Here is a 62,331-nt window from a genome sequence, read left to right as displayed (position 1 = left end):
CTTGGTGGTTCCCTCCAGCTGGCTGACCTCCAGGTCCTCCTGGTTTTTCTCTAAAGCTGGGTGACCTCCTCTCCTCCTTGTGGGTCTCTCAAGCTGTTTGACCTTCATGTCCTCCTGTGGGTCGATACATCTGGGTTACCTCCACATACTACTGGTGGGTCCCTCCAGCTGGGTGACCTCCAAGTCCTCCTGGTGGTCCCTCCAGCTGGTTAACCTTCTGGTCCTCCTGCTCTGGCCTCAGGGCCCCCCTGCAGGTCTTCCTGATTGGTCCCTCCAATCCAGCCACACAGCCAATCTCCAGGTGTTAAGTTGCTCTGGCCACAAAGCTGACCTTCAAATCCTTCTTGCTGGGTCCCTCTCACCCTCTGACCGTCCCTCTCCAAGCTTCCTGCTCCTTCGTCATTGTCCTCTTATTAAGATCTTCCGGTTTCCTTTTCTCGTTTTTGGCAGTAGTACTTGTCTACTTTTGTACTTTTGTAAGTTTATCCAAATAAAATGCATTGGCTTTCTGCTAGGCTCAGTTAGAAGGGAACTGGTAATACATTTTCAAGAGTGCAGAAGGGTTCCAATAGTTTGAAGAGACCGTAGTTCACATCAAATTGGGGTCTCGCAAATATATATTCATGGCATATATATGCACCCAAAAAGGACAAGGCAAATGTCACTACAATATATTTTATGAAATGGATTGAAGAACGGAAAACATTTGGAAGGTGACGCCTAACAGCTGAAGACACTGCACCCTCGACAGGGTGACCTCCAAGATGTCTTGGTGTGTTCCGCCGCCTGACTTGCAGGTTCTCCTGAACTCTATCATCTTGTCTTAATTCTTCTGAAGAACTTGATCTCTCTAATAAACAAGTCGAACAATTAGTTTGAGAAGGGGTTTGATGGTGTTGCCGATATCGATCAAACACATCGTCCTCAGTTTCTGAGAATGATAAGCCCAACGACGTACTCTCTGTTAACTCACCAGTTTCAGCCCGGCTCTCAGATGGTGCAAAGGAGATCAAAGGCCTTATTTCATTACGATTCTCAGCCTCAATGACAACAGTCTCTTCTTCTGGAATTATTGCTTCCACAGTTGCATCTCTGTCTGTTGTAAAAGATGTGTCTTGATTTTGCTCGTGCTGCTCCCTGACAGGAGTAAAGACTTCAACCTGCTCACATTCTGGAGTTGTCACTTCAAATGAGACTTCCCTTTCCTGAGGCATAGTTTGATTTTCATGTGCTTCACTCAAGTCAGAATTTGCAGAGTCTTGAGTGCTTATTACCAGTGTAGCACTAGGAATTACTTCTGTTGGCATTACTTGATTTGGTATTGTGTCAGATTGTTCAGACGAATCAATTTGAAGCTGAAGTACATCTGATGGTAAATGTAGAAGCTCTGCATTGTCACTACCAGTTGTACTTGCATTTGCGAGTACATCCACCTCAAGATCACAAACACTCTGTTGATCTGAGGACAGCTGGGTGATTTCTTCTTCATTTCTTTCCTCCATATCTGGTCTTTGCTGGAGGACATCAACATCTGAAGTAGAAATCTGTTCTTGGTCAAATTCTGGAGCTTCAACATCCGGAGATATTCTAGATTTCTCTTCCTCGGACATAGTAAACCCCTCAGATTTACTATCCTCAAATTTCTTTGGTGTTGCAAAAGAGGTGTCCTCTGACACAGATTCAGGAACCGTTGTTTCCATAGAGTCACTAGGGTGCTGTAGATTAGGTACATCATGATCATCTTGTTTAGCATCCAAAAATGTAGAGCTGTGTGCACTCTGATCTGTCTCTAAAGAAAATGTGCCCTTCAGATTTGTTTTTTGTGGTTCTGCTAATTTATTCATTGTTTCAGTGAGTTCTGAAAGGTTTTGAACCTCACATTCAAGTTCATCTGCAGATTTCCGCGTAGCTTTGATATTTTCATCTACATAATCATTGTCATAATTTCCATATGAACTTGCAGTGTCAGGCACAGCTGTCTTTTCTAGTATTGCACGCAATTTCAGGAGCTCAACTTGTGATTCATTGTATAGTTTGTGGTAGTAGTCCTTTTGTTCCCTTTCTCTAGATACCTCTGTATCAAGATCAGAAACTCTCTGGTAAAGGGAAAATACCGTGCTTATTTCAGCTTGTGGTCGCCACAAACTTTGAGATTCTTTGCTTTGTTCTGTATCTTGTGTTCCTGTCAGAGGGTCACCACCCAAAGTGAATATCTGTTCTTGATCACATTCAGGAGCTGTGATGTCCAAAGATGTGCTAGAGTTCTGAAAATTAGGATCCAAGCTTACATAATGTGTGCCTCTAGGCTCCTCAGTCATAGCAGCAGAGGTCTCCAGTTGTGCAGGTTGTAGAGCATGAGTTTCCACTGTATCACTAGAATCCTGTAAAGTAGGCACATACGGATCATCAATTTCGGTGTCTAAAAATGTGTAAGATGTGTACTCTTCGGGCTCAACGTCGGAAGAAATTGTTTCATTTGAAATTGCTTCTTTGGGCTCTTCTACAATCATGCAAGTATCAGCTGCTTTTGTCATCTCTTCAGATTTCAAAAGGAAGTTGTCCCGCATTGCACGCAACTCCAACAGTTCAGGATGTTCTTCATCATATAGTTTTTTGTAATAGTCCTTTTCATCCTTTTCCTTAAGTAATTCCTCCTCAAGATCGTCATTTCTTTGTTTAATGGAATGCAACTCAGTTACTTCTGCTTCTAATGTAGACACATCCTGGTTCTCATGCTCAGCATCCAATGCTGTCGAGATCTGCACATTTTGGTCCGTCTCTGAAGGAAATTTGCCCATCTGATTTTCTAATTTCTTAAGCATTTCAGAGAGTTCTGAAACTTTTTTAACCTCACATTCAAGTTCACCTGCAAATTTTCGCGCAGCTTGGATATTTTTATTTTCATAATCATTGCCATCACCTTCAGATGAACTTGAAGTATCAGGTACAACTGTCTCGTGTGTAGATTCCTGACTATTGTTCTCTAGTATTGCACGCAATTTCAGGAGCTCAGCACGCAATTCACTCGATAGATTGCTGTAGTAGTACTTTTGGTCCTTTTCTTCAGATAACTCTGACTCAAGAGCGGAAACTCTCTGATGAAGGGAAAATACCTTGTTTGTTTCTGCTTCTAGTTGATGCAAAATTTGAGATTCTTTGCTTCGTTCTGTATCTTGTGTTCCTTTCAGAGGGCCACCACCCAAAGTGGATATCTGTTCTTGATCACATTCAGGAGATGTGATGTGCAAAGATGTGCCGGAGTGCTGACAATTAGTATCCATGCTTATGTAATGTGTGAATCTAGAGCCCTCAGTTGTAGCAGCAGAGGTCTCTATTTGTGCAGGTTGTGGAGCATGAATTTCCAGTATAACATTAGAATCCTGTAAAGTAGGCACAACCAGCTCCTTGTTGTCAGGATCTACAAACATGTAAGATGTGTTCTCTTTGTGCTCAGCCTTGGAAGAAATTGTTTCATTTGAAAATCTTTCTTTGGACTCTTCTACATTCATGCATGTATTGGCTGTTTTTGCCATCTCTTCAGATTTCAAAAGGAAGTTGTCCTGCATTGCACGCAACTCAAACAGCTCAGGTTGTGCTTCATTGTATAATTTTTTGTAATAGTCCTTTTCATCCTTTTCCTTAAGCAATTCCTCCTCAAGATCATCATTTCTTTGTTGAAGGGAATGTAGATGAGTTATTTCTGCTTTTGTTACACACACATAATGGTGATCAGGCACAATAAAGTCCTCAGGGTTGGTATCCTCAAGTTCTTTCTGTTGTACAAAAGTGGTGTCCTCTGACACGGATTCAGGAACCATTTCCATGGTGTCACTAGGGTGCTGTAGGTTAGACAAATCAAGATTAGCATCCAAAACTGTAGAGCTGTGCACACTCTGATCAGACTCTAAAGGAAATGTGTCCATATTTGTTTCATTTGGTTTTGTTAATTTCTTAATGTTTTCAGTACAATCAGATTTCCATGCAGGTTTGACATTTTTATCTACATAATTATTGCCATAACTTCCAGATGAACATGCAGTGTCAGAAACAGCTGTCCTGCCTTCATATTTGTGATTCATTTTATCTAGTGCTGTGTTCATTTTCAGGAGCTCAGCTTCCAACTCATTGTATAGTTTGTTGTAATGATTTCTTTGGTCCTTTTCTTTAGATAACTGTACCTCAAGATCACAAATTCTCTGTTGAAGAAGAACTAACTTGGTTATCAGTTCTTGATCACTTTCAGGAGCTATCTCCAGTTGTGCAGGTTGTGGAGCATCGAATATGTCTCTAAGGTCAGTCTGTAAAGAACTGACCTTGATGCTAAAAACTTTTTTTGGCTCTGGAAAGTTCTTTAATTTGTCAACTAACTGTTTGATTATTTGAACTTGAAAGTCAAGTTTAGCTACAGATTCCCACATACCTTTTATGCTATCATTTGCGTTTTCATCATCATTATTTCTAGATGAAATTGACCTTTCAGGTACTGCTAACTTGTCTATATAGTGCAAATTGCATTTATCTACTTCTACATGCAACTGAAAGACCACAGCTTGTGATTCATTGTAGAGTTTTTTGTAAAAGTCCTTCTCCACCCTTTCATTTGATAACTCTGCCTCAAGATGATAAACTTTCTGTTTCTCCGAAAGTGGTTTGATAAGAACTTCATCTGGAACCCACAGCATTTCAGATCCCTGGCTTCGTTGAGTATAATGCTTTTGCTTGGCAAGTTCAACTTCCAAAGCAGAAATCTGTTCTGGCTCACTTTCTGTAGTGTCAGAGACTTCATATTCTTCCTCCCAAATCATATAGAGCCTGCGCTTGTCATAGTCAGTCTCTTCAGAAAATCTGTCTTTTGGGTCTACTAAGTTATAAAGTTTCTCTTCAGGTTTATGTACAAATTTGATGTTTTCATCTACCTTTTCAAAGCTGTCTTCAGATGAACTTGAACTTTCAGGCATGTTTTCTTCAAATTTCTGACCGACATTCTCCTGTACTGCAAAGATCATGTCTTCTGCTGAATCTGAAACAATTCTTCTGAAAGAGACATTAAGGTCCTGTTCCTCAGAGTCGTCATATTGGTTATCTTCAGAATCCAGAAATTTGTGATTCCTCTGTTCACATTGTTCAAGCTCAGCAGAAAGTGTTCCTTTTGCAAGTTTTTTATTTGCCATTGCTGAATATTGTGACTGGTCGATGTTCTGTCTAGATGCTTCCAGTTGATTCAGAAGCTCATCCAAAGCTGAACTTAATCTGTCAATATAGCTACATAAATATTGGTTGGCACTGCAAGATGGACTTATGCCTTCAAACTCGAGCATCTTGTTTTCAAGTTTTATCTTTAAGTCTTGCCACATCGAATGCACTCTCAAGAGTTCAGCATGGAACTGAAGGAATTGGTTTATGTAATGCTCCTTTTCTGACTTCACTTTAAATATCTCTTTCTGCAGATTAAGGCAAGATAAACTCACATTTTCAAACTCAGTTACGTTTTTTTCAAAACAGATATTGAATTTCTCCAACTTTGAAAACATCTTATAAAGCTCAGCTTGTGATTTAATGTATTGCCTTTTGTAATAATCCTTTTTGGCTGTTTCTTTTACTAACCCCGACCTGTGATCACAATGTCTTTCCAACAGGAGAAATCCCTGATTACTTTCTTCTTCTTCTTCTGGTACAACAAATCTTAGTGAGTCCAAGGTTTGCTCTCTGTTGTGTTTTTGCTCCAAAGATATTCTCTGCCTAAGCTCAAAGTCTGGTTCTTCTCTCACAGAAAAAAAATTCTCCACAGATTCAGTATCCACAACTCTATAGTTTGTGTCCTTGCTTGTTTGAGCCTTTCCAGCATAGATCTCCTTTTGCTTAGACCCTGAAGAATTGATTTCAAAAGAGACAGAAGGTGTCTGTACTTTGGGCACATAATGATCTTCAGATTCACCCTCTGACAACATGTAATGCCAGCATTCATTTTGCTCAAGCTCACCAGAAAAAACATCTCTTGGAAACAGATGAGTTTGCTGATTTTCTTGTTGTTGCAAAAACTCCGCTTGAACATGAAGTTCATCCAAAACCAAAGATAGAACGTTAATCTCTCTCTTTAAACCAAGGTTGTCGTCATTATCCGAGGTACTGTCAACTGCAAGGTAACCTATATTTTCCTGAAGTTCCTTCCTTAAATTTTTCCACAATGAATACACTTTCAACAACCAAGCCTGGGATTGAAAGTATAGATTTTTCCAATGTTCCTTTGCCAAAGTCTCTCTAAACAATTCTGTCTGAAGACTGCTAGAATTGATACTTGTGAGTAGATTTTGAAATTCTAAAGAGCTTTCTTTAAGGTTGGTACTGCTGTTATAATTTGAGTTCACCTTCGAAAGTTCAACCTGTGTTTGAAGGTATTGGTTTCTGTAATGGTCAGTTTGGGCTTTTCCCTTCAAAGACTCTTCCTCGTGATCACAAGATCTCTGTTCCAAGGAGCATGAAGCAATGGAGCCATGCTCCGACACGCACGGTCTGCGTGATTCTTCCTCTTCCCCTGCATCCCACATATACGCGTTAAAATTTCTTGACATTAGAATGTCTGAGTAAATCCTGGCAGAGAAGAAAAGTTGTTCAATAAGTGAATGACTCTTTATCTATTAATGAAGAATCATTCATCAATAGTAAAACGTTCTAGTTTTACTTTGCAAAATAAATTGCTGCTAAAAAAGTTCTGATGGCTCTCCAAAATCCGGAAAACTGGACTGGGTCTTACCAGGGGTAGAATACAAGTAAAAATAGACATCAGTGTTCAGAGTTGAACCTGTATTACGTCATAAAAGAAAATATTTGCATATCCTAGCAACATGATGACGCAGTCAGTTCTCTACCCGCCCACATCGTTTGCGTCACGCCATCGAATTGTCAAAGACATCTGCAATAGATAGATAGATAGATAGATAGATAGATAGATAGATAGATAGATAGATAGATAGATAGATAGGCACTTTATTTTTTCAACTACAAAGCAGCTTCATGTCATTTTGCTGCAGGATTTACTGGTGCACTTGAGGAAAGAATACTATCAAATATTGAAGCAACAAGACAGTAACCTGTAGCTACAGCTGAATAAATGCCTTGTGGTTTTACTGCAATTGGGTATGGAAGCAAATTATTGGTTGGCCCCAAACATGTATGTACTATATATGATGAAATTTTTTTGTCTAAATATGTTTTGTCTTTTTGTTTTTGCAACATTCTAGCGTTTTTAATAAACGTACGCCATAACTATCAACATTAACATAATAAGCAAAAGCTGCAAGCTTTACATAGTATATTTATTTATTTCAATGATATTCAAATTGGAATGTTATTCCAACTTACAGAGACATACTAGCATAACTAATTAATTAATTAACGTGCTGTTATCAAAGTCCGGAAGGGGTAGCTCTCGACTGTCACGAAGAGAACGGGATCAGCAGCTGTGAACGGGTAGGCGGAGACAGTCCTCTTGCTTCCGCGTTTCCCCCTCACTTCTCTCAATGCACAGCACACCGGTAATTTTGGTCACGTTTCCAACCCCCTCGTCCTTATTTATTCCCTTTTTAGTTCTACCTGTTGCGAGCTTATTAAAACGGCTTTACAACATTTAGCGGAACCCACACAACCCTGTCCCACATAATCAGGGGTTGTCGACTGGCTCATCCATGTATTGGAGTCCTGGGCCCCAGCGCACCGGCTCCTGCTTCAGCCATGTCGGCGCAGAACGCAGCGGCTGGCGGCGGTGACAGAGCGGGAAGCGAACCGGCAGGTAAATGAAACGCAACACTACTGCTGTCACCGTCGGTAATGCTTGCATATGCTGGCAGTAGGGGGGTGCCTTGTATCGAGGTTTAGGCTGACAAGGTGAGGTCCAGGGGTGTTTATTGTCAGTTTGTTGCTCCGCTCAACTGAGGAGTTTGCGCTATTCCGAAACTAGGTCAGTAGATCAGTAGAGCAAGCTCGCCCTCTAACGCTACGCCATTTATGTAACAGCCGTACAACCTTGTTCATCACACCACCACCGTTTCGCAACCTAAACAGGTCAAATATTAAAAACCTATTGTCTGTTAAATATAATTATTCGTTCCAATTAATGATAACCCGTACATGTAAATCACAACGAAAGCTAGCTTAGCAGCAGCAGCGGGGCCTGTGTTTATCGTTCTCTATCGAAGGATGCGTTTATTTAAGGTGGTATTCTTGAGAACACCGTGTTACATTACGTTACAGTAGATTTATTTAGCACTTCGTTTGCAAATATAATCAGTTTTAATTAATGCACAATGTAGTTACGCGTTTTATACGTACAAAAGAGGAGCCCAATCAGTTATTTGTTTTAAGCTTTAAGGTTGCCACAGTGAGCCTCCCTGCCTGTAGAAGCCAGTCCTCCTTTAGTGTCACATAAATCAGTTCTGGTTTCAGGACTAGATGTACTGGACTGTTGGAACCAGCTTTAGGGTCAGTTCAGGCTGAGTAAGAAAAAATACAAACACACATGACTGAAAATAAATGAACACCTTTTTTGATTATGCTTAAAAATATATATAAAAGTAACATGTTCATTTTAGGCAATATATGTGTATATTACCTAAAATGTATGTGACCGTCCAGACAAACCGTTGCAAGTCAGTTTCAAATTTAAGGTTTTAAATTTCCTTTTTATTTATTACTGTGTAACAGGCTTGGGCTGGTTATTGATATCAAGGTGTGCCGCAGTTTTAAGAAGTTGTGGTTTTAAAACTGCTACAATTTCTACCCACATAATTTCTATAAGATAAAGTTCTTTTAAGTAGACGCTGGAGAATGAGATGGATGGCTCCCTGCTGGTGCTGCACACTGCCGATCAACTGGCTGAATAGAACCCTAATATACAAGGCAATGACGTGCGGTGAGGTTCATAGCTAGTGAGGCACTGACTTAATCAAAACCAGATTTACAAATATAGACCCCATGCATGTTATTGTTTACATAAGGAAATTTCGCGCATGCGGACAACGCTGCAGAGCAAAAAGACTATTCTTCTACATACATAGCCGCGCTGCCACGGTAGAATAATTCCGTTAACTCAATCAAACTTGGACATGTAGATATTATTAATGTCGTGCTGTGCTCCACAGCAAATGGAAAAACCATTAAAGTACAACTCAAAACCACGTCTTTCTCGCTCTCTGTATCAGCTACGCGCTGACTCGTCTCCATAGCAACTGACAACAACGCCACAACAAAAAACGCTCAAATATTTCCCACACAAAGAGCAGAGCATTCAGTCTGATGCAGTAGTATGGTTTTAAGCTTAATGTTTATTTTGCGATTGTTAATAAGTGATTGTTGTGGTAAGAGGAGAAAACTATAAATATATCGCTGCACTTGACTTTACTGTATGGCTAGCTCGCTGTTACTGTCTCTTATTCTGCAGTTGTGGAGTCACAATGTCTGGGATCATGAGCGCCCCCTGTCATGAGGCAAGAGAACTGCCTGCCTCACCTTGAATCTGTTCTCTGCCATTTCTGATCGCTTCTCCGCACACGAAACACGTTACACACACAGTTGGTGGCAAAAACCACTGTACATTATATACATAAGCTAAATTATGGAAAATCAGTTCATACATTAAATGTTTTTTAGTCATTTTATTGGCGGCGTACAGAAAGGAGGAGCATGCTCTCATAGAATGGCAGCCAGTGCAGTTAGAGGTTGCGCAATCCCATGTGAGGCTCAGCTTCCTGCTGCCTTACCAGCTTCGCTTCCAAGCATTTGAATTGGAAAATGCAAAAAATAAACGATTTTGGAAAAAATAAAATCTGAATTGGTTAAGCTAAATGAGAAATAAGTACTTTATAGTACAAACCACAGGGTGAAAATAGGAAGATTAATTATTTTTCCATGATACAGGTGAGGCTCTGCCTCACTTACCTCCCCTTACCACACAATACATAGCCTAATATAATATAGTGTCATTTTCCAATGCTTACAAGAGATAAATTTTGCTATGTAAAATGTTTCACATGACACAGTGATGCTCTTACAGCTAAATTACCTGCTAACTGTAGTTGGAAAGCTACAGCTAGCAGGGCCACTTTCCCAGTTAGACTAATTACCAGCTTATATCAGCTATGCACAAGTTACTAGATGAAGAGAAGAATAGCAAAATTGTATAATTTCCTTGCAATAAGCACTTAGGATGAAGCCTTTGTAACTGTAGTGACTAGTAAGTTGTGTAATGTTAGCAAGTGTAGTGCTTTTAATTTAGTCAAAGTTCTGTAACACAGAGAGCTTTACAGAAATTAAAAATGCATAAAAAAACCAATGGAGACATTTACCTAAAGTGATCAAACTAAGTAAACGAATGAAAGAAAGAAAATGAAGACAAGATGGATACATCAGTCAGTTGTGTTGCTCTGTGCTTAAATGCCACTAAGATTATAGAAAGCTTTACAACCTTAAAATTCAAAGGTCAATCTATTTGTGATACAGTCTAAGCAAGCAATATTTACATCAAAGTGATAATGTAGTACTTGCCAAAACAATTAGTTAGAAATATCAAACCATAAACAGATGATGTATGATGGTAAAGTTGTTACTAATTAAAACTGAAATTCAACAAACACAAACAGTACATTATTATAAACCTCAAATAAAATTTTGAACAAATTGTTGCATGTTTAGTTTGCAATAACTATTATTATCCATCTATTATATGCACCTGCTTGTCTTTGCAGGACCGCAAGGGGCACACATACACATGCTTGGGGGCAATTTAGATGGAGCAGTTAACCTAACAGTCATGTTTTTGGACTGTTGGAGGGAAGCTGGAGTACCCAGAGAGAACCCATGGTTACACAGAGAGAACATGCAAAGTCCACGCAATTAGACCCCAGGCCGGGATTTGAACCCAGAACCTTCTTGCTGCAAGGCAAGAGTGCTACCAACTTTGGATAGTCTTTATGTGGAAGAGGCTCACATTAACACAGATCCAATAATGCTAAAAGTTACAGATATTGTTGAAAGCAAGCATGAGAGAAAGACAGGAGTAAACAAAATGTTGGTTTGCTTTGCACATCCATCCATCCATCCATCCATCCATCTTCTTCCGCTTATCCGAGGTCGGGTCGCGGGGGTAGCAGCTTCAGAAGGGAGGCCCAGACTTCCCTCTCCCCGGCTACTTCTTCTAGCTCTTCCGGGGGAATCCCGAGGCGTTCCCAGGCCAGCCGAGAGACATAGTCTCTCCAGCGTGTCCTGGGTCTTCCCCGGGGCCTCCTCCCGGTGGGACGTGCCCGGAACACCTCACCAGTGAGGCGTCCAGGAGGCATCCTGACCAGATGCCCAAGCCACCTCAACTGGCTCCTCTCGATGTGAAGGAGCAGCGGCTCTACTCTGAGTCCCTCCCAGATGACTGAGCTTCTCACCCTATCTCTAAGGGAGAGCCCAGCCACCCTACGGAGAAAACCCATTTCAGCCGCTTGTATCCGCGATCTCGTTCTTTCGGTCATGACCCAAAGCTCATGACCATAGATGAGGGTGGGAACGTAGATCGACCGGTAAATCGAGAGCTTCGCTTTTTGGCTCAGCTCTCTCTTCACCACGACGGACCGGTACAGCGCCCGCTTGACAGCAGACGCTGCGCCAATCCGCCTGTCGATCTCCCGCTCCCTTCTTCCCCCATTCGTGAACAAGATCCCGAGATACTTAAACTCCTCCACTTGGGGCAGGACACCCCCCCTGACCCGGAGAAGGCACTCTACCCTTTTCCGGCTCAAGACCATGGCCTCGGATTTGGAGGCACTGATCCCCATCCCGGCCGCTTCACACTCGGCTGCGAACCGCTCCAGCGAGAGCTGCAGATCACGATCTGATGAAGCCAAAACGACCACATCGTCTGCGAAAAGCAGAGATGAGATCCTAAGGCCACCAAATCGGATCCCCTCAACACCTTGGCTGCGCCTAGAAATTCTGTCCATGAAAGTGATGAACAGAATCGGTGACAAAGGGCAGCCCTGGCGGAGTCCAACTCTCACCGGAAACGAGCCCGACTTACTGCCGGCAATGCGGACCAGACTCTGACACCGGTCATACAGGGACCTGACAGCCCGTATCAAAGGGCCCGGTACCCCATACTCCCGGAGAACCCCCCACAGGGCTCCCCGAGGGACACGGTCGAACGCCTTCTCCAAGTCCACAAAACACATGTAGACTGGTTGGGCGAACTCCCATGCACCCTCCAGGACCCTGCCGAGGGTGTAGAGCTGGTCCAGTGTTCCACGACCAGGACGAAAACCACACTGCTCTTCCTGAATCCGGGGTTCGACTATCCGACGGACCCTCCTCTCCAGGACCCCTGAATAGACCTTGCCAGGGAGGCTTAAGAGTGTGACCCCTCTATAATTGGAGCACACCCTCCGGTCCCCCTTTTTGAACAGGGGGACCACCACCCCAGTCTGCCAATCCAGGGGAACTGCCCCCGATGTCCATGCGATATTGCAGAGTCGCGTCAACCAACACAACCCTACAACATCCAGAGCCTTAAGGAACTCCGGGCGGATCTCATCCACCCCTGGGGCCCTGCCACCGAGGAGCTTTTTAACCACCTCGGCGACCTCGTCCCCAGAGATTGGAGAGCCCAACCCAGAGTCCCCAGGCTCCGCTTCCTCAGTGGAAGGCATGTTGGTGGGATTGAGGAGGTCTTCGAAGTACTCTGCCCACCGGCCCACAACGTCTCGAGTAGAGGTCAGCAGCACACCATCCCCACTATAAACAGTGTTGGTGCTGCACCGCTTCCCCCCCCTGAGACGCCGGACGGTGGACCAGAATCGCCTCGAAGCCGTACGGAAGTCTTTCTCCATGGCCTCTCCAAACTCCTCCCACGCCCGAGTTTTTGCCTCAGCAACCGCCCGAGCCGCATGCCGCTTCGCCCGCCGGTACCCATGAGCTGCTTCCGGAGTCCCACAGGCCAAAAAGGCCCGATAGGACTCCTTCTTCAGCCTGACGGCATCCCTCACCGAAGGTGTCCACCAGCGGGTTCGAGGGTTGCCGCCGCGACAGGCACCGACAACCTTGCGGCCACAGCTCCGATCGGCCGCCTCGACAATGGAGGCACGGAACATGGTCCACTCAGACTCCATGTCCCCCACCTCCCCCGGGACGTGTTCGAAGTTTTGCCGGAGATGGGAGTTAAAGCTCCGTCTCACAGGGGATTCCGCCAGACGTTCCCAGCAGACCCTCACAACACGTTTGGGCCTGCCAGGTCTGACCGGCTTTCGCCCCCACCACCGGAGCCAACTCACCACCAGGTAGTGGTCAGTGGACAGCTCCGCACCTCTTTTCACCCGAGTGTCCAAGACATACGGCCGCAGATCCGATGAAACGACGACAAAGTCGATCATCGAACTGCGGCCTAGGGTGTCCTGGTGCCAAGTGCACATATGGACACCCTTAAGCTTGAACATGGTGTTCGTTATGGACAATCCATGGCGAGCACAGAAGTCCAGCAACAGAACACCGCTCGAGTTCAGATCGGGCGGGCCGTTCCTCCCAACCACGCCCCTCCAGGTCTCACTGTCGTTGCCCACGTGAGCGTTGAAGTCCCCCAGCAGAACAAGGGAGTCCCCAGGAGGAGCACTCTCCAGTACCCCCTCTAAGGACTCCAAAAAGGGTGGGTAATCTGAACTGCCGTTCGGCCCGTAAGCACAAACGACAGTCAGAACCCGTCCCCCCACCCGTAGGCGGAGGGATGCTACCCTCTCGTTCACCGGGGTAAACCCCAACGTACAGGCGCCGAGATGGGGAGCAACAAGTATGCCCACTCCTGCCCTACGCCTCTCACCCTGGGCAACTCCAGAGTGGAAGTATGTCCAGCCCCTCTCAAGGAGACTGGTTCCAGAACCAGAGCCGTGCGTCGAGGTGAGACCGACTATTTCTAGCCGGAACCTCTCGACCCCACGCACTAGCTCCGGCTCCTTCCCCACCAGAGAGGTGACATTCCACGTCCCAAGAGCCAGTTTCTGCAACCGAGGATCGGACCGCCAGGGTCCCCTCCCTCTGCTGCCACCCATCCCACACTGCACCCGACCCCTTTGGCCCCTCCCACGGATGGTGGGCCCATGGGACGGGGGGCCCATGTTTCCTCTTCGGGCTGAGCCCGGCCGGGCTCCATGGGTAAAAGCCCGGCCACCAGACGCTCGCCATCGTGCCCCCCCTCCAGGCCTGGCTCCAGAGTGGGGCCCCGGTGACCCGCGTCCGGGCGAGGGAACACCAAGTCCAAGGTTTTCCTTCATCATTGGGGTCTTCGGGCTGCTCTTTGTCTGGTGCCTCACCTAGGACCTGTCTGCCTTGGGTGACCCTACCAGGGGCATGAAGCCCCAGACAGCATAGTTCCTAGGATCATTGGGACACTCAAACCCCTCCACCACGATAAGGTGGCAGCCCATGGAGGAGCTTTGCACAGATGAATAAAATCACAGAGTGACACAAACATATTAGTGTTAACTTAAACCAAGAAAGCTCACTGAGGAGCTGTCATGCATTCACATGTCCTGGTATGTGAAATGATGAGAATGAAAAGGGTTGAGCTGGCAGTTAGAGGTTTGGCCATGTCTGTGTGCTCAAAATGAATAAAAGGGTGTGTCCACACTGAATAGGGTACTTTGCATTTGTTTCATGGAGCCTTTCGAACCTTGGGATCGTCCTTCAGGCACGCCACCTTTGGCACAATCAGTCTATTTGAGGCAATCAAAATAAAATATTTCAGAGTTTTGGGGCTTTAAGCTGTTTAATAGATGCTTAGAAGACTGATGGATAAAACTCCAGTTCTATGACGAGAAAAGACTACAGAATGCCATTTTAGTTCTGCATTCAAGGAGTTCTTTTCTCCAGTTATTTAAATTCAGTTAAGATCTTTGAGTCATAATAATTTGCAATCTCCATTTTTTTCATTTATTTGCATTCTTGTTTTTGAAATATTGATGTATGGGTATCTTAACACTTTGAAGATTTAAATGTAGGGTCTGCTGCTTTAAATTAGATAATGAAATTAGACTTTCATCAAGCAGCAGATCGTCATGCTATGGGTCGCATAGGTGCAGCCAAAACTCAAGTCAGAAATTTGTTGAATGAGCTTATAAGTAAACAGTTGAGCCGGAGAGAAAGGTTGGAAGATTTATTGGAAGAATGTGTGTACAGTCTGATCTTCATTTAGCTTCTTTGCAAACTTGTAATCTGGCAGAACTTGGCAGAGTGAGGCGGATTAGAAGTCGGGTCACTGCTGATCTGTTAAAGGCTATTTGGGTCACAGGGTTTGTGGCTCGTGGTTAAAAATAGATGAAATCAATAAAAAACAGTCTGTTTCCAGTCATTCTCTTGAGTTTTTCTCCCACATATTTTTTCAGAAGCCTTACAGCTCATGGCACACCAGACCAGATGTGGAAATATGAAGACTTGAGCTCATTTTTGAGAGCCACTGTCAGCAGTTTGGGATTTAAATGCTTCATTACACATGGTCGCTTTTGAACAACCCATACCGCACCATTCCTGGGCTTCTCTCAGCTGCAGGCCTTTGGATAATAGTACGGTACAATTGCGATGCAGCTACTGGCCTCATACAACACAGTCCATTGATTGGGGACAAAAAAATATCACTTTTTGCGACAAACCTGAGACCTAGTGCATCATGTTTGTTGCTGCATTTGTATGAACGCCACATCCTGAACACACCAGACCTTAAAATAGCGTACCAAACCACACTGACACGTCTCAGATCATGGAATCAAGGAATAAAAACTTTCCAATGTCCCTGAGCTAAAACAATTCTGCAAAGAAAATTAGGCCAAAATTCCTCTGCAGCAATGTAAAAGATAAATGTTTTGCTATTGCAATCATTTGATGGCAGTTGTTACTGCCAAGGTTGGCACAAGTTGTTGGGTTTATGGAAAAGGGCCAGATTAGTTTGGAAAGCTAATTGTTCTACAAATTTTAATCACTGTTTTAAAACAGCTCATTGTAATTAGTCTGGTTATATTTGTCTGAAATAACTTTTTTTTAATCCAAAATGTTCAATTATAATGAAAATAGACATTTTTTTACAGCAATGTAGATTTAGGAAAACTTTTCCTGGTGTAAAACTCCATGAAATGCTAATATCAGTGATGGTTCATCAGCCTGATTTTGTAATTTTCTGTTTTGATAATAAAAACTGAAGTCACCACCTAGATTTGCTTGAAGAAATTTGTTAAAGTTGACAAATAGAAATTTTGGCAGTAATGTTTGAGCATTTACATCACTGAATTTGAAGCTTCTGGAGTTCCTGAAGGACAGTGCAGTAGCTGTCTGGCAGCAGTTGGAACATATTTTGACCAGGGTGTGAGGAGCTGGCCGGCAGTGCGCAGCGACTATTATTTATGATCCTCAAAGCCTGAGAAAACTCAGCTGCGTTCTTTGCTATTTGAATAAAAGGAACATGAACTGTTGGGGGAATTTTATCAAACTTTACTGTACCTCAATAACCATAAACTGCCCATTTCTTGCTGCAGATAAATTATGATCTTAGCATTTAGGATTTGTTTCAGAGCATTTGATGTCTGTGTTCCAGATGATGTGCTGGTTGAGGAAGAACAGAGCAATTCTCTGCCCAGCTTGATGACCCCATCCATAACATCTGGTATGTCCTCGAGTATGGACATGCCAAGGAAGCGCAAGGGAAGCACAGACAACCAGTTAGTATTCCTCATACACTTGATCTCATTAAAATACACAGAAAAAAACCCCTGCTAAATTATGTGTTTATTCTCCTCTCAGGGATTCAAAATTGGCTATGATTAGCGATGCAGATATGGAAGATGACCAAAACAGGTGCTTTGCTTATTTTTAAAGGGAAACATATTTTGTGCAAATTTTTCCAGAATAAATTTAATCTATCCATGTGAATTTGGTGATTTTTCTCTCCACAGGTCAGACGGAGAGGACCAACATGTCAAAATTAAATGCTTCAGGTAGAAAAACCTTATAATAAACCTCAGATTAAACAAATGTCTGTTATAGTTCAATAATCCAGAGTGTGCTGCTTTTCAGAGGTCAGTGACATATTTATTTAAATGTCTTTGCAGGGAACCACACAGCCAAATCGAGAAGAGGAGACGAGACAAAATGAACAATCTTATTGACAAACTTTCAGCCATGATCCCCACATGTAACCCCATGTCCCGTAAACTGGACAAACTCACGGTGCTCAGAATGGCAGTGCAGCACCTCAAATCCCTCAAAGGTACAAATTACATCCATAACCTGTAGTAAACAAAGATGGTAAGCCCTATTTTTCTCAGTTCAAAATATTTCGAACTTAGACTTAACTGACAGAGACAATGTATGTCTTGTTAGCTTCTTTAAGCCTTTTACATTGTGAAACTGTCTGTAATTTCAGGTTCAGCGAGCTCCTTTTCTGAAGCGAGCTCCAAACCATCATTTCTTCCCGAGGAAGAGCTTAAACATCTTGTCCTCAAGGTAAACATGAGATAGTAAAACATGTTTGCATGTGTTATTTTATGATCAAAATTTTAAGGATATTAGAATTTTCCATCAATTACAAAGCAATAAAGTAGACTAGATTAGTTTTTCTATATTTTTGAACTACATTAGTTACATTTACAATGTACAGCATTTTACAAAAGCCTGATGGCTTTGTGCTTTTGTCTTGAGCAGATCCTGACTGTCGCTCTTTCCTTGTCTCTGTTGTGCAGGCTGCAGATGGGTTCCTGTTTGTAGTGGGCTGTGATCGCGGGAAAATAGTTTTTGTCTCAGAGTCCGTCACAAAGATATTAAATTATAGTCGGGTAACACTTTTACATTTGTCGCATAATCTGCTGTTTTTGTGGCTTTATGTAAAAACACCAGACACACTAGATGGGTTTTTGTTATGATGTTTGCATAGTGGATAGATGGGAATCTATGAAGTGCTGGTGACTTTAAAAGAGAGCATGCTCCCTGCTGTAGAACTGCTAGTTAAAACTAAAACATTCATTCACTATATATGTGCTTGATAGTTATGTTTGTACTGCTATTATAAATGGACATTTATGTTTGGAGTTTGGCCATATTAAGATCTTAATCTGTCATACTTCTGCTAACTTGCTGTATCTTGTGTTTTCATACTCACTGAACTTTTTCCTATTTTATCCTGTTACAACCACAAACGTGAATGGGTTTTATGTGGTCGACCAACACAAAGTGGTACATAATTATGAAGAGGAAAATAAAAATCAGGTAACAGGTAAATGCAACACCCTGGTATGTAGTTACAGCAACAAGTCCAAACGCCACAGCCTCTGTTACACTTTCAAATGTGTGACATGTTTGCTCCATATTTCAGGTATTTAACTCCGACTAGCCTCTCATTCCCTGCAGAAGAAGGCAACCCTAATATTTATGCTGCCTCTTCCATGTTACACTGTTTATATTTCAGGATTTTCTATGTTGGTTTTCTACCACATGTAGTATTTTGCATTGAGATTGTAAAGTTTAATTTTGGTTCTTCCACATGTTCAGAGAGTTTCTGTGTCCCTTGGTCTTTGTGGTTGTGTATTTTGATTCCTTCACTGATCAGTCTAAATTTGACTGAATTTAAATTGCACATTAAATTGTCTATTTTCATTGGTTTTAAAATTTATCTAAATAAAGATGCCAGTCTCAATTTTCAAACTTGTATGACCTTCCTTATACTCCCTTAACGATTATGCTCTACTTTTGTGTTGCCATAAAATCCCATTAAAAAAATATTAGACTTTGTGATTGTAATGTGACAAAATGGTAAAAGTTCTAGAATTATGACTACTTTAACATTAATAGTGTGTCTTTAAAATCTGAATCTGACTTATTTCCATCTTTACACCCTGTCTGGTGTGCTAATGGGACAGAAGTCCTCAGTAAAAATACCCTTTGAAACTAGTTGTTAGATCTGTTTAAATTAGGTATTTTTGTTGGTTGTTTCATCCACATGGAAGCCTTGTCTAAGTATGCGGTGTCCTGTGTTTTTTACTTTAGGCGGAGCTGATTGGACAGAGCCTGTTTGACTATATACACCCCAAGGACATGGGAAAAGTGAAGGAGCAACTGTCTGCTTCTGAATTGCACCCTCGTGAGCGGCTAATAGATGCTAAAAGTAAAGCGTTTTATTTTTGTCTGTGTGTGTGTGAGGTCAAAAGATTTAATTTACTGCAGTGCGTTTAACACTCTGGGTATCTGCAGCTGGTCTGCAGGTTCAGGCTGACCTTCCCATCGGTGCGTCACGGTTGTGCTCAGGCGCCCGGCGCTCCTTCTTTTGTCGCATGAAGTACAACAAGATACCTGTGAAAATTGAAGAAAAGGAAACCCAGGCAAACACCTCTAAAAAGAAAGGTGATCACAAATTGCTTGGCAGTTTCCACAAATGACTCCCAGCGGTGGATTTTATTTTGTGCATATTGTTTATGATATTTAATGCATATTTTTATTTTTTTTAAGAGTCACAGAAATACTGCACAGTGCACTGCACCGGCTATATGCGCAGTTGGCCAACCAGTCAGATGGGAGCAGAGGGGGAAGGAGAGGGAGACAAGCAGGACAGCTCCTACTTTAGCTGCCTGGTGGCGGTGGGACGCGTCCATTCACACTCAGCTCCGCAAGTTAACGGAGAAGTCCGAGTTAAACCCACCGAGTTTGTTACACGCTACGCCATGGATGGAAAATTCACCTTTGTTGATCAAAGGTAAATTTAATTTCCTGTGACAGGAGGGTAAGAAGGCCTAGGATGATGTAGCTTGTCTGTAGACGGACCATAGCTCGCTACATTTTGAAAATCATTCCAGATATTTTAACCATTCTATAAACTCTATAGAATGGTTAAAAGCATCTCATTCTATAAATGAGATGCTTTATACAGTTAATTAGGTATAATTAAACAAGTACATTTTATTACTTAATTTTCATATATAAAAGAAATGGACCTGCGCTGTTTAACGTTATGGTGTTTATAAAATGGTTGAAAAACGTGTCACTTGAAACATGAGTGGAGGAGGATGGGGATTTATGTCTTAACACATTATAAATTCCACCTTTAAAGCTTTGGGCAAAAAAGAAACAGAAAAGTTGTGTATTTGTTTTTATTTCTATGAACACACCCTCCCTCTGCAGCTTTTCAATGTCTGAACTTTTTTTCCTCCAACAGAGCAACAACCATTCTGGGTTATCTTCCCCAAGAATTGCTGGGAACATCGTGCTACGAGTACTTCCATCAAGATGACTTACTACATTTAGCCGATCGACATCGAAAAGGTAACCTACATGTCTTGGTTAGTTTTCTTCTTTAAGCCTTTTTAAAGTCTCTGCTGCATAAAATGCACCAGCTTCAACATTGCTGCGATGCGAGCTGCAAATTTCTTGTTGTTCCATCTGTTAATTTTGCACACAGTATGCTTTGTCTAATATGTTGTTTAATTTGCATTTTTTCCTTCTTGTCACCGCTTTACAGTCTTGCGAAGTCGGGAGAAAATAGAGACAAACTGCTATAAATTCAAAACAAAATACGGCTCTTTTGTCACTCTGCAAAGTCAGTGGTTTAGTTTTGTCAATCCTTGGAACAAAGAAGTCGAATACATAGTGTCAACCAACACAGTAATATCGTAAGTATATGCCTGCAGCATTTTTTGCTTTATCTGACCATATCTGCACAAGGCTGCTCAGAAAACCATCTGCTTCCTGTTCTCTCCTCCTCTGATAAGGTATGACAACAGTCGAACAGCGCGGTCTGGACACAAGTCTGAACAGTCGGGCAATTCCAAGGCTTCAGAAGGTCAGAGCATAACAATCACTGATTTACATCTGTGTGCAGCTTTCATGCTTGCATGCAGCATCTTCTATGATTTTCCTTGCAGCTGTGCATGTCGGTGTTTTGTGTCTATGACGTGTGTTTTTCCATTGAAGTCAGTAAACTAAGTCTGACCTAGAAACGTTTGTAGGTCACTTTGAGCATGTTGTTTAAGAAACTGGTGCACACTGAAAGATGGGCTCAATTAGTTTGTTTTTGAGTGGAAATCTAAACAATGTTGTTAATTAATTAATTAACGGTTCAGCTACATTATGTGTTGCGCCTGAGAGTTTCGTCATAACACTCGAGTTAACTTCTAGAAAAAGGCTCCTACGGAACAAAGTCTTGCAAGGAGTGTGGCTGCAACTGGATGTGCTGAAAACCACACATATTTTTCTACTTAGTGCAGTTATTGTGACTCCTGTGAGTCCTGAAAAGTATGGATTTGGCTTTTGTGATAACTAAAAGCCAAAAGGAAAAAAGCTAATTGAAAATTTAAAAAAAGAGATTGTTTTAGACTTTGTTTCTTCTTACATTTAAATTGACACTTAAGTTTCCACATGACGTGTTGATTTTACCCTTCACCTTTTAGTATTTTGGGGTTTTTTTCTCCAACATGACTGGAGACACACATTGAAAATTTAACAAAAGGGCCATTTACTAACTGTTTGGTCTGTACACAACATTAAATTCAAGTTGAGCAGACCCCTTGATTCTTAAAAACAAAGCAATAAAGCCACAATTTTTGTGAGATGTAGAGAAAAAAATAAATCTGCCTCAAACAATTTTCATGTAGCCTTGGATAATTTATCCTTTATTTGACAAACCCAAGTGTTACAGCATTTGAAGTAAAGCTGTTGACTGATGGCCCTATTCCTCATTATTTATGGCACTGGATAATTTATCCTTTATTTGACAAACCCAAGTGTTACAGCATTTGAAGTAAAGCTGTTGACTGATGGCCCTATTCCTCATTATTTATGGCACCGATAGAAAATAAACTCCATTACTATTCAAGCAAGCTCATAATTTATACTTTGTAATTTATTTCTATCTTCTTTTAATAGTTGCAAAATTACTAATTAATGAAGTGAATGACGCGTTCTACATGATTTTTAAGAACCTTGCATAATATGTGGTGCCAACTTCTAAAGCAGCAGAAACCACCTCAAGACTCTTGAAAAGACCTTTGAAAAGCATTTATTCGGTGTGACTCTGGACTAAAAGACTTTTCGCCGGTATGTTTTAATAATGTTAGAAACATTTGTTTGTCTGATTAATTAAATTTTGTTGCTTTAAACAGAATTATAAAAATAAGCCTGCCCTGAAAAGGTCTTCGCATATGAAAATACGCATTTTTGAATCCTAATCTTACTTATATTCTTACAGACTGCAAGAAGTCCCTTCCAGTTATACCAGGCATCTCCTCTACATCTGGAACTATGATATACGCTGGAAGTATTGGGACACAGATTGCCAATGAGCTGCTGGATTTCAACAAGTACGGCATCACAAGTATTTAATTTTTAGGGTCATGAGAAAAAATGTGACACTTTATGCTATAAAACATGTTCAGACATATGGATATCTTATGTTAATTTTCAAATCGGGTAGATAAATAATAACTGAATATTTTTAAATATTTTCTTTAATATGAGCCAGATATTTCCACTGTTTTAGAAAAAATCCAATCAAATATGTAAAATATTCCGTATTTCTGATCTGAGGCCTCTGGAAAAGTGGTCTCAAAAATTCTTTGGATTTTATGGAAACTAACCTGCCAATGGACAACTTTAGAAACCGCTGCAAACATGCTCAGCTTTGGCCATGCAAATGACTGTAACCTGAAAGCAGGCCACAGGATGCCACAAAAAGGCTCCAAAAATCCTTAAATGTCCTCTTGGCGCCTGCAGCGGGCTCTTACTGCAGTGGGAGTGAAAGTGCCTCTCCACAATCAGGAAGAAACTCAAAAAATTTTACTTTTGTGCTCGGTGTTCAAGCAGGAAACATTTGCTCTGTCAGATAAACATCAGACTTAAAGTGAGGGAATTTTTAAAAATGACTAGAAATCTGTTATGTAAAACTTTTTCTTATAAAAGAACTGAATATTTAATGGGATATTCTAATTTTCTCTCATGGCTTGATTATAACCTAAATATTCCAAAAAATTTTTCTTTTCATCCATCTCCTTAAGCAGCTGTGTTTTTCCTGCTATGCTGTTTGATACATTATTGATTAGGTCTGTGTTGATCTGTTCAGGCTGAATTCATCACCTTCTAGTGGGAACGTCAGTCCATTCAGTCTGGCACAGGAGAAATCTCCCCAAACACTCAATCAGATCACCAACAGTGTAAGTGTCTGTTAAATAAATCCTGTCCAGAAAACAAATTTTGAATTGTTTCATATGTAGAGATGAGCTTTATAAATGTTTCTATGAACCGTTTACATAACCAAGATGTTTCTCAATACAGGAGGAAAAAAATGACTTCCGTGTTGGTGTTTTAAGTGCAATCTGAGTTTCTTACAACTCTTTTTGTTTTAAAACATTAGAATGGTGTCTATTACTGCTTAGAATATTCATCTCAAATTGTTTGGAGTTTTAAAATCACCTCAAAAGAATTGACCTTTGTTACTGCTTCTTCTGCGTCTTTTTAAACATACTGCATACTGCCTCTAATCTGCTTCTCTTTTTCCTCTCCAGGTGCCAAACGGAGAAACTTCTGACATGGAGATCCCAGGAAAGTCGAGCTCAGACGGTGAACCTCAAGGGGCTTCATTCCCAGGCGGAGACTCGCTGATGGGTACTCTATCCAAACCTCTTAATAAGCCTAAAACCTATTTACTTCTCCTTCATTACAGTATAAGGCTGAATCACATACTTCCAGCACTCCTCCCTCCCACTGTTGCTTTGCCTTAATTCACGAGGTGGTGAAAATACTCCACTGTGAAATGGGATTCTCTTCCAATAAATAGCATCAGTTCAAAGTCGTTTTTAACATGTTAATAGATGACATAATGTACTGTAAGCAATTATCAATCCCGCATTATATATTTTTATACTTGTTAGGAAAATGTCCCTTGGTAACAAAATAAATTTTGACATAACAGCATTTTCAGTAACGGGTTGACAATGAACTAAAAAATAAATACTAATGTGCATACAGTTGCTCCAAAGCAGCAGACTTTCAGTCAATACAGCAATCTTTAAGGCAGCAAAAAGCATGTAATAAAACCATTGCTGAATATTGTAATATATTGATAATATTGATTTCAACATTTACCAAACTCTTGTCTGCCTTTTCCACTATCACAACAATCCCACTCTTCTCTGTGAGCTTAAGCATTTGCAGCTAGAAGCATACATAAAGTGGGAGCATAGATGGCAGTAGAAGTTTGTCTTTTGGCAGTTTTGTCTGCCAAAACTTCGTTGGCACATACAATGTGCTTTTTTGGTACTTGAAACATAATATCTTATGAAATATTGGACTTATTGTTCTGTTCCTGTCCCTTTGTTTCCTAGTGAGCCTCTGAAAAGTTTCTCTTTCTAAGATTTATAACCTCTTAGTTAGCCAAGTACTTCTCAGAAACAATTGGGACCCGCTACACCTTAAAAACTTAGGGTTAAGGGCAGGAAGAGGTGAGGAGTGCAAGGTGATTCAGCCTAAATGTGTGTTAATAGTTTTTCCCTTTGCTTCAGGGGAGAATTCCCAGCTGGATTTGGACAGTGTTGTTGGACCCAGCCTGAACAGTTTCAGCACCGACGAAGCGGCCATGGCAGTGATCATGAGCCTGCTGGAGACCGACACAAACTTGGGAGAAGCCGTAGACTTTGAAGAGATGCACTGGTCTTTATAAAACCCGTATAACAGCTGCTGTGGGGAAACATTTGAATGATCAGTTTCTTTGTGACAGGAATGCTAACTCCAAAAAGCAGCAGTTATGATTTTTTTTATGTAGAAACTTTAAATTATTAGTTAACCCCTTTCATCAGAAGCTTTATAGTTTTTTGGCGACTGCTCTCCCAAGATCAGGAGTGGTGACTATCTGGGACACTTTCCCTCCTCAGATGGAGGATGTTCCTCTTGAGCCTTGCTGCAGTTCCTCACTAGATAAAAGTTTTAACAAGTTGAGACAAAAAGTTGAATTCCCAGCTTTTTATTTCTCCATCACAGTTTGAAAAAGATTTAGGTATGAAAATGCAAAAAAAAAAAAAAAAACACACTGAACTGACTGGTTGCTACTGTTTGAATACTAAAAAAGGACATGAGGAAGACAGCCTGGTCCCTCTCTGTAAAGCCTCAGGATCTAAAGCATTGGAGCGCACCATGGCAGGCCAACCTCTGTAACATCTACCTTTTGAGAGTCAATTCTTATGTGGATGCTTGGAGGGTTTCTCTTGTCAGTATCAGAACATATTTCAAAAAAGCAGCCCTGTAAAGCTCTTCTCTTCTACACTGACCTATATATGCTGTATTTTGTGGGGTTAATGAGGGCAAACACCACATTTTCAGACCACATGTGTCTTAAAGGGACAGTTTGCAAAGAAGGCCCCAGTTTAATAACTTCATCATCAGACATGGAGCAGGTAGGGATATGACATTTGTCCTTATACATTTAGAACAATAGTAGAGTAGGTCAACTTCATGCTAAGCAAAAACAAAACAAACAAAAAAACATTTCAAAAGTGGTGACTATGAGGTTTAAATTTGGTCAGTCTGGGTTAAAGTTGAATCTGAGGGATGATAGAGGAGATAATTCAGGGAGTTATCCAGTTGAAGGACTTCCAGACTCCCCTGCTTTCTCTGACTGTACCAGTTCACCTGTGTGTTCTTATGCCACATCAGCTTCATAGTTTTGCAGGTAAACTCTAGCTTTAGGCGTGTTTCTTAATTTTTTTTTTTTTTTTTTTTAAATGTACATTTATGCACTGACCTATTTCCGAAGATGTGTTAATGTTTGTCGTGCTTACTGGATGCACACTGGGTTGTCTCATAAAGCTCCGGTCAGTAGTTTACATACATTCTTTATCTGCATGAATGTTGTATTATTTGAAGTTTCAAAGCTTCATTTAAACCTTTCTTTTTTTCTCTCTCCAGGGTTGAATAATTAAACAATATACAATTTCAGTGATTTTTGAAACCTGGGTTCACAAGTTATACATTTATTGCGACGACTGAATTCCCACCCTGACCTCGACTCTTAAAATTTTTCTAATATTTCTAGTCTGTTTTTTAAAAGCCAGATTTGTATTGGGAAACCAGTGGCAATTACTGAACCCTACCAATTTTGCCAAGGAGAGTGCAAGATATTAGACCAGAATCGTTTTGCTAGCTAGCAATACTTTGTGGTTCAGGTGCAACTTGTGAAGCAACGCTATGCCAAATAACAGTGAGGGTGTTTGTGTAAATTTGAGCCTGTATGAATTAAAAAGAACTTTATCTTTAAAACTAATTGAAGTAGTGTCTCCCAACATCTTTTCACCCTGCTTAAAGAAGGGTTCAAATGTATCATCAACGACCTGCAGACTTTTTTTTTTACCTTAATGCTATGATGTGTGTATGTAAACTTTTGACCAGAACAGTGCTTTCTTTAAGGGATTGTGCTATGCAGAACTATCATTCCTCACGTTTCTACATTTAAATTTGTCCTTTGTCGTTTTCTCTCTACATAGTGGTTTGTGCATGCAACTTTTGAGTCCCAGAACTTTTCTCAATCCTGTTGCCATTTACCTCATGTAGAGTTTTGACTTTCTGTTGCTTAGAATTGCACATTTTATCTCTTAGGGAGAAAAGTGATAGCCATTATTATGATAATCTGTTTTGTTGGTGATACACTGTATTGTCCCATTGGGTTTGAGTTTTATTATGTAATCACCAAAATTCCCTCAAAATTAACCAAATTTATGCTAATAACAGCTATAGTTGAATTTATGTACCTATATGTAAACTCATTGAAAGAAAGCTAATTTATTGGTTGTTTTATTGTATAAAAACATGTTCTTAAAATATTAAATGCCAAACTATAGATGAATTTAAGATGCTGTCAAGTATCATTAGCCATTAACACTTCCATTTTACAAGTTATAGCTACAGATATGACATTTTCTATTCTAAGTGTTGAACACAGAGTGTTATAAGAAGAACATTTGAAAGAGAATTGTACAATTTTTCAATATTTTTGTCAGAAATTTGTGTATGTCTATTTTACCCTATATAAATATTATCTAATATACTGGCACCTAAGCATTAGATGGAATAGTTTGTCTTGTTTGGTATCTCGGGCCACGATTTAATGAGTTCTTGAGGACTGTTAAGTTTTTATCCCCAATAAGCAGTCTTGTTTCATGGATGGAAAAGGTTGTAAATTATGAAGAATACTGTCTTGTCTTATTAAGCTTGAATTATGAGGAGCCAGTCGATGGAGCAGCTGAATTCACAGGGACCCCCCTGCCTGTGTCCGAAGTGCCTTTGGACATTTCTGCTCGGACACATAATGAAACCTGTGGTGTTGTTGTTTTTTCTGTTTTACTTGGAGGCGCCTCTGTGGACTGAACGGAGGGCTAATCTGCATATCTTTGGATTAACTTGAAGCTCCATCCATGGCATGCTGTGCCCATCAATGGATGATGTGGAAACCTGTGCAAAGATGGAACCAGCAGCTGCACATGTTGGCTTCAGAACTCACTACCTAAGCAAACACACAGCGCTAAGGAGTCATGCCATGGATGCAGGTCCTTTTTTCTTTTTCTAAGGCTGTTTGGTATTGTTACTGTGCAGCTTCCTCCGTTGTTCCACTGTTGTGGTTGTCGTTTCCTCAGAAAGATAATATATTGCTCTCATGTCAGCCTGTTTTGCTGTGACAGAGTGATTGACCTTTTCACAGAGTTTTGCTTCGACTCCATTTGAAATAAAATGTAGTTTTTGTAAGCAAATGAACTGTCTTTTTGTGTGTCCAGATATTGGTTTTTAAAGCCAGTCAGTGCCAGAGATAGTTTATTTTAATCTGGGATATACAGTATGTCTCACTGCATGAAAAGTTGCAAGGTTGTATCTTTCCAGGACCAAGTTGTAGACCTTTGATGTAGAAAACAAAATATGTTCTGTGATGGCTTCAAAGTGCATGAAAACAAGAATACCATAAAAACACCACACAAGCAAAAAACCTGCAAAAACGAAATTGTGCATAATTTTCAATAATAAAGCAAAATAAATGCACAATAAGAGGTTAAAATAGTTCTGAAGTAGTAAGGCTCACATCGCCGCCTGAACGGCTTCAGTTCACCTCAGTTTGTTTTTCGCTCTTTTCTTTCTTCATTCAGTGAGACAGCCATACTCAGAAACATCTTGTTCATGTGTTTTTGGTGGATGGAGCCAAAAATAAACTTTTTTTTAAAAAAGGGACAAAAAGAGCCATTTGCTGCACTTTACAGCAGAACCAGATTATTGTCCCAGTTGGATCTCTGAATATAATGTTACATGTTTACATTTCTGTATTTTTGTTGATCTCAGTATGTGTGTAATCGTTTTTTCTATGTATTTTATCTTGCTGAATTTATTTTTGAGTAAAGACTACATATGTTTAAGTCTTCAATAATGGCTAGTTTTTAACCATTTTTTCTGTATTTGTTTTTCAGTTCCATAAAAGACTAGGCTAATAAGCCCTTGACTAGAGTACTTATGGATAACGCTTGCTTTGCAAAAAAAAAATTAAAAAATCTAAATAAATAAACTCTAATAGGAAAACTAAAGTGAAATATTGTAGCAAATGTTGCCTAGAATGTTGTGAAATTAAATTAGTCTTCTATTACTCATTTTACTTGCATATTCAGTTAAATTGTGGCCAAAATGAAAGCACTGCTAGAAAATATGACAATGACTTATGGCACTGACGTTGATTGTAAAACTTTGCAGTAACCCATAATCTCCAGTAGAGAGCGCTGGTGGCACAATGTGCAGAGTCAAAACCATTGAAAGGCTTTAAGAATTTCAACTGTACAGCTGTTTTCAGTATAATCGTATATTAATGCAATGATTTGTACAGGTGTCATATAAAACTTATGTTGATATTTAAATGTCTGTGTATAGAAAATACTTTTTCAAACCTTGTTTTAGCCTTTCGGCTTCCTATTGGAGCAAAGCATTCCATGTGACCAGAAATAAACAAATTGGCCTTTTTTTCATCCATTCTTTCGGGTTGAATTTTCTCATTTAACTTTATGTTCTGCTGCAAAACAATGTCAGTGATATCCAGTCAATTATTTTACTATGACATAAAAAGCAAACTTTTTTTTGATCATGGCTCGAGATCATCACTGAAGGTCTTTTGATAACAAAATGCGGCCTCTCCAGTGGGTTGTGGTCTACGTCATGAACCCCTCCCGTGTGCTTTACTGTTGCCAAACTTTTATGGAAGTGCAAATGTTATGCTGCAGCCATACCACGAACAACTACACAACATAAATTGATTAAAAACAAGTAAACATTAGAAATTGACAGTCAAAATAAACCAACTCAGATCCGTTGCCAACTACATCTAAAGAGAATCTGATTGGCTTAGCAGAACAGTAGCTAGTGGCTTCAAAGGGTCATTCTGAACTTTGTTTACAATCATGATAGTTATAATTCTTTGGTTTATTTTTGTAAAACTAATGTTTCACAATGTTTTTTTTTTAAATCAATAATACGTCCCAGTTAAGGTCGCCTGTGGTAAACCTCTGACTATCACTTCTCAAACTTTGAAGAAAATATCCTTTCATGATCCAACACAAAATTACAATAACTACTTTAATTAAAAGTTATATTATTAATCACTGTGCTTTTTGACTACTATCATCTGTGCCAAATAAATACATTAAAATATGCAAGTTTTCGGGGTCAAGTGACAGACTAACAGATAGATCTGGCACCCATTTGCTCCTGTTACGCTACAGTGAACGCCACAGGCTTCCTGGCTTGTAAAAGGGCGCATTCCCTAACAGTCAGCCGGGAAACAACTCGGATAAAAGTGGTGGACGTCAAGAAGAGTTTTTCTTTTAAATGGGGGGGCAATACATTTTTCCCAGGGGATGGTGATCAGACAAGTCACACTGATCTGCGTTTATTATGTCATTATTAACAGTTCTTAATCTTTTTAACAAGAAGCACATTCATGCCTCATCCCAAAACACTCATTGGTATTCTCATGCAGCAATCCCTTCCTACTGCAGTCCGAAGAAAATGTTATTCCCGTCTGCATCAAGACTACAAACGAATTGCACATGTGCATGGTGCATTTAGAGTATCAGTGCAGAAAACATCCAAAATTATCATATTTTAGAGTCCATGTTTTACTGCGACTTGTGTATCCATTAGCATAAAAAAATTTCTGATTTGCACAATCAATTTCGTGTGTTGACCCATAGGGACTTCTAGCAACTTATACACAGCCAATACTTTCCTGACAAAGGAGTTGGTGGCACTAAAGATCATTTTCTGTGATACATAATGCAGAATCATACATGTATTAATTACAACAATGTCGTTATCTTGGCAACCAGGCAACTTTATTTTATTAATATCAGTCATTCTGGACGTGGGAGTCCGTCGCGCGTTCGCTGTGGATCTGTGTGCCGTTTGCCTCACTGGATGAGAAATGGTGCGCACCCAAAAAATCCCTTCTCCCGGACCAATCCAGGTTGGAGCAGGGAGGGATTTTTTTTTTTCTTTTCCCCAACTGTGGCGTCATCAACTTTCCCCCCCACTGCCGTGTCACATCGACATCATGGCGTAGCGATGTGGAGGAACTGGGGGGTTTCTTTGGTGGGTACGGAGAAGTTCAGAAACTGTGGAGTTTAACTTTATCATCAGGAAATCAAATCAACGGAAAAGCCAATTCCTTCGACCGGAGCGGCGGTAAGAGGAAGTGTTGTTCTTTTGGCAGTGATTTGTTTGCTTCTTCTTTCGTGATAAACTTCGTTGAGCGGCGGCGTCCCGCGCGCCTGAATGCTTCTGTTGGTCCTTCGTAGTTTAACGGCTGGTTCTGCTGGACCTTTTAACCGTTTCAACGGTTCTTTAGACGACCTCAGGAGGGGGTCGGTGATGTGCCGCAGGAAAGTCTGTTGACAGTCCACAACTTTCACTGTTGTGTTTTGGTGAACAAAAGTTAAGTTATTATGTTTTAGTGAGTTTTACGTAAAAACAAATTACTACAGCCAAACTTACAAAGTTTAGCTTTGTAAGTTGTTTGTTTTTTTTTTTTTTTTAGAAAATAGGGTTATTTTTAAATAACAGGCAAAACAGCAGTATTGTCTGCAGGCTAGTCTCACAACGGAAATGAGAAAGGAGCTAGGATATTTTTTTTCTTTTTGCATTAGTGTTTTAAAAGCTGTGAAAACTGTGACCTTAAATCAGACCAAACATTTCCTGCTTCAGATTAGTTAGAATTACAACAAAATTTCTAATCTAATTTCCTCCTGACAAGAGTTTGTGCAATTGAGTCGGGATTATAGGCCACATTGCTTAAACACAATTTTTGCATGGGACTGTGATCAAAATCGACTGATGAACTGTTTGTGAAATGCAAAAGTCCCGCATCCAGCAAAATAAACCATGATGCTGCCACCCCTGTACTTCGCAGTTGGGATAGTGTTCTCCGGTTTCCAAGTTGTCCCCCATTTTCTCCAAATGCAACAATAGCCAATTTTGACACTTCTATTTTAGTTTTGTTAGGTCACAAAGACATGCCTCCAAATATTAATATCCTTTTTCCTGGGAAAAGGATATTTGCAATGTACTTTTTATGTTCCTTTTGGAGTAACGATTTGTTCTTTGAGTTGTTATTCAGACTCATTTTACTATGGATACTGACATTCTCTTGTCAGCGTAAGCGTTCATCTTCACAAAATTGTTCATCTCCGGGACACAGAACGTGTATCCTTTTTGAACACAGTGTTGATGCTGGCATATAATTCTTTGAACAGGTCAAAATGTTATGTTTAGATTACATTGAGGCTAGGTATTAGAAAACTGTAGCCAAGGATGAGCTAAAGTTGTTAAGGTCCCCAATTAAATTACTGATTACTCTCCTGATTTTATTATTGTTTTCTATGTTGTCACTCAAGGAACCAGTGTAATTAAGGTGCTGCCTTAAAATACACATGTGTGCCTTGAATTAACCTATCAGAACCTTCCAAAACTATGAAGTCATCTTCTGTGCTCTCCCGAATAGTTTAAATGCATAGCTTAATGAAAGTAAAAAAAACATTCTGACATTTAGTAAATGAAAATCTTTGTAATACTAACTCATCTAAAGGAAATATTTAGCCTGAATTAAGCATGGAATTGTTTTCATGGAAATATTTTTATATTTTGGACATTTTAAAACTGCAGTCTTTAGTAGCAAATAAAAGAACAGTTTACAAGGGATTACACAACCAGCAGTGCCAAAAACTGTAAAATGATCAAATTGTAGCTGGTGTCCTGCTGATAGTAGCACACTTAATGGAAGGCCTGGAGTTTGCAACACATTTGCACAATTTGGAATAACGTCAGAATGGGTTTTTAATCAAGTTAAGGAACAATCTGTGAGTAATGTGAAAAGAATGTGTCCTGCTGTCCAACATAAATGGATCTCTTATAAGAGCTTGTGCATACACAGGAAATTCTTGGAGATTTTATCACTGCAGGCCTTAATTATTTTAAACATTTAATTTCCATCTTGTGCTCACTTTGGATCACCTTTTAAGCTAAAGTCTTCCCCTAACTTTGCATTTTTATCACTTTGCCACTCAGGCCTTTATTAGCTGTTACAAAATTAGTGATGATGTGTTCTGCCTGTGCACAGAGTTTGAAAATAGCTGTAGGTTATTCTGGAGCGGCGTTCTGCAGGCCCTAACCTTGTTTACACAGGCTGAAATATCTGAGACACATCGTTGCTGTGCTGCTACATTAAACCTTAGACATTATGTGGAGCCATTCATATATATATATATATACACATCATTTAGCATTGTGTGTGTGTGTGTGTTTTCTGAACATACACTGTGTTGAATCGACTGGCTGTTCTCTGATGTAAAGCAGGATGAGGTCTTAGCTGTAGTTTTTAAAATTTTCCTGTGGAATTTCTGTGAAGGTGAAAATTAGCCACGAGTCGAAACATGGTGTCTCTATGTGGAGAGGCTTGGATCCACTCTGCCATGTCCCTGGAAATCATTACGCTACCAAAGTAAAAATAGAAAAAAAAAAAAGTGAACTATGAGTGAGTTTGTAAATTCCTCTCTTTCAAGCTTTTTCACCGCCAGTCGCAGGACAGGCAGTTAAAGTCGGTTACATTTTGGGTGTAAACCCAACTCTTTCTCCCTTTAGAGACATGAGACCCCAAGGCTGCTATTCTGTTTGCTGTTCATGTGCAGATGCCAAGCTTCCAAGGTATTGTGGGAGATTTTTTTTTCTTTTTTTTAATACCAGGAATTTTTTGAGAACTCTGAAGATTGTCCAGTGAGGATGGCCTGTAATGGTATTCTCTGCCTGAAGGGACAAGCGTTGAAGGATTTCAATGCAATTACTATGGTCCACTCTTCCCCTTGTATTCATTATCTTCTGGATGTCGCTGTGGGTTATCAGGCTGGTCTTTCCAAAAGGGTAGGACTACTTTCCGATTGTAGTGCTTTTTATGTCTCTACAGTTTAGCTTTAAGGATCTTTTAAGTTCAAGAACGAGAGTGTTGAGGCAGGCTGTGTTGTAAGCGTCCTGTGCACTGTAGCGTTGCATGCCTTCCAGTCAAAATAACCCGGAATGTTGAATAATGGAGTTCCCTTTGTGTCTAATAGAGGTGCCAGTTATGCTTGGAGAAATGCAGATGGTGAGGCATTGTTTACATGAAAGGTGCTGGGGTTTTTGAGATGTCTCCTTAGATAGCAAAACCACACAGACAAAATACAGTTCAAAGTGTAACAGCAAGTTTTATATCTGAATCTGCTCCCTCCTTGATGTGCTTTAGATAAGATAAAGATCAAATCCAAATCTATGCTCAGATGTGATGACTTGTCAGTTAAGACAACGCATGTAAAGTTGCCATGTCTGCTTGCAACATGACTCAGGCTAGATGACTAAAGACAAGTGTTCCTCTAAGCAATTATGTACTCTGAGTTGTTTAGTTCTGCATGCATCCATGAGGATGTAAGTGTGGAAGTGTTCAGACAGGATTTTTGCATTTGTTCAGAGCTGCCTGACACATGGACAGCAGGTTCCAAAGCAGCATGTCTGGACCTGGTCTGCTGCGTTTGAAGTGTGTTTGCTGAAAGCCATGTGTTCCCTTCACCCACATTTGCTCTTCCTCTGAGGAAGACAAAGAGACTGACTGGTTCAGGTATTTAAAGGGTATGCCCCGCAGACCTCCATTCCAGCTCTGTCAGCTTGATCATGTTCTGTCGCAATTATGCAGTGAGTGACAGTGATGTATCTTTTTGTGCACGCTTGATAGAGGAGAATGTCTAGAAGTTTTCTAAGATTTCAAAATAATGAAAGTCTTATCTTGGTCTTTGTGGTATAATTTGCTAACAGGATTGTAATCGTAGCTTCTAGATTCAGTTTGCTTTAGTCTTTTGTGGTTTCACAGTGACTTTAATTGCGTCATGGCCGGTTAAGAAAGTACTATTCTCATAACAATGCTGTCATAGTTCAATCATTCATGTTGTTTATAAACTAAGCTTTAAGAGCTTAGCTTAGAGAATCTAAAATCTGGTCTAATATATGAACAACTCTGTTTCATTAGTCATCCCAAAATTCTGGATTTAAATACAACCTCAAACACTGCCATACAAATTTATGTGTGCATTTATTTTTTATGTCTGATTGTTGAAAACAAAAAAAGGACTGTACATTACAGTAAATCCACAAGACAAGACATGTTCTTGAGCTCACAAAACACGACAGGACAAGATTTTAATATTTCTTCAATTATGGATTTTTATCAGTTTTGACGACCTAACCTCAGCAAACTGATATCTTTCTATTTCTTGAATTTCTTCAGACAATAGGACATTTATCATTCCTCAGCTGCTATTGAAAGCATGAGTTGTGATTGTGATGCAGCTCAACACATCCCTAGATATCCAGCCATTGGTTGTCATAGTGATGCCTTCTGCCTCATTCAGCGTCTGAATAACTTGCACTTCTTATGTTTATGTCTTTTCTTTCGCTCTGTGGCCATCAAACGTTCCTACTGGAAACCCAAAATTCTGCCAAACATGATTTAGACTAGTTGGGGCATCTTCTATTCCAACTTCATCACCTCAACAAGAAGTATTGTGATATTTAATATAATATGACAAGATTTTGTTTGACCTGAACAAATTAATAATCACAAATTTGAATGTCTGTTACCTTTTTCTGTTCTTTTTAGAGCGCAACACAAGTGCAACAGGCAGATATTAGCTGATGTATCAGTTGGGCTATCTGCTCCAGTGGACAACTATAAAACACATGCTCCTTATAGCCAGCCAACTCCAGTTTTAAACTTTAAACCAATTATGCCGTGGGTATAAACACCCACAGCATAATTGACTGTATGGTTTTTTTGTTTGCTTTGTTTTATTCAGTTTTGAATGGTGCTAGTGACATTTTGTTTCCATTTTTGCGACAGTAAGTAGACAGGAAAATGATTAGAGAGAAGAGGGAAGACATGTGGCAAAGGTACCGAGGTCGGTAGTCGAACCCGAGACAACCGCGATGAGGTGCCGCTCTACCCGCTACGCCACGAGATGCTAGATAATTGTCTGTTTTTGTGGCTGGACATATTTTTAGAAGAAGGGTAGTAGTCTTCTTTAATCCTTCAGCCTGCTGATTGGCAGTGGGCAGCAGCTCTATTGCTCTCATCTTCTCTGGCATCTCATTGAAAGAACTCTAAACCTTAGGACCAGAGGAAATAAAGTGCAACAGTTTTGAAATCGTAGTTTTATTATTTTTAGCATATTCAGATTTTTTGTCTCTCCCATAATTTCTGAAAACGTTGCACACAACTAGCACAGTAACGTGCTTTAAGGCTTCAACATTTTGGTTGAAGGCCATTTGGTTTTTTTTAAAATGTCATGTCTGTATATGTTTGCAAGAATTTGGGGTAAGCCTCTACTGCAGGCGGCCTGAATGAAGCATTTTTGGTGGAAAGTGCTCAGTGTTTTCCGGTGGTGTGCTGGCTCCTCTCGTCTCCTCCCACCCTGCAGCGTTTTGTGACGAACCTTGCATCTCTTTACTTTCCTGTTACTCTCCTGTTCCACATAATGGAAAGTCTGCCCTCTGAAATGCTAAAATAACAGCACTTGGTAGGTGGGTGGTTTCCATAAAGTTTTAAAATGGTGGGGCACTCCCAGGTTTGGAGGCGGGCAATTAAAGGAAGAGGACTTCTGATGTGTGCATGAAAATGCAGGAGAGTGGTGTGATTTCACATCCAGAGATAAAGGCCCTGCTGTGTTCCCGGGGCAGATGTCCAAGACTGAGACAGTAAAATGTGTCTTCACACTGCTCCAAACAAAGTGTCCACTGTCTTACTGGCTGAACATTCTGTATACCAACATTTTAGGTAAATGGGCTGATTGATGATTTGACTGGGCCATTCCTACACATGAAGGTTTTTTTATTCTACTTAAACATTAAACATTAAATTGTGGTCCTGGCTGTAAGTTAGAGATTATTGTCCTGATGGATATTGCTTTACAATATTAGAAAATCTCCCAGTGATAATAATATGGCTAAATATTATGGTATGTGCCTGTTTCCTTATTTCCTCTTATCTATTTTCACCTCTCATGGATTTTCAGCAATTTGCGTAATGTTTGTTTCCCGTATAACCACCGGCTGCCGTGAGACTGTTCTACTGGATAAATATTACATCAGTCTGTAAAATGCATAATATATTAGCCAATGATTATTGCACTCCCAACAGTTTCTCTGAATGGGACAGTATTATTGGATGCACAAACAAGGCCGCTTAGGGTGCCTTCAATACCAACAATGGATGCAGTAAAAGATCTTGAAGCGTTTGGGATTAAAAAGTAGAGCAGAATTTAGTTTTTGTCTCCGCTGAACCAGAGGAATCTGTGATCTAGAAAGCCACAGGGAGATTAAAGCCCTTCCTGATGCTGACAGCAGCCCATCTCTTTCTCCTTGTTCTGGATTATGATCCAGCAGCATTTCTGCAAAATGTGAATGCTTGTCTCTTTTTCCACAGTCTTAAGATTATTACCATGATGTTTAGAAATGTTCTTCCAAAACATTATAAATGTTGTCTGTGATTTTTTTTTAAAAATGTGATGTTCTTGTTCTCCCTGTGCATGCGTGGGTTCTCCGGCTTCCTCCCACAGTCCAAAAACATGACTGTTAGGTTAATTGATCTCTCTAAATTCTCCCTAGGTGTGTGTGTGTGTGCATGGTTGTTTGTCCTGTATGTCTCTGTGTTGCTCTGCGACAGACTGGCGACCTGTCCAGGGTGAACCCCGCCTCTCGCCCGGAACGTAGCTGGAGATAGGCACCAGCAACCCTCCCGACCCCATTAGGGACACAGGGTGAACAGAAAATGGATGGATGGATGGATGTTTAATGTTTTCCACTCTTATGGTTATCATTGTACTTTTAAGGTTCACCAGTGACTGAAGATGATGTCTGATGCCAGCGACATGTTGGCGGCTGCCTTAGAGCAGATGGATGGGATAATAGCAGGTAAAAATGACCAGCGCCTCTTTTAGCAGGTTTGAGCAAAACAGCAGCAAATTGTCTGTTCCAACTTCAAAAGACTTTCTGCTGTGTTTTCATGGTTTTTGCACAGCTGACCTTTACACAGATATCATATGATGTCTGAAGCTCCTTGTTTGTGAGGTGGTTTTAAGCTGTTACGCTCTGCTTGCTTTTGGTGTGTGTTTTTAAGCCACACACTTTATAATTATTATCTTTACTGTGTATGCATTTTCTCATTAATATCAATAAAACAGTAGTTTGTGACAGCAGAGTAACTTTAAGCAAATGAAAAAGATTTTATAGTAAACTACTGTTCAATATTTACATAAAAATGGGCCACAGAAAGGTTTGGTTGTCTGCTCTGCCTGCATAATTAGGTTTTGTGCTGTCTGTGCTTATTTGCCTCAGGCTCGAAGGCCTTGGACTATTCCAACGGTCTGTTTGACTGTCAGTCGCCAACCTCTCCGTTCATGGGAAGCCTACGGGCGCTCCACCTATTGGAGGACCTGCGGAGTGTGATTGAGTTAATGGACACAGAGGAAAGGGAAAGTCTCCGCTGCCAGATCCCCGACTCCACCGCTGACAGTCTGGTCGAGTGGCTTCATGGTAACCTGGTGAGAGCCTTTCATCATGGACAGACTGCATATGTCGAATTAGACTCAGACCTCTGAACTCATATTATTAACTTCTAAAGATGATACAACAGATACTAGAAGTTTGATTTAATTTAATTGTACTTAATTTATCATTCTACAGCATAATTTAAAAGCCTCATCTTTTCTGCTTTTCTTTTTAATACAAAATAAAAGTAAATATTGACCTTTCTGTTCTAAAGAAGTCCAATGAATGCCCAACAGCTGTAAGTGAAATCTTCTGCCTTTATTTGTGTACAAGTGATTTATTTGCTCAGAGCAAACATGGTTGTCTAGCTCTGCTGACTTCCTTGGGGGAAAATGGCTTTCTGCTGGTAGTGTTAATGTCGCAGCCAGAGTGCAGGAAGAAACATGCGGACTTTTTGGGAATCAGAGCAGTGTTTGTAAGAGTGATGGGCTAAATGCCATGTGGAGTTTTTCTGTTATGCTGTAACACTAACTATACAGCTGAGTGTGTTCCTTTACTTTAGCCTTGTAAGGTTTTGTTTGTGCAGGGTGAGACGGTGAAGGCAGCCCTGGTTTGATTAGGGGGAAAAAGTCTGCAGAAAGTTTTAGACAATTTAAACCACAGGTGATCATTATTTTCACAGGTTTGGTATTGTTTATGAGTTTTGTGTCTAATCTGTGTTTTTTCTTATCCCTTCCAGTCCAACGGGCACATCTCTCTGGGTGGAGGTGACCACTACCAAGAAAGGCTGTCAAGATTAGAAGGCGACAAGGAGTCTCTGGTGCTTCAGGTACCCATTCAACAACACGTCATATATCAGCAAAATGCAGATATTAATGAATCAATCAACCAAATGTATCTGTATAGCACATTTCAGCAACAAGGCAGTGCAAAGTGTTCTATATCTTTAAAACACAAACATAAAAAGTTATTAAAAAAACTCCTGTCAAGAATCGAGAAGCCAGTAACAAACATTACAGTTTGTCGAGTCCCATCATCAAAATCATCAATACACATCAAATATGCTGATCAGTGTCCCATTTGTTGTGGTTCAAAAGCAACACTAAACAGATGGTGGTTTAATCTAGACTTGAAAGAACTCAGTGTTTCAGCTGTTTTGCAGTTTTCTGGAAGTTTGTTCCAGATTTGTGCTGTGTGGAAGCTGAATGCTGCTTCTCCATATTTGGTTCTGGTTCTGGTTGTGCAGAAACATTTAATGTGTCATATTTATCAATTTATTTCTAAACAATCAGAACCGTTAAATTGCTGGCTGCAAGTTTGTGCTTTGAAATCAACAGAATTGTTTGCAAAAGCATCAGCTGAGTTTAATTGTTATAGCAAAGTGTGTTGGAGTGTTTAGCATGTTTTATGAGTCTTTTTCCAAACAGGTTTTGTGCTGTGCTGAGCAGGTTCAATAACTTTTACCCAGTAATACAAAAACATCGAACTTGGTTTTTAAATATTGATCATAGAAAAGCTCACATTAAGTTAAAACCACAGTGTTGGTCTTTAACTGAAGGATTCTTTCTTTTAACTCTTCAAACTGGGTAAATGTATTATTAGGGGTCAAAGTCAAACTGCGTTGCACTTGAAATTTTATAGAATATCAAATATTCCATCAAAGCAGTCCTCTGTTGGCTTCATGCAGGTGAGTGTGCTGACTGACCAGGTGGAGGCGCAGGGAGAGAAGATTCGCGATCTGGACATATGTTTGGATGAGCACAGGGAGAAACTCAACGCCACAGAGGAGATGCTGCAGCAGGTGTGTGACTGTGTTAATTTTTGACTATTTAATGAAGCCCAGACTCAAACTAACCACAGAAGAACCAAATAGAACTGAATTATATGTGCAGCACAGGCGTGTTGTTTTGAATCAGAATTTTTCCTTTATTTATCATTACAGGAGCTTCTGTGCAGAACGGCTCTGGAGACGCAGAAACTCGATCTGATGTCTGAAGTGTCCAACCTCAAGTTGAAGCTCAACTCTTTGGACAAGGAGAGACTGGACTTTGACCGATTTAGGGACAGTGAGGTTAGTGAGCTACATTTAAAGTTGAAATATGGATTTTAGCTCTGAATCTAATCCATTATTTTTTTTGCCTTGCTTTGTATAATGACCCTTACTAGGTCATTATACATTTTTATTACTAACCTATTCTAGAAATACTTACAATGACACTGAGTCTTGCACAAAACATAATGGTGGAGACTGTCAAATTTAAGTTTTTGGATTTATTGCCTAAAGGCTCTGTAAACATTTAAAATATGTTTATTGGAGATTGGGAGATCCCTGCTAACAGATCAAATTTGCAGAAGCTTGGATAGCTTTCAAACCCACCATGTTGTTGTTTCATCGCGGTTTTCTCTTCCACTCCACTGGGGAACAAAAAGCTGCTGTCAGTTTTCCGCCTCACCGCTCATAAATCACAGCTTCCTGTCAGTTTATCTCTGCTGCTGTTTTGGACTCTTCACTATCTGAGGAATTTCTTCCAAACACATCTGCAATCGTTTACAGAATTTGTTTAGACTTTATTATACAAATATTACATTTTGGTTCTTTTTCTATGATTTTCCTATTGTTGTTATTCCTGTTGTGTGTTGTGAGAACTCATTAACACAATGGTCTATTTTTTTAAATTTATCATTTCACTCAAAGTTTTTATAAGGAAGAATAAGATTGTACCACCTTACGGCTGTTATTTCACAAGTTTTCTCCTGTGTTTTGTTTTGTTATGAAAAATGAAGTCAACAAGCAAACAGACCAAACTCGCTCTTTAGAAATTGTCCACACTTTGTATTAATGAAGTTTTAGTCTAATGATTGTGGGGGGGTTTTGTAGCATACTCCATTTTCAGCTGTGGTTGAACAAGTGCACAACATGTATGTAAAGAAATGTATAAAACTATGAAGATATTAATGTGTAATATTGTTTGACCTCTGCAGGATTTTATTCTTGAAATTAATGAACTTCGGTACAGATTGACAGAGCTGGACAGTGAAAAACTGCAGTATGAAAAGAAACTTAAGTCCACAAAGGTGAGTTGATGTCAGATTCTGGTGTTTTAATCGGCGAAATCATTTTGAAATAAAACAGAGATGAGTTTGAAAAAGACAACTTTGTTCAATCAGATTTAAATAACCTCTTAAGTCAAATCTATAGAAGTGTTTAGTCATCGAAAAATGTTGCAAAACCCACAATCCTATGATACGTTTTACAGCCACAGATCTTTAGTGTTTGACACATCTCAAAGCCTTTCAGCGAGAACATGGTAGTGCCAGTCTGTTGTCTTGGACATATTTTGTGGGCTTTAACTTGCCTTGCCACATTAGCTGCGATCCTAATGATGAAACTGTCATACTTAGAATATCTGTGCTTATTTTTTCTTGTCTTCTCTGCTGTCTTGATTGTTTCTTCTTTTCTTTTTTTTTTCTTTGTTTCACTTGTCTTTCTACTACTAGTCCATTATGGCTAAGTTTTCTAGCATGAAAATCAAAATGGGCCAGATGCAGTATGAGAAACAGAGGAAGGAGCACAAACTCCAATCTCTGAAGGTTGGCTTTTCTCAGGCTGAATGTGGTGCTTGCCGTATGATTATGGTTTTTGACCTCTCCCTTTGGCTCTTTTTTTTTTTTTTAACAGCAGCAAAAATAAACATCCTAAGTTCTGTAGGTTTCTGTGTTTTTTTGGTAATGTGATGTTGATCTTTTGTGCCACACATTCTCTTTAACAGTGCAATAAAAAATAACCTAGAAAGTTAAGTGCATCTATAAATACAGCTTCCTCTAGCCTGCAGAGCAGTCGTGTCAGCAAACATTTGTTCAAACCACAGGTATGCTTTAATGTGGAGTTTTTGTAGTGTTTTTCTTTTTCTCCTTCTACACTTGTCCGACTGTTTCTCTTACTTCTAAGCTGTTACTTACAATTAGGTTTATTTATTCTGTGCTTGATTTTCCTTCATTATTATTTTTGTTTTATCTTGTGCTTTGGTTCTTCAAGACATCTGTGCATGTCGCCCACCTCACACACATTGCCCTCTGAGCAGGTGTGGCTTGCGTGCCTCTGTGCCACGTCGGCATCTGTGAACCTTTGTGTTGTAGTTTGTTTGTCTTGTTGGGTTGGAGAAGGGGACCTACTCTCACTCTTGTCCTCTTTTGGACAGGAGGAGCTGTCGTCTTTGAGGAGGCAGCTGGAGGGCAAAGATGGTGAAATGAGGAGACTACAGGATGACACGGCCTTCAAACTTGTTGCCACAAGTAGCCATGATGGCCTAGAAAGAGGTGAGGAATGTAACCAATCACAAGCCTCGCTGAAATTCGAGCATGCTTTAAGTTCAGATCTCTCATATCCGATATCAGTGATATTTAGGGCTAAATTCTACACAGTTCTTGTAATTTTTTTTCCCCATCCTATGTAGTGTCTCATCCAGATGAAACGCTTAGAAAGAGGCTGAAAGAAAAGCGTAAGGGGGTCTTATCCTTTTTATTGCCACACTTCAGTACTGCACCCACCCCAGTCCCTGTTGCATGAACGAGCATGAGCCATCTGAACTCTGCTTGTCCATTATAATTCATTGAAGTGCGAGTAGCTCTCCACCCTGCACCATGTCCTAAATAAACTGAAGTATGGACCTTTTCATCGTCTCTCTCACTGTGTTTTTAATGTTCAGCCTAAAAATAGCAGCAAGAACGGTTGGCTTTGTGTTTTCACCAGGAATGAGGAATTCAGTGCTGTTATAACCATTCAAGCTGTACATCAATGCCTCTCATGTTCTCCAACAAAAATCACCTCATTTACCCATAATACCTCTCCTCAAAATCCTTTTAAGCTTTCCTTGCTCACACCAGCAGCTGATGTTCCTCCTGCTAACCTCTGATATCATATCTCATGTTGTCTGCCTGTATCTTTGTCACATCTGTGCCTGTTCCACTCAGTCATATTTACTTTAAAAAAAGATAAATTGCATAGAACAATTTCATTTTAGTCAGCAGACACACTCCCTATGGAACGCTCTACAAATCAATGTAAAATTTACTGGAACTGGGAGATATTAGTCCCCGACACTAAACATACTGCATCTACAGTGTATATAATAAAACCATGCAGAAGAGGAATACACAAACCCTGAACAATCAGCCTTGTTGATAAAAGGTCAGGGATTTTTTTCTAGATTTGTTTAGCAGTTCTACATTTGGAGAACACAGTGGATCTAATAATAGATCCTCAAGGATCAGATGAAGTACAAGCAAAGCACATATAGACCAACTCTGACACTTCTATGGTCACCCGGCTTAAAGATTTGCCAGCCTTTGATCAGCTTCTTAAAACATGTTTTTTATCATCAACCAATGTTACCTTCCACTTAATCCTTTAAGACCAAAACTAGGTTTTCAGTATTGGTAGTAACTACAAAAGGTTTATTAGATGTTTTCTTGCCTTTAGATTAATTTTCTTAATTAACTTTTGCCCGTTTGCTGAAAATAAGCCTAAAATGATAAATGGTGATTATTGGTGATGCTGATCACAAATATCTTATAGAACTGTGAGTTGGAGTGTGTGTTCTGATGAATGGAAATGTTCTCACAAAGTTAAATCATAGAAATCATGATTTGTCTCTAGAGTGACTGTAATTTTGCAGCCTGAGTGGGCTCATTGTGTTTGTTATCCCAGCTTCTCTCTACTGTCAGGCTTTTTATGCATCCCAAAAATCTGTCTTTGACAGAGCTTTCTTCTTCAGAACTTTAAATCATATTTGTCCTCACCAGATGTGGAAGTGCAAAGAATGAAAAAGGCAGTTGAATCACTAATGGCAGCAAATGAAGAAAAGGTATGTTTGGCAACAATTTCCTAATATTTTGATGATAAAGAACCGTTTTTAATACTCGTATTTTCCTGTGCAGGATCGTAAGATAGAGGAGCTCAAACAGTCGCTTTTGCGGTACAAGAAAGTTCAAGACATGGTGATGTCGGTACAAGGGAAGAAAGGTTAGACTTTGCTTCTACAAACAAACGCTCTAGTAAATTGAAGTATCATTTCACCAAAATTGTACAGTTTTGATGGCTGCTAAGTTCTTTTTTTCCTGAATTTCTCAGCTTATGTAATTCTGTTTTTCAGATGCAGCATTTTTGTTTCATTTATTCAATAATTATTAATATGGGATTGTTCTGGCTGAGGGTTATGATTGGTAACTGACAACATTAATCTCTTGTTATATGTCGCACTAAGCAAAGCTATGTGTTGTTCACTTCAGAGAAAACAAAAGATGTCGAGCGGCTTGAGAGTCCTGGTGATGGATCCAGTCTGCTCTTGTCTGGCAGCTCTGGCTCTGTGGAATCTGAAAAGCAAGACATTACAGATGTTGAAGAGCTGCAAACAAAGAAGCCAGATGAGGTTTGTTGAGGAAAATATAATGTACTTTTAGGTTTTGGTTTGTTAGAATAAAGACTGGGTGTATTTTGAGAAACTTGGTATTATTAGTAGGGAAGATCAAATTGTTTAGCTTGCTTTCAACTTTTTATTTTTCCAAGTGAATTTAAATAAATTCAAAACAAATCTCAGTAAGCTCTCACACCCATAATAATCTAATACTATAACCATGTCTCTTTTATGTTTGCCTTTTTTCTCTGTTTAATTCACAATCAGCCGGAAAGACTCAGTGGACTGAGTGAAGACTCGTCGCCCTCTCCCAGCCCAGCTGATCCAGTTCGACTATCAGAGCACGCACAGACAGAGGGCCAAAGGTCAAATATTTAAAGATTGCTTCTCATATGTGTTGCTACCAGAAGTTAGTCCTGTTGTTTTAGTGGCGATACTTAGTAGTTTATGTAGGATTGCCACACATCTACCTACTTAATGCAACACTGAAACCTCTATATGTTTACAGTCTTGTTGATGACACTGGCTGGCACATTCAGTGTACTAAATTGTGACGTTATCACACGTTTGATTTAAGAAAGTCATTGTCTACTGACAATGTTTCCTGTCATACTCCAGTTCTCTGTGGATACAATGGTGCTTTCATCAGTGCAAGGCGTTACGTTAGTTGCTCAAGTGAGAGGAAATCTGACAACTTGTGGCAGAGAGTCTCATCACTAAAGACCACTTTGATTTTGGAGAAACTTTTTCATTACAAGAAGGGAAAAGCAAAACAAAACAAAAATCTTATTTTGATATCATAGCAAACTAAATGCATATTTAGTAATCTAATGTTATTAAATATTCATTAATAGGATTAATGCATATTAATATACTGTATATGTGTACAAAATACTATTCATTACTTGTATAAAGTTGAAATGTTAAAATGAAGTTCTAGTTGCAGCTTTTTTCTTTGTAATCATCATTAGATATATGAAAAAAATATATAGAACAACAACTTACAGTAAAACAAGTAAAATTTTCCCTTTTGTGTTGATTTCAGTAATTACGAACTGAGCAAAAATGATGGCCAGGTCCAGTTAGAAGACAGCAACAATGAAATGGTAAGGAAAGGGAGATTATTAATGGATTATAAAAGGAGGAGAATTCTGATTATGACTTTATGTATATAATTATTCCCCAGTCTACAAGTGAAGAAAACAGTAAAATGAGTGAAAAACCACCTATGAATCCCTCTGCCACCTTGCCTGCCTCCATCATAGACGACAGCTTTGGTTCCAGAAAGGCTCGCTCATCTTTTGGGAAAGGTTTCTTCAAGATCCGCGGAGGGAAGAAAACATCCAGCAGCCCTAACCTCGGTGGGAGAAATCTCCACTTTGTCTAAATATATGTCCTGTTGTCATGTGTGACCTGAAACTATTCATTGCAGGGTGAGATTTTTTTTTTTCCAAAGCCACACCCTGGGAGTGCATTACATGAATCAAGACCATAATTTGCAGCCTACACCAACTGTGGTCCTCATTTAAATATGGAAGTCAGTTTCCTTGGCACCAATTGCCATTTGTCCTGTCTGTGTCCTTTTTTGTTTTGTGTCTTTGTCCCACCTCCCCGTCCTGTTATTATTCCAATCATAATTTCTGCCCTCTTGTCTTGTTTTTTTGTTGGATGCTGTCCTGTGTTGTGTGCTCTTTGTAACACATGAAGACCGCAGCAGGAGTGCAAGTGCGCCTATGCTAGGTACAGTAAAGACTACATGTCCCTGTAAGGTGGTAGTTCTCCTGCAGAAAAACTAAGGAAACTATGAAACATCCCCTTCATTCTTTGTTTGCTTGCTTCTCTTCATTTTGCACCTTTTAATGCTGCAGCACCTGATCGTTTAACATCCAAAGCCTTCTCCTTCGTTGCACAAACATCTGCTCAACATCCGGTCCATGCACTCTGTGTATGTTGAGCTCCTCTGTGTCTGCATGAAGTAGAGTGCTCGTTTTTATCACAAACACCAGAAACTTGTTAAAGAAAAACACTCATTTGGATTAAAGTGCTCCCATTTATAATCTAAAACAACTAATGACTTGAGCTTTTATTCCAGTAACAGTCGGACATCATCGTGTCTGATGCATGCCTGCTAGAGAGCCTCTATCGTTAATGCCCCCTGTCATGGCCCCTCAGTTTATCCATGTCTTGGAGTCATCATGCCGTTTCCATGGCACTGTTCTGCCTCTGTGCAACAGCTGCATTTCCCCCTTTATCAATGTGTACCTCTCACATGCTTACGATGGTGTTGTGTGGGCATTTGTTTGTGCAGCTGAGACAGAGCGACAGGGCACCGACCATCTGGACCTCGCCGGAGTGCCACAGAGGTCATCCAACAGCGACAGCACACACACGCTTCCTACAACGCCAGAAAGCAGGAAGAAATCCAAAGGCATAAAAAAACTCTTTGGGAAGTGAGTGAAAAAGAACAAAATCTTGCATTGTTGATATTTTGTTTCAGTATCTAGACACAAATTTGTAATCTGTAGGCTAAAGCGGAGTCAGTCGACCACATTTAACCTGGATGACAACCTCCCAGAGGGAGAGTTCAAGCGAGGCGGAGTTCGAGCCACAGCGGGACCCAGACTGGGTTGGTCTCGTGATTTCCAGCGAGTCAACAAGTGAGTCAGTGCATTCAGCGTAAAGAATGAAAGCCAGATTGTGGTTTCCTTGTTTTCACTCTATTGTATGATGACTTGCAGAAATAATGAATTGAAGAATAACAAAGACATGAAAATAAGTGCAGCATGTTTCACAGTGGAAATGATGCTCATTCATTAGCTTTTCCTAGTGCACGAATGTTCCATAGGTTTTATGGTTCACTCAGGAAGAGTCATTGGATTTCATCCAAGTGAACCCAGAATAATAAACTGGTTTCTACAAATAATGATTTTTTTCCCCCCCTTGATTTGTTCTATTATTCGGCTTCTATGAATACCATAATTATTGTGACTAAGGCTCATGTTGTTATCTTGCACAAGCTCTCTCACAGGTGGAGCAGAATATTATTGGTACCATTTTATAATAAATAACTATTACAAAAAAAATTGTAGTTTGAAAAGAATATAAAAACCTAGCTATTAAGTACAGTAACTGACTTAATAGAGAAGCAAAGCATTTTGTATGCAAATTAAAATAAATTCTTGTAGCTTCTGAGTGCTGCTGAACTGAGAGACCCCATACAGTTTGATCTGTTGTACCTCCTTCGTAGTGAAGTGGACGCTCCGTTTGCGCGCTGGTCAAAGGACCAGGTCTGTGACTGGCTGCAGGAGCAGGGCCTGGGCCTTTACGTTAACATGGCCCGTGTGTGGATCCACTCGGGACAGACTCTGCTGCAGGCGTCGCAGCAAGACCTTGAGAGGGTGAGACGTGGCAGAATAGTTTAATGAGTTGTCAGATCAAATATTGTCTGACAGAGCTTGATTTGTAATATCTAAGGATGCCAGCTCCTCATTTGTGTTCCCATGGATGTTTAGGAGCTGGGCATCAAGCAGCAGCTGCACAGAAAGAAGCTGCAGCTCGCTTTGCAGGCCCTAGGCTCAGAGGAGGAAGATAATAAGGGAAAGCTGGACTACAACTGGGTGACTAGTAAGTCAAGTTATGTGTTTTTATTGTATATTTTCATTCTAAAAATGTGTTCTTTGCATTCAGTTTTACTTTATTGTATTCTATGGCTGCACAAATAATGTATTTATTATCTGTTTCCTGTCAGGGTGGTTGGACGACATCGGTCTTCCTCAGTATAAAACTCAGTTTGATGAAGCCAGAGTTGATGGTCGAATGCTTCACTATATGACCGTGGTGAGTTTATGTGACAGATTTTACTTTGATGAAATGAGGGACTTTGAGGACTCCAACTCTGTCAGTTGAGGATTTATTCCACTGGATCAAAAATGTAGCAAAACAATTTATTCGACCTGATTAAATTACAGCAGACAAAGCTGTAATTTAAAGAATGCACCACAGATGGCGCTCCTGCTGCCTCATATATTAGTGGTATGCCTTGATAGTTCTGTGCTTTGTCTACTCAGTGCATGAGTGACATAAAGATTTTATTATATAGGGAGTAGATTTGACTTTAGTAAAGGGTGTTTGAATTTGATTTTGCGACAGCTACAAGAGCCTGACATTTTATAGAAGCTGCTGCAGTATCCTCTTGAATTTTTCTGTAGCTGGTGTGGCATTTTCATCTGTTTTATCTGAAAGCTAAAACTTATAAACTTCTAAGTTTATAAACCGTACCATTGGTTTCTTTGTCCGTTAGGACGACCTGCTCTCCCTGAAGGTGGGAAGTGTCCTGCATCACCTCAGCATCAAGAGAGCAATTCAGGTTCTTCGACTCAACAACTACGAGCCCAACTGTTTGCGCCGCAGACCATCAGATGAGGTACACGTCGCAGGTTAACATTACCTATAAATGAGGAGACGGGTTGAATAAACTTAATTCTTTTAGTCAGAAAAGAATATTTATGAGCATAAAGAGAATGCAGTGAAACAGCTAATCAACAATAGGCTTTTTTTGTTTTGAATAAACTGATTTGATATTAATGCTGTTTATACTTGAAATTTGAAAAATACAACATTATCACTTCTGTATTATATTGTTATGATTGTGTTCAGAGTTGAAGCAGTGAGATTGCCTGCTATTTAAAAGCAATAGATACAAGTTGAAATTTTATTTGGAATATTTGATATAAAATGTATGAAAATAAATATTTAAATGGTGCAAAACTGTACAACATTGCACAAGGGCATTTGAAGCAGCAATATTTATGCAACCAACATTTGTTTTTGTGCACTGTCTGGGTCAGTTTTCATGTCTTCTCTCATGAGTTTTTTTTCCTAATGCACATCTGAAAATGAACATCTATGTTTGTTTCTAGTTTATTTATGTTGTCTCTGCATTTGGGTTGTAGAAAAACATTTCACCTGCAGAGATTTCCCAGTGGACCAACCACAGGGTGATGGAGTGGCTTCGATCTGTCGACCTCGCCGAGTACGCTCCCAACCTCAGAGGCAGTGGCGTCCACGGAGGCCTGATGGTGAGGAAGTCTGACTTCCCTTCAATGTGCGAGGCAGGACATGACCTCTGACCTGTCCATTCCCAACACGTGTTTGTCTGTTCAGGTTCTGGAGCCCCGGTTCAATGTGGAGGCCATGGCTCTGCTGCTGAACATCCCCCCTAATAAGACTCTGCTGCGTCGCCACCTGGCCACACATTTCAGTCTGCTGATTGGCTCAGAGGCCCAGCAGCTCAAACAGGAATGTCTGGAGAACCCAGACTACACTTTGCTCACTGCCACCACTAAAGTCAAGGTAATCTAATATTTCTTCTTTTGTTTGTTCACAGGGTTCTGTTTGTAGAGCTGGAATAAGTTCAAACTTTGATACGTTTTATTATTTTTGTTTCATCCCAGCCAAGGAAGTTGTCATTTGGTAACTTTGGGATGAGGAAGAAGAAGCAGGAGGAAAATGAGGAGTATGTGTGCCCAATGGATGTGGAGATGCCAAAAGGTCGAAGCTTCCAGAAAGGCTTTGAGCTCCAGATCTATGAGGACGACCTGGACAGGCTGGAGCAGGTGAGCTCCTTACACTAAGATTTTTCAAACATTTTCTTAATTGAACTTTAAATTCAAAGTTGATTTAAGACAAATGAACATCGGCTGTTGTCAGACTCAGGATAAGCATGATGCTGTATTCAGTAAGCGTCTCTATGTGCAGATGGAGGACTCTGAGGGGACGGTGAGACAAATCGGGGCCTTCTCTGAGGGAATCCAGAACCTGACGGTAAGTCCAGGAGCATCCACAGGAATCAAAACGCCCAGTGATCCTTCATTAAGGAGCTTCTAGTGTGATGTTTTCATCTGCCGTGTGTCTTTCCAGAGCATGCTGAAAGATGATGAATTCTTTAAAGAGATGTCAAACTCTCCGAACCCCGGCGTAACGGATGAGGAATCCAACGCATGAGAGCGTCTGGGTCAGACCTGGTCCTGCTGTGAATGAAACTCTGGGCCAACCCTTCTCTCCTGCACGCTGCACCAGTAAACCCAGCTAATGATCCCCATTTCCTTTTAGTGTTAAAGAGCCAACAGTGTTGCAGCTTCCTCAGTTATACGGAACGTCATGGCGAGAGTCTTCAGTCCATTCGTCACAGTTACTGATGTCCGAGGGAACACATAGGATGACACCACTGTTTTCCTGCCAGCTGGTTTCTGGAAATATTTTGTACTCTGTGATATAGAAACTCTGTTTTGATTCTGAGAGCGTCAACCAGCAAGAAAGGCCATGAAAATATGATTTTATATATTTTAATATATGACTTTTAGTTGCCTTCTGAATTAAAAAATTGAAAAAGACGTGGGCTTTGCTGAACCGAAGAAGTAATTGTGAAAGTAGGTCTGAAACAATAACTGCAGCTGCTATGTTTGTTTTTTACACAACTAAACCTTGCTGATTAAACAATAATGGTCTTGTATTTTATCTATCTTATGAAGATTTGTATGCTCAGGCATTTGCACATACAATACATTCGAATTACCCAGTCTGAAGATCATATCATAGCATGATGTCTGAATTCAACACGTTTGTATTTTACTCTTCGTCCTAGAAGGATTTTGGAAACCTGTTGGGTTGTTCCTGCGACCATGTACTCTGAGAAAATATCTTTTTTTTTTTTTAAATATTGTAATTTGACTCTTTATTATATCATAAGATATACATTTCTAAACTCAATTATTGAGCTCAATAAACTAATTTAAGTCAACCTGAGTTTTGTTCCAGGGGACAAAATAAACTACCAAAAACTGAAAGTGTTGTTTATTTTTCCAATGACAACCAAAATATCTAATTACATTTTTATTATTTTTTTTTTACTAAAATCTTTTTAAAGGCTTTCAAATTGTAGAGTGTGATTCATATCAATGTTTGTATGGGTATTCAATTACACACAGACTATTCATAATTTCTCCTCTTAATTTATCTTGATTATTTTTAGCATCACGTCCAGAAATGATACATTTTTAGATGGTTGTATTAAGATTCAGCAGGGTGCACACTGACTTGATTTCATAGTTATTGGGCATATTTAATCTGTTTTAAATGAATGTCATTCAGTATGTAACCTGTTTTCTCAGATTATACCTTAAAATGTCACTAGAAATGTCAGTTCCAACTTATGCATAACTAACATTTTGTGTGTTTTTACAAATTTTGTCTCATGAAGCGTCAACATCAATTTGCTGTCATTGTAAAGCAGTATGTAACAGAAAGGTGTGTTTATCTGGGCTTGTCCCTCAGACTAATGTAAATAAGTAAATGGATATAGAGAAAATGTGTAGGGAATTGTAAGATACTAATATATTTAAGTATCTCTGGAAACCACAGATTGGTTTATAATTAAAAACAATCTGAGGAGTAAATTCTTCTAATCATGAAATTATCCTATAGCACATATTAAATGGGAAGTAAATGAGACTTTTATCACAAAATTGACATGAAAACTAAAAATTACTGAAGCTGTTGACTAACAGAAATAAGAAAGAGCCTGTTAGTAATTACACTAATTGATTTTAAATGATGCAAAACTCTGGGAGGAATCGTTGGCCTCGGCTCTAAAAGTTGTTCTCTCAGCCCAGCTGTGGGGGTCAAACTGCAGATGTTGGTGAATTCCTCCCTTTTGTAGTGTGGGACCAAACTGTAGATGGCACAAAAAGTAATCCTGCTGGATAATTTGAAGATGTAAATAAGCTATAACTTTACAAAACAAAACTAAGAATAATTTTAAATGTACCTTAATGACTTATAGCCATCTATGATGCAGATTATGTAATTGTCTTGTAAGTGTAAATTCTTAGTTCCAATTTGGTAAAATGCATCATAAATTGATTGATGGAATTCAACGTGATGCATGCATGATAACAGACATTGTAAACTGTGAAACTAAACACATGTACTACCTCACACTGAGAGGACACAACAACCAGAAGCCATAGCAGAATTGCAGGAGATGTATTTAGGTAGTACTACTGGAAATTTGGGTCTGATTAAAATAAAAAAAAGAAGAACGCTGTAGCTCTCTGAACAGGGTCAGAAGATTAACAAACATTTAAAAGGCCAGAAAAATAGCCATTCTGGTGTAAATAAAGGCTCAAATCATTAAAGCTTGTCCTTTTGTCTCTTAGATGGAGGAGGGTTTACCCCAGTCCTCTCCCTCTTACTGGTACCACTGGGATTGGTTGCAGTTGTAGTTTATTTCTGTTATCATTTGATCTAAGTGTGTCCCATCATACGGTACGGTACGGAGCCCTCTAGGGGAGATGGGGATTTTTTTTTTCTTTTGCGTTCCCTCGCAAAACATTTGCGTTACCTCGCAAAACTTTTGCGTTCCCTCGCAAAACTTTTGCGTTACCTCGCAAAACTGTACTGGTCAGTTATGCAGCATAATTGAATACTGCAAGCCTTTCTTACGGTGGGCGCCGTACTTTATGCTTTAATATAAGGTTATGTGAGGTTTTTCCATGAATGTTAGTATCTTTTTGTGAAATATCTGAAGTTTTATATCTTTCTTTAGGATAGAAAGGCACCACAAACCTACGATATAAACAGAAACCTTCCGTAAGTAGGAAAGAAATAAAAATACATTATAATTTGGACTATTTCTGAGTTATTATCGCGGGTAATAAATCATCTGACAGTTTTGATTGTGTCTCTGTTGTGTTCGTAGTCTGAATGGTTTAAAGAGCTGCTTTCAGTGCCGCTCCATCTTCGCCTTAACAGACATAAACAAGCAGTAATAAATCGATTTTCAATCAGTGTTTTGCACCAAACAGTTTTTACTGTTAACAAGTTTTTATTATTAAAAACACGACAAACTAATGATGGTAAAGGGCAGCACTGGGTTAACTCGGGGAATCTCATCTGTCCGTTTATCAATCAACTCCAAACCTTTTCTTTGTTCTGTCACAATTATCGATTTATTCCATTTTGATGATCAGGTTCCAAACTTTGCAAGGACTGACCGCCCCGCTCACCGCTTCCTAAAACACACAAAGCCAGTATCCTTCCCATTCATACCTGGTGACGTCACGCCCACATCGACACACCCACCACACAAGTGTCAAAGCCGCTGCTCCTGTCATATCAATAATTACTTATTTCATTCATATGGCTCTTACAGAGCCTCAGTGAAAACGTGTTTATTATTATTAACTGTTTGGTGCAAAACACTGATTGAAAATCGATTTATTTTTTCCTGCATGTTTATGTCTGTTAAGGCGAAGATGGAGCGGCACTGAAAGCAGCTCTTTAAACCATTCAGACTACGAACACAACAGAGACACAATCAAAACTGTCAGATGATTTATTACCCGCGATAATAACTCAGAAATAGTCCAAATTATAATGTATTTTTATTTCTTTCCTACTTACGGAAGGTTTCTGTTTATATCGTAGGTTTGTGGTGCCTTTCTATCCTAAAGAAAGATATAAAACTTCAGATATTTCACAAAAAGATACTAACATTCATGGAAAAACCTCACATAACCATTAAAGCAAAAAGTACGGCGCCCACCGTAAGAAACGCTTGCAGTGTTCAATTATGCTGCATAACTGACCAGTACAGTATTGCGAGGTAACGCAAAAGTATTGCGAGGTAACGCAAAAGTTTTGCGAGGTAACGCAAAAGTATTGCGAGGGAACGCAAAAGTTTTGCGAGGTAACGCAAAAGTATTGCGAGGGAACGCAAAAGTTTTGCGAGGTAACGCAAAAGTATTGCGAGGGAACGCAAAAGTTTTGCGAGGTAACGCAAAAGTATTGCGAGGGAACGCAAAAGTTTTGCGAGGTAACGCAAAAGTATTGCGAGGGAACGCAAAAGTATTGCGAGGGAACGCAAAAGTTTTGCGAGGTAACGCAAAAGTATTGCGAGGTAACGCAAAAGTTTTGCGAGGTAACGCAAAAGTATTGCGAGGGAACGCAAAAGTTTTGCGAGGTAACGCAAAAGTATTGCGAGGGAACGCAAAAGTTTTGCGAGGTAACGCAAAAGTATTGCGAGGGAACGCAAAAGTTTTGCGAGGTAACGCAAAAGTATTGCGAGGTAACGCAAAAGAAAAAAAATTCCCCATGTCCCCTAGAGGGCTCCGTAGCTCCGTACTCCCTAAACCCCTGTGGAGTGTTAGATACTGGGAGGAGGCTGGACTCAGTCAAACATTAGTGAACAGTCTGCTCTAGTGTGAACTGTAGTAGTGAAGAGTTTCTGGCACCATGGCTTTAAGGTCTGTATAAATATGTATTTTCACTCCTTTTAAACTTCATTGCTGCAAAAAAATTACATTTTAAACCAAGAGCGTTGACTGAATCTGTGTGAAATGCAGGCTTTGTGAATTCCTCCTGCTTGCAGTTCTTCTCAGTGGAGTTCATGCATCAAGGTAAAAATCAATGAAAGCATGCATACATTTCTCATGCATTTGTTTTAGTTTGACTCAGATTTGTATGTATTTCTGTGACAGGCCAGCTGTAAACCAGGAGTTATCCAATCTTTTCAATGAGCTCTGGAGGCTGGATGTGAACCGCATGAAGCCTGGGATAGACTACACTATCTCTGTTCAGGTGAGGAGCTTCTGCCTGCGAACACAAAACTTTCCTGGTTGTTTTTGAACGTCTCTGTGTCTCACCTCTGCAGGGTAGAGCAGGGTTTGTGAACCAGGGCAGCCATGTTGTCATGGATCGCGCCTCACTGCCTCTATTCTCCAACGTTAATGAGAGCAAACTGAGGAACATAACCACTTTCTCTCGTGAGTGTCCGACATAGAGCCCTTTGCATGTCTGAGCCGATGTGAAGATTCAGCACATTTTGCTTTAATAAATTACATTTCTGTGCTCTTGCAGTCTTCATGAAACTCCTGGACAACTATGAGCGGTCGACAGGCATCACAGAGCGAGTCACTCCAGAGGAGCTGACAGAGATAAATCTGTTCTTGGATGCTGTTTTAGAGACACAAGTCATGAAGGTGTGTTCAACCAGCTGGATTTAGCAGCCGTCCAAGTTATTTGTTACAACAGGTACATGTTTGTTGTGTTTTCCAGATGCCTAAAGTTTCCCACAGATTGAAGAAAACCTCTTTCTGTTTTGTGGTTTGAGACTGCAGCTGTCTCTTCCTGTCCCTGCAGGAGCTAAACGCTGAACTTCATGGTGTTAGAGTAAAAAATAACAAACAGCTGAAACATCTGTGTGCGGCTGCGGAATGCAAACTTGGCCTCCACGCTCTCCCCAAAGAGGATTTCTGGAAATATTTGGACATTCAGTACTTAATCTGCAAAACGTCTGGCTCTGATGAGAGTTTAGATTCCCCTTTCTCTATAAGAGTGAGAAGAATGTGGTGTGTAGCTAAATAATGCAATTATGGTCATGTTTTGATAAAATTAAACATCTGGGGTGAGAAAATATAGAACCAAATCACTGTCAGTTTACAGCTAATGGTACACAACAAAGCCAAGCAGTGTCTTTCTGGGGTCATTGACGGATTTATAAGAAAAACTATTAAACAGAAAAATACAAAATGTAGATAAAGGATAAAAAATCAGTAATATCATTTCAGCCTTTCAACAGCTTGAGATAAAACGTGGTGTAGCAATATGGTCATAATGCTTCTTGGTATGGGACTCTATCCACAGAATATTCTGGTCTGGATCGATGTTCGTTTAGTTCAGAATATTATAAAACGGCTGCTGTTTATAACTTTAGCAGCAAATGCACTTTCTCACAGAAATTTTCATCACCCATGAATGATTTCACAGTTTGTCAGATCACAACCACAAGCTTCAATACCTTCTGATTGGATTTCACATGATACGTCAACACAAAGTTGTGTGCAAATGTGAAGTGGAAGGAAAATTATAAACCTAACTCTACTTTCTCTACCAGCTTTAAAATTTCTAAAAAAAATTTTATCATTGTTTACAAAATTGCTCAAGCTCGTTCAGGCTTGAAAAGCATCTATAACCATAAGGCTTTTTCAACACATTCTCAGCTATATTTAGATCTGGACTTTGACTGGGCCATCATAAGACACAGATTTTATCTAAGCTGTATGTTTAGGATCATTGAAGTTTCACTCCGATCTCAAATCTTTTGCAGCCACCAACCATCTTCCCGTCACCTCTGACCTTCTTCTCTGTCTGTGCAGAGAGAAATGCATCCCCACAGCATGATTCTGCCACCACCATGTGACACAGGGATGGTAGATTCAAGGGATTTATTAGTTTTGAAGTGCCAGCTATGCTGTAAAGAAGAGTCTGAAAAAGTTCAAGGGGTGTGAATACTTTTGGGAGTTGATTTAATTAAGAATCCCTTCAATGTTTTCCCCAATAAGTCAGTAAATGTCTCAGTTCTGATCTTCACAAAACAAATACAATATAAGAAAATATGATGTTGATGAAGGTCTGTCAGATTTACCTATCAGCTGCTTATAGTCTCACAAACAGAGGAAGTTTTAGGATCCTGCACAGCCTCCTTTGCATGAATGAATGTGATTTCTCCACAGCGGGCTCATCAGTACCTGGTGAGCAAAGGAAAGTCCAGCTCCGACTCGAGGCAGTTTAAGAATCAACTTAACTTGATCTGGTTCCATCTCTACCACCGGCAGAGAAACACAGGGTGAGTGTCCAAAGAACATCAACAGATGAGTCTATTTTTATCCCGGTTTGTCTTGAAGTCTGTGAGACCGGTCTGGAAATGCTCTTGTCTTTCATGCCAGCCCTGACTCTTGTGGATTTGAACACGTCTTTGTTGGAGAAACCAAATCTGGAACAGAAGTAATCGGCTTTCACAACTGGGTCCAGTTCTTCCTGCAGGAGAAAAACAGTCATTTGGACTACAAAGGCTACAAGGCCAGAGACCAGGACTTGGTAAGTTCACTGCATGTGGGAGACATGTTTGTCTGAGGCGCTGTGACCTGTTACTCCCTCCACAGCCTGATCAGGACGACCACGTCCTGAACCTCCAGTTCAGCTGGCACGGTGTGGTGAAGCCCGTCGGCAGCGCCTTCATCGGCACCAGCCCCGAGTTTGAGATGGCCATTTTCACCATCATCTTCCTCATGATCACAGAGCGAAGCACCACGGTGCTGGTCAACATCGACCAGTGTCAGATGGAGCTGGTGGTCATCAGGCAGGGCCGCTGTCTGGGGACAGCGTACCCCAAACTGCTCAGCAGCAACAGCAGACACGTCAGCCAGCACTCGCACTGACTCCAGCTGCAGCTCAAGTGGCCTTTGCCTAAAGACAGGTGGTGAAATCTACGTCCAGCAGGAGAATCATAGTCTGTTCTGATTCTAAAATGTATCTAAGGCTTTTAATGAAACAGTTCTGATGGTGTTACTGGCGGAACGGGATTTATTTGAAAATGTGTAACATGTTAAGCTATAAGAACCTTATATTAATCATCGCCATGAATAAAAGTAATCATCAGTGTTGTAGTGATCCAAAAATATTAGTTCGTATAAAAAGAAGCGTATTAACTGTACAAAATTATCTTTTAAAGAGTGTTAAATCATTAATGTTTTTGTATTTAAGGACATTTGATTACCTTGTTGAAGTTTTCCGGTTGAAGCAATCAGATTTTATTATTTGAAATGTTCTGTTCTGCCTTCCTAACAAGGTTCCTATGACGTTTGGAAGAGAAGCCGGCCCACAGAGTCATAGGTCATCTACCGTACTGTAGCATCATGTAGCATGATTTAAAAAATAAATAAATAAATTTATCCCTTTCTGTACAACAATCAAAGGTCACCCTTACACTGCTGAAGTTCTCAGATGCTCATTAAACAAGGTGATTTATTTTACACCTCATCATTCTCTTCACTGAATGTGATAAAAAAATTAAAAAAAAACTTATATTTTAAACTGATTATGTTAGGGATTTTTTGGTATTATCATTTTATTCTTACTTTAGTGCACATTCAGCCTATAGATCATTGTGATTTTCTGTTTAAAGTGTTCTCTTCCTTACGTGTGTATGGAGATCACTGCTGTTGGTTCAACTTTACGCACCTCCTAATTTAGTAACTACCTGTGAGCAGTCGTATTTTGTTTTCTTGACAGTATTGACCGAGATTTGAACCGGGCTCAGACCTTTGATCAGATATCACATCTGGAACTGGGTTGTTAGATGTTTGGGTTAGAAGCTTTACGACCTCTGTTGTTTTCCTGACTGCCCCCTTGCCTGTTCTTCTTTGACAATAAAAACAGGAGCTCATGTGAGAGCAGATCAGAATGCTCTGTAAAACTGCTCGGAGGAGAAGTTTGGCAGAGCCTTCCCTTTTGCAAAAGCTCCACGTAAAATTCATATCCGTTGTCTGTGGTTCTTTCTTTTATTTAGGTTTGAAAGGAAAATACCTATCAGATTACATGTTCAACTTTTCATTTGTAACTTTTAAAGTTCAAGTCACATCTGCCTTACTTGGAGGACATGTTGTCTTGTCTTTCCCATTTTGAAGAGGATTAGAGGAAATCTTTCTTAGCCCAGAGAAGCAGGAATAAACTTTAGAACTAAAACCTAAACATATTTGCTTCCTTTCATTTATCTTGTAGTAATTGTTTTATGTGAAATAATTGTGATCTTTTGATTTTGTTTTTTTCCACATTAGAAAACATTTATTTCTAAAATGTGGATTTGTTTCACAGTAAATAAATATGGGGTTCCATTTGTGTCAAAAAATAAGTAGAAGTCACATGAGGAAGGTGCTATGAACTTATTTCTAGATTAAATGTATTGATACTTAACAATCTGCTGCACCGTCCTATCATTCAAGTGGCATTAGGCTAAAAATAAAAGAAGTGCCTGTGATGTCATATTAATTCCTCTCTTCCTTTTTCTTTCTTGAAAAGCAACTTTCAGTAGTGAAAGTAAAAATGTTCTTGTTGTTTCTTCAATCAGTTTCTTCAATCTATGTTTTATTGGGTGTACAATAAACAGGAAGTCTAAACTCTTCCTCTTGCTGACTGCAGATTTGTGATCCAACTACTTTTATCATCAGTTGCTTTAGAAAACTGTATAGTTGGTTTGTTTCTAAATAAAATGCCTCTTCTTACCTTTCTGTTTTTAAAAAGTGGCTTTTATCTTCAGATTTTTGTTCTTTTGCTGCTCATCTCATAATTTAAACCATGTTGTTTTCAGTTTTTACTCTTGCATACACAAATTTTCAACAAATTTGATTTGAGGACTGTTATTTAGATTACCCCTAAATAAATTTTCTCCGACTGGGTAAGCAAGCACAGAAACAATTGCATTTCCTAGATGTGACTCTAGATGTTTTCCTTTCATTCTACCAAGAAAAAAAAAAGTCGGAAAAAGCATTGGTATATTTTATATATTTGTCTAGTTGAGGATTGTCTATGTGTTTTTAATGATATAATACATTATCATGTAAAGTCAAAATACTTTTTTTACGGTGATCAAACTAATTGCCGAAACTTGTTTCAAACGACTCGTGGCAGAATTAGCGTTTTTACAACAATGGGGGGCGCTGCATATTGCAATATGATAAAACCAGCAGAATTAAAACGTAGAAGAAGAATTCATTCGAAGCGGAACGCAGTCTTTAGTTCCGCCCAACTCGGAAGGGACATTTTAAGAAGTAACACAATCGGGGCGCATGTTGCAGAGACTTCCGATTCTTTGCTCCAGCTCGGATTTATTTCCAGTTTTATGTGCTTACTGGTGAAGAGCAGCGGTACTCATGGAGCTGCTGGGAGGAGAGTTTGGAGACATGACTCCTCAGGAGCTGGCGGCTCCTGTCAACACCGTGGCGGTGAGTTTGAGGACAGTGGGAGAGATGGGTTTCCACCACGAGCATCAGGATTGTGTGATGTACTGGCAGAAAGAAGTCAAATTAGTTCACATCTGAACACGGTGTCAATCAAGTTTACATGATACAGTTGAAGAAAAGACTTTTCTGATTTTTCTGGTTTATTTGACAGGAAAAGTGGAAATTGCTACCAGCCTTCCTGAAGGTAAATCACCATAGCAACTGTATTAATACGCTTTTCATCCCTTGACTTCATCCCTAAACCTAAATACTTAATTTTTCTTAAATACTTAATCTTTCACACAGGCTGTTATCTACATAAAAGTTTGAATCTTTTTGTTTAATTACATTTCATATAATGTTTTATATTTGTCCATTACGTGAATGTAAATTAAGTCTGTGCAGTTTGTGTTCTACGCGTTTTTTCTTGAGCTTTTTTCTTGAAATGCACGTACCCTGTTCTCTATCCCATTGCATAATGACCGTAGATCTGGTCAGTTTAAATGTCAGTACATTATAAAAGTCTCAAATTAGTCAAATCAGTCATGTTGTGTTTTTCTTCTCCTCTTACAGTTACATTTTTTGACTATGTTATACTTTATTATTGATAACGGACCAGATTTATTTTTCTGCTCATCTCCATCATCTCATTTGTTCTGCAGGTGAAAGGATTGGTGAAGCAACACATCGACTCGTTCAACTACTTCATCAATGTTGAGGTAAAATTAAACACATAAAATGCATATGTATTTATTTATTGATAGCTCTGTTTATTCTTAATACATCTGTTTATCCCACTCTAAGCTTAATTTGACTGTATTGTTTTTCCAGATTAAGAAAATCATGAAAGCGAATGAGAAAATAACCAGCGATGCTGATCCAATGTGGTACCTGAAGTAAGCCGGGTTCATCCACACGATTCCTGATTCAACCGATGCGACTTTTAGCTTCGGATCTGAATTTTAAGCTAAATAATTTCTGCTCAGGTACCTGAACATCTACGTTGGGATGCCTGATGTCGAGGAGAGCTTCAACGTAACCAGACCTGTTTCTCCTCATGAGGTTAGCACAATATTTACTTAAATGATTAGTTTGTTGACAAATTCTTTAATGGGATAAAGATGAACTTACATTTTGGGGGGGGGGGAGTTTTATCTTTAAAATGTTGATATGTCATAATCTTGGTGTGCTTTAATTCATTTAATTCATTCCTGCACTTTATATTTTATATTTATATTCCAGAGTAACCTCATAACATTGGAACCTCAAAACATTGTTCTGAGCCGTATGCAACGAAATTTCGTTCTGTATACACCCTGTGCATGCAAAATGATAATAAAGTCAGTCTAAGTCTAATTTGTGTGAAATACAAAAGGATGTTAGAAGCTGCCAATGACGCTTGAAGAGTTGATTTATGGTAATCGCAAAATATGTTTAATTGATTAAGAGATACTGATCAGGCAGAACAATACGACCACTGACAGGTGAGATCAGTAACCCTGACTGTTTCCTCATCATTGTACCTGTTAGTGTTTGGGATAAATGAAGCAACTGACGAGCATTTTGTTGTAAAAGTGGATATGATAGAAGCAGGAGAAAGCCATAAGAAGCTTGGTGAGTTTGAGAAGAGTCAGATTGTAATAACTATTTCTTCAAAACAGCAGCTCTTGTGGGGTTGTGGTAGCTGTGTGCTGTCACCCCCATTACTCAGTTTATTTATTTCCTTTCCCTTCACAATTATCCCACCACTCTATAAGTGTTAGGATCTTATTCACTAAAAATATACATCCAGCGTGGTTAAAGTTCATCCAACAGGAAAAATATATTTTCACTCATATGAAATATAATAGCCTAGTAAAAAGGATATTGTATTAATTACATTTAGTTCAGTTCTGTTCAACATGTTGTGGTTTCATAATTTGTGCAACATAAAGATAATAAAACCCAACCAGATAAAGGTTTTGTGCTCAAATGTT

At 39.8% G+C, this 62,331-nt stretch overlaps 4 protein-coding genes across 12 annotated transcripts in view; all 4 read left to right on the top strand.

Moving 5' to 3' along the window:
- Window positions 1-7,432: 7,432 nt before the first annotated feature.
- Window positions 7,433-27,773, top strand: bmal2 (basic helix-loop-helix ARNT like 2). 2 transcript variants are annotated; one of them, XM_028038406.1, is made up of 17 exons: window positions 7,433-7,786; window positions 16,598-16,721; window positions 16,804-16,857; window positions 16,956-16,997; window positions 17,112-17,269; window positions 17,426-17,505; window positions 17,742-17,834; window positions 19,042-19,159; window positions 19,246-19,395; window positions 19,501-19,744; window positions 20,204-20,310; window positions 20,507-20,657; window positions 20,757-20,827; window positions 22,232-22,343; window positions 23,102-23,192; window positions 23,544-23,643; window positions 24,540-27,773. In XM_028038406.1, the coding sequence occupies exons 1-17, from the start codon at window positions 7,729-7,731 to the stop codon at window positions 24,695-24,697; spliced, it is 1,911 nt and encodes a 636-aa protein (XP_027894207.1). In that variant the 5' UTR covers window positions 7,433-7,728; the 3' UTR covers window positions 24,698-27,773. The 2 variants fall into 2 exon arrangements, with proteins under 2 accessions (XP_027894207.1, XP_027894214.1); XM_028038413.1 differs by lacking the exon at window positions 17,742-17,834 and having other exon boundaries at window positions 7,434-7,786.
- A 2,795-nt stretch (window positions 27,774-30,568) lies between these two features.
- Window positions 30,569-51,364, top strand: ppfibp1b (PPFIA binding protein 1b). Of its 8 annotated transcripts, XM_028001806.1 has the most exons (28): window positions 30,569-30,732; window positions 37,449-37,530; window positions 37,954-38,159; window positions 38,846-38,935; window positions 39,794-39,907; window positions 40,049-40,177; window positions 41,089-41,181; window positions 41,605-41,697; window positions 42,306-42,423; window positions 42,561-42,605; window positions 43,909-43,970; window positions 44,044-44,128; window positions 44,395-44,534; window positions 44,787-44,884; window positions 45,565-45,625; window positions 45,706-45,880; window positions 46,227-46,259; window positions 46,828-46,969; window positions 47,045-47,176; window positions 47,767-47,917; window positions 48,032-48,143; window positions 48,268-48,356; window positions 48,820-48,942; window positions 49,472-49,597; window positions 49,683-49,871; window positions 49,973-50,134; window positions 50,277-50,342; window positions 50,439-51,364. In XM_028001806.1, exons 2-28 carry the CDS (start codon window positions 37,467-37,469, stop codon window positions 50,520-50,522), a joined length of 2,982 nt encoding a protein of 993 aa, XP_027857607.1. In that variant the 5' UTR covers window positions 30,569-30,732; window positions 37,449-37,466; the 3' UTR covers window positions 50,523-51,364. The 8 variants fall into 8 exon arrangements, with proteins under 8 accessions (XP_027857607.1, XP_027857633.1, XP_027857625.1 ...); XM_028001832.1 differs by lacking the exon at window positions 41,605-41,697; XM_028001824.1 differs by lacking the exon at window positions 42,561-42,605.
- Window positions 51,365-54,707: 3,343 nt separating this feature from the next.
- Window positions 54,708-58,455, top strand: endouc (endonuclease, polyU-specific C). Its single transcript, XM_028001898.1, has 8 exons — window positions 54,708-54,823; window positions 54,923-54,976; window positions 55,058-55,157; window positions 55,231-55,342; window positions 55,437-55,558; window positions 57,092-57,204; window positions 57,305-57,455; window positions 57,521-58,455. Exons 1-8 carry the CDS (start codon window positions 54,813-54,815, stop codon window positions 57,794-57,796), a joined length of 939 nt encoding a protein of 312 aa, XP_027857699.1. The 5' UTR covers window positions 54,708-54,812; the 3' UTR covers window positions 57,797-58,455.
- A 1,831-nt stretch (window positions 58,456-60,286) lies between these two features.
- The window catches only part of polr3b (polymerase (RNA) III (DNA directed) polypeptide B), a 23,975-nt gene continuing 21,930 nt past the window's right edge, over window positions 60,287-62,331 (top strand). The window contains exons 1-5 of the mRNA XM_028001794.1: window positions 60,287-60,358; window positions 60,528-60,560; window positions 61,018-61,074; window positions 61,187-61,251; window positions 61,342-61,417. Coding sequence (XP_027857595.1) covers window positions 60,287-60,358; window positions 60,528-60,560; window positions 61,018-61,074; window positions 61,187-61,251; window positions 61,342-61,417 — 303 coding nt within the window. The remainder of the gene's footprint in view (window positions 60,359-60,527; window positions 60,561-61,017; window positions 61,075-61,186; window positions 61,252-61,341; window positions 61,418-62,331) is intronic.

The sequence above is a fragment of the Xiphophorus couchianus genome, chromosome 2 (genome assembly GCF_001444195.1).
Source record: "Xiphophorus couchianus chromosome 2, X_couchianus-1.0, whole genome shotgun sequence".
Taxonomy (NCBI): domain Eukaryota; kingdom Metazoa; phylum Chordata; class Actinopteri; order Cyprinodontiformes; family Poeciliidae; genus Xiphophorus; species Xiphophorus couchianus.
The sequence above is the reverse complement of the archived record's forward strand: the minus strand, read 5'-3'. Positions and strand labels throughout refer to the sequence as shown.

Bases quoted from the DNA above. Each gene is read 5' to 3' on its own strand.
- endouc (XM_028001898.1), top strand. The intron at 54,977-55,057 runs GTAAAAATCAAT...TTTCTGTGACAG, and splicing joins AGTGGAGTTCATGCATCAAG to GCCAGCTGTAAACCAGGAGT. The intron at 55,343-55,436 runs GTGAGTGTCCGA...GTGCTCTTGCAG, and splicing joins GAACATAACCACTTTCTCTC to TCTTCATGAAACTCCTGGAC.
- ppfibp1b (XM_028001806.1), top strand. From the start codon at position 37,467: ATGATGTCTGATGCCAGCGACATGTTGGCGGCTGCCTTAGAGCAGATG. The intron at 45,626-45,705 runs GTAAGGAAAGGG...ATTATTCCCCAG, and splicing joins AAGACAGCAACAATGAAATG to TCTACAAGTGAAGAAAACAG. The intron at 48,144-48,267 runs GTAAGTCAAGTT...GTTTCCTGTCAG, and splicing joins GGACTACAACTGGGTGACTA to GGTGGTTGGACGACATCGGT.
- bmal2 (XM_028038406.1), top strand. From the start codon at position 7,729: ATGTCGGCGCAGAACGCAGCGGCTGGCGGCGGTGACAGAGCGGGAAGC. The intron at 16,858-16,955 runs GTGCTTTGCTTA...TTCTCTCCACAG, and splicing joins ATGGAAGATGACCAAAACAG to GTCAGACGGAGAGGACCAAC. The intron at 17,506-17,741 runs GTAAACATGAGA...TCTGTTGTGCAG, and splicing joins TTAAACATCTTGTCCTCAAG to GCTGCAGATGGGTTCCTGTT.